We start from the raw sequence: 72,089 nt of genomic DNA on the forward strand, positions 1-72,089 counted from the left end.
AGATTGTTTGATTAAGAGCGCCTTTATTTATTATTAGTGCTACGCTTGCCGTGTTACTGTAGTATTTTACTTAGAAAGCAAAGCAACCACTATAGATTATTATGAATATGTTTCAACGAGTAACACTGGTGTATTTTGTATCTTTTTTGATATGAGTGACATTCCCGCAATAAAAAAACATGTCCACTGGACTGATTTTGACTCTAGCTCGTCTTCGCGCCAAAGACAACACTGTCGTGTGATAAGTCGCTAATGTAAAACCACTCTTATACTCTACCCTACTAAGTAAAATAAAAAGATTTTTTTACAACTGTCTATTCAGTTATTCACTCTGTTCTGAGTGAGTCTGGACCTACCATAGTTGCTCAGTGAACAAAAACAAATTCAAATAATTACTTAGGTACTTAAAACTTTTAAATATTACAGGCATTATAAGTTCTGGAAAATATGGTAATACAAAAATATACCAAGAATGAGTATGTAAATAATAATTAATAAAAGACCCATTTGTCGAATGACTTATAATAATAAAAAAAATTATAACTAATATGCTTAGAAAATGTTTCTAAGAACACTATCTCTACATTGGTACATGTTTAAAATTATTGACAGACCCTTGTAACAAAATTAAGAACAAAGTTATAGTTTAGTATTTTAATAATAAAATAACATAATAATAAACATAATCTAAAAATGCCATAAACGTAGGAACTAAAAAGGATCTTATTAAAAAACAAACCTAATTAGAAGTAATGAAGAACAAAGAGATGTCTATTTCAGATATTGATTTCTATTTTATAAATTACAACTGTATTTTGGTAAAATAATAATTTTGTTTTTTTGCTTCTGCTCCATTGCACTTTGTCCCATAAAATAAACCTCGATAGAAACAATATCTTTAAAATTCTTATTAATTGTTTTTAATTTTGACTGTGAGAGTTAATTTTATTTTTGTTTTTGGCGTCCTTTTTGTGACGCAAAAAAAACATTACCTTTAACCATTAGTTACGACCATTTACATTTATATGAAATATTTTTTTCTAGAAAGTAGGCCTACGTACAAAAATGGGGTTTACAAGTCCAAACTTAGCTACAGATTTTTAATATTGCTTATTTTTTGTGATCGTTTAGTTTTAAAATTACTTTGAATATACTTTTTTAGAAATATGATTACAAACATTGTTTCAGTTACACAAATGAATACGAGTATAGCCGAATTGGTTTTCAACCAATACAAAACCAGTTCACACACTCATTTTGTTTATCAATTTAGAGTAGAGAAGAAGTCAACCTTTTTCTGAAATTACCATTTAACCAATTTTACCATAACATTTGACCATTTGGCCAATGCACGTTGCACCAACTTTTCACCCAACACAAATGTTCCAAAACACTACATCCGATTTACAAGCGTGTGATGAACATCGCTCCAACAACGTTGGATCCTAGCTGGTTTACGGGCATTCCTGTTTGAACCCGCCATTGAAGTCTGGATGTCAGTAAAGCTCGCTGAAAGTCATAGGGTGTGGGTGGGGGGTGTTCACCCTCATGTCGTCTATTGGCATGGGTTCGGAGAGCAGCATAGTGCTGGGACCAACATTAGGTGGCGGGACCCCATTGGACACGATCGCCCCGTTGGTAGAATGGCCAGGGTTTCCATTTGACTCTTGGCGCATGATGTTCCGACGCCATTTTGCTCGGGCATTCTGGAACCACACCTGTGCGAAAAAGAAAGTGTTTCAATATGTATACCTGCGCTCTGAACGACGCCGATAAAATGCGAGAATAGATTAGGCCTATCATTGGAGAAATGAACTACACTCGGCATCAAATAAATCGCACCTCCCGCGACAAGCACTTATCAAACGTATGCATCTCCATCTCCACTTCCCACCAACATTGGTACCATTTGAAAGCCTAGTTCTAAACTTTATTTCATTAAAGGAAAGGTTTTTACCCCAAAAATGTGTCTTTACAAGGATCCAGAGTCACTTCTTAAAAAAATAGGTAGTTACGCTATAGCCATTTTTTATGACTTTTTAAAACTGTTAAGTTGGGATTAATCGCTATCCATCTGTTAAAGACGACACGTGAGATCTTTATTTGGTTTTATAACCATAAAAATTGGTCTAATTGATCCCAGAGGTGAGCCCAAAGTGAGGTCTATTTTCAAGTCACATTTATGGTAACGTAAATGCGCCTATTACCGCCAGTTTAAGCTGACTTCGGATAAACGTTACAAAATTAGATATAAGACGTGGTGATATAAAAGACACTTTAATTTATTTATAACAATGATGAAATAATCTTTGAATTCAAGTAGTAACAATGAGTATTCAATCACACAATAATTAATAAATAGCAATTTAATCTGAAAAAGCAGTTGTTTCTATTACCGACCTATAGACGAGGTGTGTTTCTATTAACGTTTTTTCTGTTTCTATTACCGACCGCTAAGAATATTGCTCTTCAATTGGGTATATTCCAAGAGGCACGGGTTCGATTCCCGCTCAGAGGCTCGGGAACCACTTGATTTTTTCAAGTTAAATTTGTTTTGCTTTTAGTTTTAGTTACATTTGTTTTTTTTTTTTCAAGTTATTTTTTATATATTTATTTTTTTATTATTAAAAGAGAAAAGGCACCCTTCTCGAAAATAAATAAATAATCAAGAAGAAATAGTAGAATAATAAATTCCTCTATTATACTTGATTACACGGTACCCGGTGTTCTAGTGAGTAGTGGGTGTCATTATAATTTAAACTATACTTGAGTTTTAATAAAAATTAATTTTCATTTAATATTTTATTTTTAATTTGACTATAATTTTTAATTAGTTTTTGATTTTAATTATGTGTAATTGTGTATTTTAATTTAAACTATGGACAATTGGACACTGTCTGTATAATTATTTTAAATTATTTATTTATTATTCAAAAGATCTTAAAAAGTTACATAGTAGTTGTGATAACGCATGATTGGTTTGGTGTCATGTCATAAATGTTAGTTATATCCAAAATACAGGCATAAAAGTCATTGCAGGTGGCGTTATAGTTATGAGGCGGTAATAGAATTAACTATGAATATTACTTTATTCTATTACCGACCGTAAAAAAAAACAGTAACCAGCTAAAATATCTACTTTAATGAAGACGTGATCAGTGAGGTATCATTTTTATTAGGTATTATTTTATATCAAATAGGTACTAATTAGAATATAACAGGTTTTTACAAAATCTATTGTCATACATTATTAGAGATATTCTTTAATGTTCATTGCAGTTTTATGCCAAACCTATGACAATTAACGTATGGCGTTAATTGATTTACTTATGTGAAATATTCTTATGAATCGATTAAGACAACAAAATGGAGGTTAAATGCGTAATTAAACATATAAACACTAAAATAAAATACTTTATCAAAATTCTAACAACGCCATGGGTCGTTATTAGAAACCAAATTATGAAAAGTGTTTCTATTACCGCCCTTATTTAAAATTGTATTTAAGCCACAAAAATACAGCGAGAGGGCTATATTGAGGGTTTATTAAGGAAACTAAAGTACTAATTAATATTGTTATGCAAAAACATGTTGGTATACTTATTTTAAATGTGTTAAAATTGCTAATTAATAACAAGTTGCACCTTAAGTAGCTGGGAGCGCGTCAGTATGAAAAGTGCGTCCGTTGCGGGCACGTCCCATTTAATGTCAAATAACTCCGTTTACTGGTTATTTACGAACACAAAGTTTAATCGTTTTGATAGTCAATAAACATATCTAGATAGTTTTTAGGTAACGTGTTTTCGGGAACCTGTTATTATGTCTTTTATGAAAGAAAGAAAAATAGGGCGGTAATAGAATACAAATTTTGGGGGGTCGTTAATAGGCGCACTTACGTTATATGTTAATCATTTATTTAGAAATGAAATGTATTTTTCTTTGAGGATATTTATTGGGCTTTCAAACAACACCAATATTGTTGGGGTACCATGATTGTGTCAGAAGAAAATCTTTAAAGTTCGCGTCGCGGAAGGTGCGGTTTATTTAATGTTGAGTGTATTATAATGTGTTATCATTTTTCAATGGGACAGCCATTTATTAGTATTAAAAGGGTTCATCTCGAATATTTATTTATTTATCAATTCTCTGTCTATATTACATGATCATTGGTTTTATGATAAAACCAACCTGTAGCACTCTTTTCGACAGCCCAGTTTTCTGCGCCAACTGCTTCAAGTCCTTAGCATCGGGGTTTTGGTTGATAGCAAAGTACGACTTCATGGTCCTCAGCTGATGGTGCTTGAAGCTGGTCCTCATCCGCTTGGTGCGCTGGGAGTGGCTGGACACGCTGCCAGGAGACGCAACGGAAGACTCGTAGGCAAGAGACTCCATCGAGGACGACAGGTCACCGCGGTGGAGAATCTCTGCAACAAGAGGAATGGTTAACTTTGGAGAATCTATCTTATAGATAGGGATCGCCGAGCCCAGCTGCTATCTAAATATTATTATTTGAGGTATCGACTGCTGTCAGTTTTTAAACAGAATATCATTCATCTCACAAGAATTACAAAGCCCAGTTGTTTATTAATATTGTTGTGTGGAGTAACGATTAGTTCTTAGGAGAATAAATTCGCAGAATCCTCGACACGAGCAATCATATAGGTCAGTCTAGTTAGATAGGTCACCTAACGACTAACAAACTCACCGCGAATGTTATGGACGTTACGGCAAGAGGTTTTAGGTCACTCGCTAGCTGGAAACAACTCATTCTTAATTAAATCGTGGTATATTTTATTTATTAACCATGGTTTTCTAGGGCATTTTATATTGCTGGCTAGTATTGAATCAAAAACATTCACTGAGCATCCAAGCTTTTTAGTGTTTCGGAAACAATTTCGCTCAATGCCGACCACATCCTAGTTTTTCAGCGCCCAATTATCGCCGGAGCCTGGCGATGGCGGTGATAGTGGCCGGTTGTGGTCGCGCCGCGAGATGGTTTTGCTAATAGGGGAAGTACGACCTTCCGGGGAGCAAGCCAAGTGAGACTGGGGCCTTATTCAGAAACTATACCCAATACTCTTCTTACACAATCTTAGACCCGAGTTGTCGAGAATTAATTTGCATGACACAAGCCTGCAACAAACTTATGCTAAAGCAAGACTTAATCGATGCAAAATACAGGCAGAAAAAATAGCAAACCGAGAGTCTACACCTACATATCTACAATGTTTTTGAGCTACACCTAATGAATACAGATCTTTTTTAAAACGGGCCCATCATACCTTAAAACCAAATGCTAAAGCTCTGTGCTAAAGTCCTGTACCGGACGGACAAAGACAAAGGCATTGTCAGTGTTCAGAGATACAGATTGTTAATACCGATTTGACAAGAGAATACCTAATATACCCAGCTCGTTCGTTAAAAAGTCTGCTGTGTAGAGCTCTCTTTTTAGAACCTCACCTTTACAAAACGCCGCTTTTATTAGTTAATTAGTGCCAGGAAATTTAGGGTCAACATTAACGTTGATATTATTTCTAATTCTACGCATATTTTGCGGTATATTCTAATCTCATTTATGAGACCTCAAAGATTCCAATATACTGCAATTACTGCAAACCTACTCCATATCGAGGTAATGTTTATGAATATGGGTGAGAAACTGCCACGCTAAGATTCACATCGATGACAATTTCCCTCCAAAAGAATTCTAAAGAAATATTAACTGTTCTAGACGAAGAATCCTTGCATAGTGCTTGTGAAGAAGTCATACCTAATTAACACTACATTGAGAGCTAATGTTTCGCGTTTACTAAACATAAAGGTTCGTTTCAACGCAATCCACACTGGATTAATAATCCAAAAATGCAGGATACCGCAAAACTGGACCACTGGACTGTCGTGTGTACCATAAAGTTAATATTCCACAAGGTAGAAGTAGAAGTAGGTATTACTTTTATAGTGTGAACACACATAAAGTGTGTTTGAAATTGGAATCACCAATTCAAACGGCGATCCGTTTCTTTTGCGGGACACTGCAAATGGGATGATCTTGTGAACGCTAATATTAAAACACGTATACTACTAAATGGGATCCTGCCAAAAGCATTAAGCAGCACAACCAACCCTCAAACAGTAAATTTTCGTATTACTAAACCTGAATGCCGTCTATTTTGGCGTTAACTAAGCGAATTTCGACTGCAGCTGATTTAATTAGATCCAGATCGACGCGGATAATTATTAAGTCCAACCTGAAATTGCTCTTCAAGGTGAAATCCGAATTATTCAATGCACCAAGCTATCGTTCAATTCAAAAGTTCACCGCTCTCAAAGTCGGTTCAATTTAGGGAGTAGGTTGTTAGTGTTTCAACAAGTTTATGAATAAAAATGTTTTGTTTTTGGTTTTTTAAATATTTTCTGTTTAGCACGCATTGGGATTGGGAGTAAGAAGAATTTTAAACACGTATTTGGACAAGTTTAATATTTGATTATTAAAATTACAGGCTAAGTGTCATTGTTAACACTGAGTATTCCATTAATCATTATGTAGAAATGTACCCAAAATAAATTAAATTCTGAAAGTGGGTGTATCATATTGTATTTAATTAAAATACTATTACGCGCCAACAAATAATATAAACTACAATAATTAACAAATAATAGTCAAACCTACTAAATTACAGAAGACGTTAATTGCTGACCTCGCCTTGTCAGTGCACAGACAGACAGATAATCCGTATAGATATATTTTTAGACAACGGAAGTCCAGCGCTGGTAACGGACAATTACTAACTTGCCCACTTACATGGATGTCAAAACAAATAACATAGTATGATGAATGTCTCGATAATTGGACATATTTTTGATCTAAACGATACAGAGTAAGTAACGACCCCACCGTGGTTTGACGGCCGAGCGATTTCAAACTTAATGCCCCCAACAATAAATGTCAAGGGCGTTTATTTCGATGGTATTCGGGTAGAGAGCCAGTGGGTTTTAATTTATTAATTTCTCGCCCCAAAGTACTTGGGTGGTGCATCGCCGTGTTTCAAAAACCCACCGATGCGAGTCCAGCTAATTATTAAATTCATAATTAAATATATTAGACGGTTTGAGTGATTTAAACGCGAGGGTCCGGTGGTGGCACTCAATTATTTTTTATTAGTTTTTTTTGGGGAGTGGATTTGTCCGTTTGTGGATATTCGCTTTGAGGTTTCCCTCCGAAATTGGTATTGTTAAGATAAGTTATCAGAGCGGACGTTGATGGGGATATGTTTTGTATGAAATTGGTGTCAGTTGAAACGAATCGTGAGTCGTGTCATAAAAAGGTGGCTATATTGTGTGTGTGATACTTAATTGTTTTGCGATAGTTAAAATAGATTACGACTTTATGGTGACTAAGGAATATCAATCTTTCTATTAAAAGCATATCGATGGTTTGATTACCATTAGGGTTAATTGTAATAAGAAAATCTTTGATCAGGATTCGATACACATACACAACCCACACTATTAAGAAAAAAAGAACGCAAACTACAACTTTATACTCGTAGTTAAGTGTAAAAATTTATTTTCCCACAAAACTTTATGTCAACCGAATAAACCAAGAGGAAAACTAAAAATTCCTCACCGGTCCTTTAGTTGTTAAAGTTTATTGAATTTATTTCAAACATAATTCGAAGATGTATAAACTCTAGCTGTAAACTGACAACCGCGTATCTTTAATGTTTTATTTTTATAGGCAAAATTAACATGTTACCGACTTTACATTTATGCTTTTTTTTCTCTTATAAAGCGGGTAATAAAGCATGTGGGTTGTAAAGACTTCGATATTAACGATTGGTTGTAAAAAAAGAAGCCTGCGGGAATACATATTTTATTGCACTGATAGGCGCCATTATGTCCTGGAACAAACTAGGAGCGGTAGCGTTAGAAAAAACTAACGTTCAAAGGATATTTTTTAAAAGCACATCATTTTGGGTTGATATTATTATTGTCGCCAGAGGAAAAACACAACGTATTTTTTTAAATCTAATATTTTTGTTAATCAATGATGAGAACTTTAATTAATTTGAAATCACTTGCTCTTTAAATAAATAAACTGTTTACTTACATGTAAAATTACAGTTTATAGTAATGGAAATTCTAATATTTAATTTTAACTTAATTTTTATTTTATTTGAGTAAGCTAAAATAAACGAGGCCCACAAGGTGGACCGACGACATCATGAAGGTAGCAGGAAGGCGCTGGACGCAGGTAGCTAACAAACGGGAAACATTTAAAGTATTGGGGAAGACTATGTTCAGCAGTGGACGTTTTTGGCTGAGATGATGATGATGAAGCTAAAATAAATCTCTAGTCGCTACCGCTTATGCCTTGAACGAAAGTCATAAACAAATTTTGGTAGACCTTGAAAACTGATAGCCTGTACCGCGTAAAGCGTCGGTGAGAGCGGCGCGCCACTACTGTAATATAACATAGTATCTAGTTATAGCACGACTTTTTGAAAGAAATATAGTAGTGGTAATGGCGGGCAAGAGTGACGATGGGTTTTAGTTCTCGTAAAAGATGAATTGGGTTGGGAAACCTTTAAAACATTAAATGGTGTTATGCAATTCATTTATGTCATCATTTACAAGTCAACATATGGATCAAATCTGTGAAATTAGTGCATAAAATCTAACAGTTACTTAATTTCATCGCTGCAGACTTCGAAGTCAAAACTTCGAAGGTTGAGACTTGTGGTCACCGCCTTTAGTTGCGGTCTCCACTTGACTTTTAACTCGCACCTTCTTAATGCTTAAGGTTGGGTTGCACCATCTTATTTTGACTTTCTTCAAACAAAAAATCTGTCAAAGTCCATACAAAATACACCGGTTACCATTAAAGTTACGGTCAAAGTTAGGTGGTGCAACTCAGCCTAAGATTTTGCATTAACAACTTCCGTGTTTTTAAAATACACCAATAAAATTAATAAATATCTTTGGATAATTTCACACAGCGTCATTTAGCCCCAAAGTAAGCAATTAATATGCTTTTTTTATAGGTGCTAGCTTAACCAATAGGTAAGACAACAAGTATTTAGCCTCAATCATGTAATCACTGGTGCCGTAGGAATCCGGCTCGAAGGACCAAAATTAGAAACTCATTTAATTATTGAGTAGGTAGTATTCCTTCTTAATTACGCGTGATTCATTAATAGACTAATTAGCTTGCCCCATTACATTCAAAAATAATAAGGGAGAAGGAATAGTCCCCGAGAAATTAGCAATATTATTTCTTAGACGTACCTAAATCCACGATAGCAGAACTGCGGGCAATATGCTAGTTACAAAATAAATGGGGAATATTTAGTTAAGACACTACTGGGCTAGCGGTACACGCAGCAGCTCGGAATGCCGCCTTATCTTTGAGCATGGATCAACTGATATCCGTCGATACAGCCATTGATGGCTGAGCTATAAATAAGTAGTTCCCTAGACCACTTTTGACTAAGATGCCGCAGCGGCAGCGACTTCTTATTCTTTCGTCACCTTTATTTGGGTTACAGACAACGTGCTAAGATAAGTTACTTTAGCTTAGCTCGCATAGCTAACGCAATTTCCTGTAGTGTTTGCAATCTGCACAACTATGAAAAACTTCGTCATCTATGCGTGCTAATACAATAAACTAACTTCGCTTAGTTCTTGGACTGCACCCTAAATTACTCCAATGGCAGTACATTGTCCAATGTCCACCCCAATGGGAGCCATGGGGAGGTCTGGTGGACAATCCTCTCGATTTCGTATAGTATTTATCTCGTATAAATAATAAGACTACGAAAAAGCCTTATTATTTGGTATCTGTTACACCATTCGTCTGTGTTCTAAAGCCTCCGGCAAGGAATTTTCATAGCAACCTAATAAACGAAGTACGGAAGCGTAAGATAGACATTCCCTAAGTTCTTGTTAAAATAATTCGGTGATGCTAACCGAATCGGATTTCTGGTATTCGAATATTACTATTAAAGGCCGAGATATTATCAGCGAGAACTTTGGTGTTTTCTTAATTAAATCATCTGTCTTTATTTAAGTTTGAATAGTATTTTTGTTGATCTTTTGAGTATGATTTTCCTTCTTTCTTAACACCCATCTATGGTTACATGTAGAGTGTCTATGAGTGGATGGTTGGGTATTAAATAAGAGATGCATATTAAATGCAGGAACTGCAAACGAGCATTTCATAGATCAATACTTAAATTAATACAAGAGCTGCTTTTAAGATTTTTTTACCGGCCATTAAACGAGGAATATTAAATTAAACATTGCTCTTTGACATACATACGAGTATATTATAATCATCAAGTACCTACCACTTATTTCTCCGACCTCAATGGCTACTACCCCGGCTGATGTAAAGTAGGGTACTTAATGTGATTATAACTTACAATATCTATAATCAGGTGTTTTAAGCGAACCTTTATCAAAAACACTCAACCTAATTTAATCGTTTAAAAATATCTAAACGCACAATCAAATGCCCAAATAGCCAATTACTAATCTAAAGGACGTATCCTCGATTGACACCACCAGACCGTGTCTTAACTACAACAATATTCAATAAACAAAACTATAAAAAATACTTACCCACGCGCCCTAACTAAATACCCATTACTCCACATTAATACCGATAAGAAAAACTCCCTTTGCGCTAATTAAAAACTTGAGACAGAAAAAAGCCGCCAAAGATCATAGATAAAGAAAAACAAAAAGCTAATAACAATAAACAATAATAATCGACCACAAACAACAAAAAATGGCTGCCAGTGTGGGGGAGCGCGTCACCTGTCATTGCTCTGGGTTTTTTTAATCGTCGACGCGGAAGAATTATTTGACCACACATCATTCGGGCCAATCCAATCGCAATTAATGGAACAAATGGTGTGAATTTAATAAAAAATACAAAAGCTTAAAATGTCGTAGGCAGTCAAAGCTGTGGGTCGAAGCTTAGGTACTCTTGTTTAAATCTTGCCCGTGGAAAAAACAGTTCAAATGAGCAAAATAATTACCGTGATACCTACTGAATATGAAAATTCGAACCCATTACGATCATATTACAAGTAGATTCTAAACGAATATTTTTAATGTCGTTATCTTGTTTTAAGATGTTTCTCTACACTCTGTATAAATGGAAAATTACAGATTCGTGATATACCGTTCCGCTTCGGGTGTGAAGCATCTAGTTTTTGGTGAAAAATTACGAAATTGTGGCCCAATTAATATAAAGTTCAGTCAGCTTTTAATTAACCAATATCTCATTAACGCTGAATACTGATCCGTGAGTGTGAAATAACGCACGCAATCATCCACGCACAAACGCACACAAATTTATTTTATGAAGGCGTTGAGCATAGGGCTGTCATCCATCCGCACTGAAAAATATTTTGGTGGTCATCCTTTAGTTACCGATCACACAAAAAAAATCCTCACACTGGGTAGACCGACGATCTGGTGAAGGTCGTGGGAAGTATCTGGATGCGGGCAGCGCAGGACCGGTCGTTGTAAAAATTCGTGGGCGAGGCCTTTGGCCATTCGCTGAAACTAACGAGTGTTACATACGAGTACTTAGTAAAGTTCAGTTAGCAAGTATTAAGCTCGCTTTAAACGGCTGAGCTTGTTTCACAAAAGAGAACAGTTCATCCATTCATTTTTTTCAGGCGGATTACAGTTTTCAGCCAGTTTGATGAGCGTTTGGCCTTTGCCAAATATTGTTCAAACGAAAACTGAAAGTGACTGAAAACTGAACTTTTATGAGAGTATTGCGCTTTGATATCTGGAAAAATAAAGGTGAATAATGTCCCTGAAAATGACTGGTTATTCAGTGTTATTTAGCCAATGATTGAGAATCTACATAAATGCAAACATATTGAATAATTGACAGGCGTGGTACTTAGAGGTAGCATATATCAACATAATAAACGTCTAATTCGTATCACGCACGATCTAATTGTTTAACTTATTTTGATACCCAAAAAAGTTTGTTTATTAATTTGCCAACCCTACCCTGAAGTATTGTTTTGCGGCTCACGAGAAAATGTTATTTAAACTTAAACGAAATGAACGCAGAATATCCGTTTCCAAATGGATTATAAAAAATGTTCCGTTAAATAATACAATAATCATTATATTATTTACGTCTGTAGGTCCTTAGAAAGTTACAACGTTCCATACAAGTGTTTTATTAAGCCTCTTCAGAAACATATTTAATATTTAGAGCACGTACGAGCGAATGATAATTATAATTAGGTAAGTGAGTGGTGTTCTTTACGAAAAGACGGCATTTATTAAAAGCCTCTTTACAACAAACGAGCAAAAAAGCTTCTCAATAGTACACCTAACAACATTAACTGATAATACATTTTTATATGATGGTTAGAAATTATAGTAGGCACAGTGTCAGACACAGTTACGGGATCTCATCTCGGTATATCTCGATATATTGTCACTTCAGCTACAAACTTAACTGTTTTAACAATAAGTAATTGATGTGATAGGTGAGCCATTTATAAATATGTGCTAAGTATTAAACATTCTCTGACTGAATATATCAATACCAGGTAAAGAAGTATCATAGCCAACACAGCACGGTTCATTTTCACAAATCCGAATTGGTTTAGCAGAATGCACTATTTGTAATTTAATATATCGAACTTAGTCGCCATTTCACAAGCTCCGCTTAGTTTTGGCTGCTTAATTGGTGTTCATAGAACTTGGAACAATATCATTATTTATGTGATTAATGTGTTTTTAACTGTGATTGTGCTGACAGTAAAATTTGTGCTGTGGTAATGACTAGGAATAGGTTGTTTTGTTTTTGTTTTGTTTAGTATGCGCCTTTTCAGGCTAAATTTCAGGTGTACCTAGCCATTATTTTAGTTGCTGGTATTTTAGTGGATTCAAATGAACTTTGAAAAACATATAAATTATGTTTATTATGTAACTTGTTCCATGTTTATGTGGTTGATACAAATACAAGGTGTCTCAAAAGAAAGTTTATATTTAGTGGATCGATTAAAAAAAAAGTAAGCCGTGTATCGAAAAAATGTTTAGTAACTATTAAAGTACACATTTTGGAATTAAAAGAATTTATTTCTTAAAAGTAATATTGTCCAAATGTAGACCCTCGCGTTAGTAGCACTCATTTAATCGAACCGTAAAATCACTGCTGACGGCTCAGGCAGGTAAACTCAGTGATGGCTGCCATTTCATGACGGATATTTTCTTTCAAATACGCCAGGGAAGTTGGTTTGGTGGCTTAAACTTTAGATTTTAGTTAATTCCATAGGAAAAAGTCCATAGTGGTTAAATTAGGACTGTGTGGAGGCCAATTGATGTCATCTCTCCTAGAGATCAATTTTCCAAAGAAAATTTCACATGACCAGCCTCTGATTGGCTTCTTGGGGCTTTAACTCTTGCATCAATTGAATTTTCTAGGAGTGTAGCTTTAGGTCTTTGTGAAAAATGCGGTGTAATGATGATCTATGCACATTTAAAGCACTAGTGCGCTTCCGAATTGAAAGGTTCGGGTCGTCACGAGCGAACTGATTAACACTCTCCACGTTTTCTACCGTTTTTGATGACTATAGTCGCCCGGATTTTTACTATTCCAGCGTTGTACGGGTCTCTTAAAACTTTTTGGCCCATTTCTTAATGAGAAGAATGCTTGGAGGATCATTTAAGTGGCGAAATCTACGCGATACAGTCACAGAATAACCATTTATGTAAAATTCTCGCAAGGATAACGCGCGGTCTGCTCCCGAGAAATACTCCATAGCACCTAAATTCCCAAGAGCCAGGCTACTGATTGACATAACCCCCGCACACCTCGGATTTGTTGCGTTCACGCAGTAAGCTAATCAAATGTAAACTTTCTTTTGAGACACCTTGTATTTATGTGATAGTTTTCAGTTTGATAGTGACAGAGTTTGCTTGAATATTACTGTCTATGATAAGACTGCCATTTAAACTCTTCGTCCCGCTGCTGGAGCAATATCAGATGGTGCCGAGACTAGGGTTGCTTTAGCTATGATTAAAAAAGAAGCAAGCACTAACCATCCCTATATTTTTACTCTTTGATTTGATAAAATTGCCTAGGTAATCGTCATAAATTTTAGTTGAAAGAATACTCCAATATTTAAAACAATACCAAAACAAACACGGGTCATGCTCTTACCGATCTGCAACTAGCACGTTCATTATGCAAAGTTGTTCAAATACTATTTTTAAAAAGCCACGAGCGAAGCGAATTTCCGACAGTGGAGATCATTGATACGACACGTAAAAATGTTTCAAGGACTCTTAGTTCTCATTATCGCCGTCACGCGCGCGCACAAGTGGCGCTGTTGGCCCAACACAGCCCTTGCGCGGTTTGATTAAGGCTGGAGCCGTGTGAAAGATAGAGTGATATCGCCCAATATTACGTCACAATTCAATGATAATAGACAAGAAAATACAATAACAGGCAATTATATTATAATAGAGGTCCTTTTAGTATATTTCCCCTTTTCAGAAACTAAATGGAATTGTAGAATTAAAATTTGCAACTCGTAACGACTTCCTAGAATTAAATACTAGATTAATATAAATGGAAATTCATTTCACCATAAATGTGATTCATATTCGATAACTTACTTCGATAAAAATGTAAAAGTTGATGCAAACTTAATTGAAACCATTCCATATAACATTCGAAATACAACCCGTAAACCAAACAAAATCGGAATGAAAAACAAAATGCCTTGATTGATGTAACTAACGTTCATCGTAAAATGAATACGCCGCCATAACTCATAAAACGCTTTGTTGCTATAAACGAAATTGCTTCCGAGCGTAAAACAAAAAGCACGTGAACTAACAAACGCTTAAAATCCTGTGCAACGATGAAAACCAACAGTAGCGAAAATTCACAGAAAAGAAAACAAAAACCGATCGTCGAAACACCGAAAAGCGGGAAACGTCGTGATGTGCCGTGCATCGATTACGCAGAAACAAATGCAGCGCGTCCACTGGAATACAGCCGAGTGACGTCCACACTCCATTCAGCCAGTACCATGATTAATCGTGTCGAGAAGTCACACAACCTGAATTCACCTCAATGAGTGCCTCGCATTTCGACGCTATAAAGAATAATCCAGACTGCGGACCCCAAAAGGCGACCGAACTTATAAACCGGACTGCCTCCCGCTCACTCCTGCGGGATCCCTCGTCGCAGGAAAGAGACAAGGGGAGGTTTGACAGTGCGTCGTCTATTCATTAGTCGTGATTACGCCACGGGATGAATTGACATCTGGGACGTCGGGGGAAGGCGCCCGTGCTTTCCCTCTGAGGTTTCTGCTAAATTTTAACGGATCGAGTTCTATAAAATATGTATATTGTCGCCGTGCACGTTTGAAGCTAGCACTTAAATGGAACAGAAAAGGCGAGTTGCGAAAAACCGGGATAAGAGCTGCAAAGGTGTTTATGAATGATACATTGCTTAATTACACGAGTAAAGCTTTCATGAATTCGCTTTGAGAATTCGCTGGGCTATTAAAATATAAGTACAGGTACGAGTACTCACCAAGAGCGGTGCTAGCCATCCTCATAGTCTGGACCTGCATGTCTTCTATGGACCCTTGAGCCAATTTTCTCTTCCTAGGACGACCTTTGGGGCTCGGCCCTCCTGAGTAGAATTGAGATGGGGAGTCTCCTTCACTGTGTAATTCTTGGCACCTGATAAAGAGATTTTCCGTAAAAATCTAATTCACGTTTCAAACATTTTGTTAGAAGCCGGACCGTCTACGCAAATAATAATAACTTTAAATAATATTACTATATTTTATACTGTATTCAATTTATTTTTAGTCTGATCACTGGAGTATTATTGAGTTTCAGGATTATAACAATCAAAATAGGCAAACATTCATATTTAGTATAATTGTAATTTTGGCATTACTTATTCAACATGAAGAATCGGCCACATAAGTTGAATATTGGTGACTCGAATAACAACTCATTTTTAATCGCATGTTACAAGAGTTGGAAAAATTGGAGAGAGAGGCTCCTGCAGTGAAGACTAAATAACCAGATGATGATGATAAATCATTATCAATCATCTCACCTATAAACACTCATATCGTCTTCGCAGTAGTCGTCCAAGCACGCGTTATCGTAATGTGGTCTGCAGTACACGAGGCCATCCCTCATTCCAAAGACGTCACCCTTAGACAGCAGGGTCCCACAGGCCACGCAGGTGAAGCAGGTCAGGTGGTAGACCATCTCGCGAGCCCTCATCACAAGCTCGTTGGCCGTGATTCCGTTGCCGCAGCGAGCGCAGCGCTTTACGCAGAACAGTCTGAAACAAGGATCTGGATTAAAAGTAGAGAAGGGCATAAGTCTGCCAATCTTACTTTCCTTGAGCAGAGTTTAAATAAATAAGGGTTAATTTTACCCATCCCTAATAAAATTACAGGTAGGCTCAATATAGGCTCGTTTTGGGCAAGACAACGAGAAGTCTATTTGTGATCAATTCAATGAGTAATTAGAATTTTTATTATAACTTCTATTCCGACAATGGCTTCTACTAACACAAAAGGTTCTCGACAATAATCCCCTCAGTCTGAGTCCCAACAAAGTTCGGTGTAGTTAAGCGGTGCAAATAAAACTTTTACCGTGGATTACAATTTTGAAGCTTTACTTAGCGCCTCTCTAGTGGAAAAGGCTTAGTGGAGCGAACATACAGCGGATATAGACACTATGCGCGGGGTATGTGCGATAAAAATTGAAAATTTCAAAGACTAACGGTGTTTATTAGCGCACCACTTTGCATCTTTGAACGTTTGCATCTTTAGTGATAGTGTCGCGTTGTTTCACAAATCCTCAACGTTTCAGCTAATAAATAAGCTTCTGACCTGGTGAATGCAGTCAAATCGGAGTTTTATGCAATGAATGACTAAAACATTTGCAGTAATACACGTTATTCTAGCTAGAAGAATCATGACCTAAAAAGTTAATCACTTTTTATATTACTTTTATATTAGAAAAACACTAGGATTATTTTACTGAATTTTTGGAACAAAAGCATAAGCTATACAAACCTCAAAAAGAACGTGTTTCAAATTAACCGTGTAATTCCCGACCCTCTGAGTACTTGTATTAGGTAAGATTCGTTTGTTTACCAGATTCCAAAAATAACAAAAAATAAGCGTGGGTGTAATCGTTTCCCGATAACACACAATTGCAGGTTTTATTTCGTTACGCTACGCGTGGCGGCACTTACGTGGATTTACGAAGAAAACACAGTTAGGCACTCATCTGGAGTTTAATATTTCCGGGAAACGTGTACACGATAAAGCTCGGTTTAATATTTCTCAGAACTGGTGCAGCTGTTCTCGGTATTGCAACTTTGCAACCTACAAACGTTGTTTACAAACATAGTCACACATCTTGGCAGATCGTTAGCATTTTATCTATACTTATAATAAATCTTATCTATACTTATAATAAATCTGTAGAGAGGTCAGTTCTGTACATGAAATATATTTTCAAAATAACCATCAGGGGGTGATTAGTGATCGATACTGATGCCAAAAATGCAATCAGTAAAATTTTTGTCTGTCTGTCTGTCTTTCTGTCTGTCTGTCCGTCTGTATGTTCCTTATAGAAACAAAAACTACTCGACGGATTTTAACGAAACTTGGTACAATTATTCTTCATACTCCTGGGAAGGATATAGTATACTTAGGAATTCCCGCGGGAACAGGAATTAGCGGGAAAATCCTTTTGTATGAAAAATCTAAACCGCTTAAGTTAGACGCTTGAAATTTGGCATGTAGGTACCTTAAGTAAACTTAAAGCTTAGTTACAACAAAGAATCCCCGAAATTCCCACGGGAACGGGAATTAGCGGGAAAATCCTTTTGTATGAAAAATCTAAACCGCTTAAGTTAGATGCATGAAATTTGGTATGTGAGTACCTTAATAAACTTAAAGCTTAGTTACAACAAGGAATTCCCGAAATTCCCACGGGAACGGGAATTAGCGGTAAAATCCTTTTGTATGAAAAATCTAAACCGCTTAAGTTAGACGCTTGAAATTTAGCATGCAGGTACCTTAGTAAACTTAAAGCTTAGTTACAACCGGATATTGCAAAATTCCCACGGGAACGGGAGTTAGCGGGAAAAAACATTTGTATGAAAAAATCTAAACCGCGTAAGATAGATGAAGGGGGTAAAACGGGATCCACGCGTACAAAGTCGCGGGCGGCCGCTAGTCATGAATAATGATTGCATTTGAGGCAGGTACTTTAGGTAATATTAAAACCCGAAATGAGAATTTGTGGATGCATTAGTCATCCACTGTCAGACAAAAACTAATAACAACTAGGTACTTGTTTATATTTTATTTTCATTATTTATAGAGTTCTAGTTCTTCTAGAGTTGTCATTATGCGAAGTTGACCAATGCGAATTTGTCATTGTGAGAAATAGACATAAGAGAAGTTGTCTTTTAGCGAAGTTGACCAATGCGAAATTGTCATTGTGAGAAATAGACAATAAGAGAAGTTGTCTTTTAGCGAAGTTGACATTTTAAGAAGTTGTCATTTCGAGAAGTGGACATTTTGCGTCCTGTGGGTCTAGACAAAGTGCAAATTATAATCGCAAACCAGTCGAAAAGTGGTCGAAAAGCCCCTTTTTTGTATGGAGTTTTGACGGATTCGATTTTCGATTCGATCAAAAAGTGCGTTTTGTCTAGGGGGGCTGGTGTCATTTTGAGAAGTTGTCATCATGAGCTGAAACGATTTATTAGACTGATTCTTAAGAAACTATCAACTTTAATTTAAGCTTGAAAATTAGTGGGTTGAGTGACTTCACACCTAGCGAACACGGACAAAGTTTTGGCAATAGATGGTTGAAACATAAAAGGAGGGTTGACAAGACTTTGAACGCCGAGAAACTAGATACTATAGAAAATGTTTTGTTCTAAAGCTCAGGTGAGTCAGACGTGTTAAAGTGCTCCAGGCCATTATAGCTATAGCTAGCTTACGAGTAGTTACTAGGGGCTCAAGGCTTGAGGAAAGCAGATTTCAATCGGGTTATTAATAAAAAATGTGTAAATCGTTTCAAAACTGATAAAACTTTTTACTGTTTGGGACATGATTTTTTATTGTAAAAATAATATTATCGATAAAAATATATTATGAGTTACAAGGAAAATATGGTGGCGATAATATTAATGAACGTGCCGGCAACTATCGTTGCAGGGCTGTCATATGAAAATGTTGAAATTGGAAGCGACCGGTAAAGGTAATAGGACTGGCCGACTCGAAATTCGAGGAACGCTAGTTCGAGCCCCGCCGCCGCTCGTCTATTGTGGTGAACCCACTCATAACACAAAGTTAGTACGAGGGGTTAAAGGGGCTTTATAGTAATTGTGCAATACAAATTACTAATATTCTTTATAAAAAAATCATTAAACTTGCCTTATAGAAAGCCGGGTTATCTGTATTCCCCTAAACTGATTGTTACTAATGCCCGAAGGATAGCTAAATGATTTTACACCCGTCAATCACTCCCAATCATTTGTGAGTAATCGCCATACTCATCAGACCCTTAGTACAAAATTATACCATATGTTTGCCATGGGGCCCCTTATCACACGTCAGCGTGACCCTTGACACTCCGATAACTATGTTACTACCGACATGTTTTTGTTTGTGATAAAAAATAATAGCGCAAATTGATTATTCGGACTAGCTGTTGCTGCGTATTCACCTGTGATGTACCTATTATTATTCTAATGCACGTTTGTGATTGGAAATAACTTTCGTATACTTACTTACACATTTTAAAATTGTAGTCATTCGGATATTTACCTTCACTTTGTTAAGTAAGTTATCATTGTTTTTGCATTTGGTTACCTCATTATTGATTTCAGGTTTTTCACTTTTATTGATATTATTATTAGTAGGTAGAGGTAAACTTTATGACTTCTACTTATTTTATACGAGAATCCTTTAGGATACCTATTGAGAACATTCGATGAGTTCATAATAAAATGATAAGTATCTAAAATTATACCTACCTGTGTAAAATACTGCTACCTAGAACTATAAGCTGATAACATTTTAACAATTTGAAGCAATAATATGCAAAGTAAGGTTTGAGTGTACAATAAACACATGACACACCATAAAAGAACAAATATCGTTACACCGTCTTGACAGGTGTGGGAAAGAACAAATGTGGACTAGGAAAAGCAGGGTACCCAGCGTACTCCCCTTAATAACCCCATGTCAATAAAACTACACATGCCATGCGTACCTGTTTGATGTATCAGAAAATCAATCTTTACTGCTGTTGACTTTGGATTGTTTGCCGAAAATTTTGAAATACAGACCAATTATTTTCCTGCTAGAGTAAGGACGTTGCGTAGTAGTCACTCCGAAACGAAGTCTTGTTTTCTAATGTCGTTTATAAAGCTAAAAATGTACCGGCGCGGTGCAACGTGCTCCATACAAAATGGTAACCGTCCATTATTGCATGGTATGACCGCAGCCTAAGAAAGCTTTAAAAATTGCAACAAAATTCGCCTTGGCCAATACAATAGGCAAGATACAGAAATTCGCAATTTTCGCTAAATACAAAGATACTTTCTAAAATCTAACTTCTACTACATAAACGTTAACAACTTCTATCAGATACATAGGTAAGGAGGTATTACTCCCTCATCTGAAAAAAATTGTATAGCTATCTCACCTATAGTAGTCTTCCTTGCAATAGATATTTCCGTCTCGTGAGAAGCATGTCAATTCCGTATCGAGGGGCAGTCGGCATTCGCAGCAGCGGAGACAAGCCCCGTGCCACTGGCGGTCCACAGCAAGAAGGTAATATCTGGGAAAAATGCATCTGGTGAATATACAAAAACATCAATTCCGATTTGTCTTTAAGATGCAAGTAATCTCAAAAACCCGTCTGCTCGTCTACCACCTATCACATAAAAAAAGAAAGCAATAGCTTCAGCAAATCTTCTGAGTGTAAAGACGTTATTGAGTTATTACCATACCACGGTTCATTCGCTTAAATTTTCACGAATAGAGAAAGAGTTTTTCCGTATTTTCAAGGCCTGTCCTTGAGTCGCATTCCCAAGAAGAAAATCCATCAATAAATTCTCGGAAACATCCTAGAGCCAGTTCCAAGAAGCCTTACCTATACTAACACAAGTAGGCTAGACTAAAACACTTTTTATATGTATATTTACTGTAATATTATTATGCTTTTTGTACTTACGTACTCCAAATATTTTCGCTAAGGTGTGTCAATAACTACACTTGTGAAATGAAACTACAACTATGGAAAATTTTTCATCCATTTGTGAAAGACAAATAATTGGAAGCAACTTCAGTTCTAAGTTTTGGATGTCTTAATATACCTAGTATAATACACCAGACGAACTCACCTGTCCTGAATTCGTCCCCCGCACCCCGCACACTCGTCCGGGGCGGCCGGCGAGTCCTCCGAACTTTCCCGTTCCTTCAGCATAGCTTCCTGATCAGTGGTGCCCCCCCAAGTAGACTCTGAATCTCAAATAACAAGGTTCAGTTCTCGTGTAGCATTCTCCTCGCCGTTTTGAAGAGCCATCGTGGCTGCCATTTGCTTTTTGTGACCGAAAACTGGATGGACCTGTTGGCAAGGTTAGGTTTTATTGAATTGTTGTAAACAATGGAGGAAAGGATAGAGGGCATCCGAAACTTGTGTATATGAAGGGTGGCTAAAAAATTATTTAGTAAATTCTATTTAAATAAAACTTTTTAATAAAAAAGGAAAATTACACATTTATCTAGACCTTTCAGATATTTACAACCAAAATCAAAATAACCCGCATATTTGGGGCGTTGATGCTTGATGTATTTAGAGAGAGCAAAGTCGTAGACTGAAGATAGTGTATACCTAATACAAAATACACGAACAACCGAGACAAACGCGGTAAACGAATCAAATAGCATAATAATAACATAAATATTTATTATGTATAAATATTTAGTACATAAGCCCGGCCTGCTTAGCATAGAGTTTATTATTCAGCAGCAGCCTCTTTCGATATACAATGGCAGTTCTATAGCGACTGCTATAGAGGTTTCTATAAGTTCCTATAGGATTCCGAAGTCCCTTTCATTCCAAGACAATGGGCGAGCGAATGGTCCTACTTTTGTTTTAAAGGTGGCTTGTTTTTTGTTGACATAGGTAGATAAAGAGTTATGTATGCAGTTCTTTATTTTGTTTTGGATAATCTTTTGTTTGAATGTCCGAATGATCTATTGTGGGTTTTATATTTAAATATACGTATATTAAAAAGGCTCTCTTAATGAAACCAAGTATGGGCATCACCCAAGGATCAATATTAGGACCTATGCTATTTTTTTAAATAAAATTACTTCATATGCTATGACTGGATATAGGCTAGAAACACATTCTTGAATATTAAGACTTCAACTACAAAGTAGAATAAAAGTACAATAAACTGGTAAATTAGCAGGAAATAAGTGACTGAACAATGTGCATTTTGCCTTGTCTAGCAATAATTAAGACCGACATATTCAGTGGCCAATATTCGGACTACATTATCCGCAGCGTTTGTGGCTCGGAATTGCGATGGGCTTACACTCGAATTGAAGGATGATTTACAGTTTACCCGCCATTCCCGTAATTTGGTACACCAATCCAATTTTCCAGTCAATCGGTAACGAAGATTTCTCCTCCTTTATACGGACCTAACTTAAGTATAAGAGTCGAACCATCTTTGTCTGTTGTCTGGAAGAGATCCCATAGCGATAAGGCCGACTAAATTTTACTGCATCTTTTTTTTTTCTTTTTTATCTTGTGTGATGTACAATAAAGTGTGTTCTATCACGCAAAACGTCCATCAACAAACGCAATTCGAAATTAGGTGATGTGGGTATCGGTAAATCTAAGACATTATTTTGTTACGTATTTGATTCCAAGATGAACACAAATTCACAATAGTCCAGTAGAATTAGCTTTTAAATCGGAAATAATTCCTACAAAAGATTTTATTGTTTTAATGGCTTCATTGGTTGCCCATTAAGACTCTCCTAAGTTTTCGACTTCGACGGAGTTGTGCTTAAGTGGTGGGGGCCCCCGAAAGAGGCATTTTTTCGGTTTTCCGGTTATACCGCGTAAAGGACTTACCCTATCAAAAAGTGGTCTTCATGACGGTTGAAGGGCACTTAATCCTGCATTGAATAAGACCAAATTCATATGTTTTGGACAAACCGTTCTCGCGCTAAAGTTCGGCAAAGTAGAAAATATACGTATAATTAATGACCCTCTCCACGTCCAATGGTTTGTTACCCACAGGCTTCCAAGTCTTGAAAAGGGCCACCTCAACCAGTGTAACCCTATCAAGGCTTACGAGCTTGATGCGCCTATCCTTGTTCGTCCCAGCCGTTCCTTAACTGCGGTTGCTGCACCTCTTCCTGGCACTCACCTGAACGACTCTGTGTTACCTACTGTGGCTGCCCCTCTTCCTTGTATCCTCCTGCACGACTACGTTGCCTAGCCGTATGCCTGGTCTAAGGTTCGACGCCAGAAATCAACAACAACAAATTCATATTAAAACGCTGAAGAGTTTTTTGTTTGTTTGTTTGAACGCGCTAATCTTAAGAATTACTAGTTTGATTGAAATCATTATTTTTGTGTTGAATAGCTCATACATTGAGGAAGGCTATAGGATATATACAATCACTCTACAACTAATAGAGGCGAAGCAGTAAAGAAAAATGTTGCAAGCACGAGAAATAGTATTTAAACTATTTTCACTCGTACGAAGTTGATTTTGTGGCGTCGAACCTTGGACCAGGCATATGGCTAAGCAATGAAATCGTACAGGAGGGTACAAGGAAGAGGGGCAGCCACATTAGGTAACACAGAGTCGTTCAGGAGAGTGCCAGGAAGAGGTGCAGCAACCGCAGTTAAGGAACGGCTGGGACGAACAAGGATAAGCGAATCAAACTCGTGACCCTTGTTAGGGTTACACTGGTTAAGGCGACCCTTTACAAGGCTTGGAAGCATGTGGGTAACAAGCCATTGGACGTGGAGAGGGTCATTAATTATACGTATATTTTCTACTTTGCCGAACTTTAGCGCGAGAACGGTTTGTCCAAAACATATGAATTTGGTCTTATTCAATGCAGGATTAAGTGCCCTTTAACCGTCATGAAGACCACTTTTCGATAGGGTAAGTCCTTTACGCGGTATAACCGGAAAACCGCAAAAACGCCCCTTTCGGGGGCCCCCACCACTTAAGCACAACTCCGTCGAAGTCGAAAACTTAGGAGAGTCTTAATGGGCAACCAATGAAGCCATTAAAGCAAAAAAATCTTTTGTAGGAATTATTTCCGATTTAATCAATTTTTGTGTTTAATTCTACTGGCCTACAAAAGAAGTCATAGAGTATAAGATATCGAATCCTTAGCTGTTTAAACCCTAGTAACAAGTTGGCGTTAAGAATAAAAAGAACTACAATAATATAACTTTACCCGTAGACTAAGTTTATTTTCCATTCCTCTTCAGGAAAGTTTAAAATACTATCAACGCAACAAAAGTTTGAACAGGGAAAATTTTCCTTTGATCTTATTGAAGTGATTATTTAACTTGAAGCGGTTGACTTTATCCAACTATTTATTTGGAATTTGATATTATAATTTATTTGCGTTTAAGTTATTTTAGATATTCAAAACTGAAGATACCTTCCGCTGATAAATAAGGCTTATTACAAGTGCCATGATTAGACTCTAAATAAGGTTCATTTATCGGGAAAAGGGATAATATAGGAACTAATGGAAGTTTTTAGGTTATTTCAAACTGTTCCAAAAGGTCATTCAATCATCGCTGAAAAATATATTTAACCTAATGTATTCCGATTCCAAATATTTTAAAACTTTTTCCAGGAAAACTTTCAATCAATTGACTACATTATCTAGCATTAAACAAATTAGTGGTGCAGACCTCAACAAGTTCGCTCAAACGCAAGTTTCTTTCCTAATTAATAGCAATTATCATTATTTACATTGTAAACCATCCCGAGGCATTCGTAGACACATTTGTTATAGCTGTATTTGTTTTTGCGCCGGAGTCATTGAACAGCCCACAAAAATAGCAACTTAAGAGATTCTCTAATTTTGCAACGAATAATTTTAAAACGTTTTTGTTGTTGTTAGAGGAAATTTATGCTATCCTAGAATATTTAGACAAAAGTAAAATAATGCTATTGGTGTAACTAAAACTCTTATTTGCCTAAGCTATTATTTAACACTAATAATACCTACTCGTACTATGAAACACAATTTTAACTATGAAAGGTTTAATATTTATGAGAACATTTTGACTACATAAAGAATTTAGCATTTGCACTATTTCAAAGGCACTACTTAGCTTTTTTTCTAGTGTTGTAGCTCATAGATTTTATTACCACACAGAATCACGCATAACGATGTACCTACATACAGAGCAAATTAAAACGCGTATGCTGTCAAAGTGAAACTTTCAAAGTGCAAAGTCGATTTAAATATCGCATCGAAACCGACAGACTCTCGGGACGTGTATATTGCGACGGAAACGTGGAATATGTTGCGATTGCATTTTGTTTTATTTCCCGCGACCGCCGGTATTGCCCTCAATTTACGTTGTAGTGGAAAATTCGGGAAAATGCCGGGATCTAAGATGGAATTTTAGAAGCGGCTTGCAAAATACTAAACTTTATTCAAAGATTTTGTTTTATTTATACTGTTTTACTGATTAACTTTTTAAGAAAAGATCGTATCTTTAGATTACCTACAACGATAATTCCAAAATTGACAATAGATACGTTAAGTTTTAAGTTAAGTACGGAAGAGGTGCTGATATTTTGAAATTTTTACTATACAATATTATTTAACTTTTACGTCTTCTTTATACTGTCCATTTACGATATCTACATAGTCACGGCAAACACCCATTATTTATAACAACAATGCAATATACAAACTATAAAACGTACATAAATGTACAATTGTACGAAATAAAACAAGATCTATGGGCATTACATAGGCGTAATGGTAGCAGTAAATTATTAAAATGGGCTCTTTCAAAATTACTCAGTATACAGTGTAAGAACCGTAGAATGAATAAAGTGTTTATTTGATGGTAGGGAGTTCTCTGTGGACTTTGTTTCCGAATTTAGTTTCAAACTTGTTTCAATGTGGTTGGGCCTCAGAAGGCAACAATGTCACTCTGTCAGAAACTAGGTACTTATTGTCAATTAAATTACTGAATTAGACCCAGACTGCAAATCTGAAACAGATACCTACCACAGCTTCTCTCTTCCATTTTGCTATTTGATAATGTGAATACATAAAATATACAGTCTTCTAATTAAGTCTTCACTTTTGCAGAGATTTTTCAGAGTATGATTTGCATTACCAATAATATTCAATTTGCTATATCATCTAAAAAGCGTTTGATAAGTAGGTAGGTATAATCTTATCGAATTAAGCCGGGTCCAGACGGGTGTAATGTGTAATGTAAAATAACGTCGTGTAATGCAGTAACACGAATCACGTGTGAACGAATAAAGTGCTGCCCATACTGTTTCCATTACATTACACTATACATTCCATTACGCATTACACCTGTCAGGACCCGGCTTTAAATTCCTTCTCAAGCGAATTATAAGTACCTGCACACCGTCTAGCTAGAGGCACTGGCACTGTTTCTCCGAATGACACTATTTTAGGGACATCCTATATTTTTAACATTTTCGACCTTGCGGCCAGCGGGCACGCGTGGAAACTTTTTTCGGCCAATTAAGGGGTCCGTCTAGCTGCATACCGATAATGGTGCAGTCGGGTAATTTACACACTGTCTACGGGCCACGGGCCGTGACGGACAGCCAAACTTCATTAAAACAGGCTGGCTCACACGCGCGCTTTGGAATTATGAAATTAAAGTACGTGGACGCGATTCTTTATTATTTTTTTACGGATTTTTCGACAGCCTAAACAGTTCTTGGGCAGACATTGTCGGATTAGAATCTGACAACAATTGTATCAATAACTCTAGCAAAAGATTTTGTACTTTACTTCGATTTAGAAATCAGAAAGAAACTAACTGAAGAGTTGCGAACATTTTACAGTATAATATCGAAAATATAAAAAGTTTCGTACGCGTCTTTTACCACAATTCATAAATATTTACAAACTTCGTTGTAAAGTTCATATGGTTAGACTTCACAACAACGGATTGGTTGGATTAAGTTCATGCTTGGGAATGAAACTTATATTTTTTCTTGCTATATTATCTACCTGTGTATAGGTGGTAGTCACAATTCACTTCCGAAAAGTTTCAGATAGTAAATAGTTACCTTGAAGCTCCACGAAAATACACTAAACAAGACTGAAATATTTCAACAAAGTTTAAATAAATAAACAAAGTTTGGAACTTTCTAATTGAAAGCCGTTCCCAAAGTTATTGCTATAACTAAACAAAGCGTATCTTATCGTTGGAACAGAGTTATTGGCGCAATCAACCCGCTGCAAATTAATTGGTTTACGACTGTTGTAGCCTAAAGTTTACTTTTACTGCTTAGCAATAGCAAATAAGCTGTAACCATAGTTTCCTTTAAGTCATGAATTGGGCACAATTTTTTTTTAATTATAAGCTTGATATTGCTTGTTTGTAAGTGTGAGCAAATCTTGCAACTGAATTTAAGACCACTTCTCCTCAACCGATTTGAGCTAAAGATATACTAATGTAAATACGATGACAATACAATGTCATGGTACCATTGAACTAGTATGATGATGGAGACAGGAGGTGGCCATAGGAACTCCTAAACGAAACAGCGGAATTGCACCCAATTTGGGTTCGTTGTATTTGTCTTTTCGGGCACTTTAGTTCTAGATGATGCCCAGGGCCCTGATAATGGATTCGGGAGTTGGCCATAGGAACTCCTGAACGAAACCGAGGAGATTCGTCGAGTTTGGGTTCGTTGGATTTGTCTTTTTGAGCACTTTAGTGCTAGATGATGTCCAGGTCCTGATGATGGAGTCAGGAGGTGGTTATAGGAACTCCTAAACGAAACGACGACGGAAACTTATCGAGTTTGGGTTTGTTGGGTTCGTCTTCCCAAATACTTTGGTGCTAAATGATGACCAGTGCCCTGACATTGAGATACAACTAAAAAGTGTAAAATTGGAAACCGGGAAGTGGGTTAATTTTATGTTGCAAGATTTGCCTACACCAGATATGTGAAAGTAAATAAAAACTTGTAAAATAGAATGTAGGTACGGGTAGCTCACGCTCATCTTTACTGGGACTTGTATGTTGCTCGAAGTTCCAGAATGCTAGGTATTGGCTGATGTTTGTTTCTTTCAAACATCTACCAGGAATGCTTTAAATACATTTCTCTGAACCCAAACGTAATAGAATATCACCCCAACTTTTCTGGATTTTTGGGAAAAAATCACTTCGTGTGACAGTTAGTGCTTTCTTTTAAATACACTTGTTATTTCACATGAAAGTGTAAGGCCGCTACCAATCGATCAACGTGGAAAGTGTATTATTTTGGAAAAAATATATAAAAAAGTATATTAGTAATCTGAGATATTATTAGCTTAGCATTGTTTTATATTGGTTCTAAAGCCTCAAGCCCTTAGAGTTTGAATTCTTAGATGGGGCACGTTTCTACCTTCTTTGTAAACACCTAAAACGGCACCTAACGTGGACACCTGAATTATTGCGGACCTGAATTAAAAATATTGCAGTATTATTTTCAAGAATATGACTTATTCCGCGGTGTGTGCACTATTTTGTTTTTAGTTCCATTAAAATTTTACGATTTCATCGGAAAAGATTGATAAACTTAATGATCGTGCGTTTCCTCGTTTTATTTTAACACCTATAAAAAACTGGGCTTAACCTCACCAAAACAATGTTATCGGGATTTTATGGGGAAAATAAAGATACGGCAAACGTCATATTATTAGTTAGTAATTAAATACGTAAACTTGACGGCATAGGAACTATGAATGCTTTGTTTATATTTTTTTTAAGTTGATATCATTTTGGTGTTAGTATGGAGAAAGCAATGTTATGGACATTACGAGTATAAAAATACATCAAGAAGATCCTAATTATTACCTACTTAATTATGAATTATTTATTATTGAATACGTTTACGGATTAGCAAGCTGAAATGGCAGTGGGCAGGGCACATAGTACGCAGAACTGACGACCGATGGGGCAGCAAGGTTCTGGAATGGAGGCCGCATACCGGAAAACGCAGAGTGGGACGTCCACCCACAAGGTGGACCGACGACCTAATAAAGGTAGCAGGAAGGCGCTGGATGCAGGCCGCTACCCACCGTGTGATGTGGAATGGAAGTCATTGGGGGAGGCCTATTTTCAGCAGTGGACATCCTGTGGCTGAAATGATGATGACGATGATGACGTTTACGTTTTAAGTTAACTTTTATGTGTAGTATTCAGGACAAGATTTATAAAATGATTTAGGCCACCTTTCAATTCTACTAAGAAGAAAATTGCATACCTATGACAATGAGTTAAATGCGTGTGAAGTTCAAATGTTTATCAAGTATAAAAACAAAACAGACTTACACAAAACAAAACACAAGCACAATCCCACTCCACTTAATTTTTGTACACTCACGAGCTGTCGTAATCCCGCATCGAAAAATATGCTGCAAAAACGCACGAATCTCTCTCGCAACCCGTTAAACGCGAATGGGGGTATTTGCGACCAGGGGCGGAATCCCCACCGCCCCACCCCCAACCGAGATTCGTTGCTAAGATCCGCGCGCCCCTAATTTTGACCCTCTGTGTACCGCGTGCTGAGGAGGAATAATACGGGCCGTAAACGATACGAGCACGATGTTGTTACGGAATATTGATTGTGTTTTGTTTTGTTATCTCACATGTTCACAGCTAAATATTTAAGGGACGAGGAAGTGTTCTCACTTTGTTAAAACTGGTTTTTATACTAAAATTAACTAGTTATTTATGGTCAGGAAATTACTAAAATTCCCATTACCCTCTCCTGGTAGGGAAAGTAACGTCAATATGCATACGTTATTAAGTCGGTTTACTAAACAAAACAAGCCTTAAATGGACTGTCCAACTCCATAAAAGTTGTTGAAGCATTTTTTGACATAGGTACAATTAAAATAATAATTTCACAATTGTTCACCATTATTTTTTACAATGAAAATGTATTCCCAATACTCTTGAACGCCTCAATTAAAACTAAGGAAAGCAAAATTGTTTCCGAATAAAATGTTACCTCATATTGCACAACGAGAACTGCTATATTGTTCCGATTCTTGGAAGCAGAACATTGCTCGACGTCCTAGAACCTTGGGTGAGCACTCACGAAGCTTTCTCATAATATCACATTTATGTGAGTAACATTAAGGAATTACTTCACCAGTTATGCGGCGCTTCCCGCGGGAACTCTGTTAGTAATTCGCAGAATAGTAATACTCCTATACCTTGGGAATTATTTTCCTTGCATTTAAATAAATCATTTAGCACTCAGATCTGTACTTCTAAGGAGTGTACTGCATGTATTTAAGTCAGAAACGTGTAATTAACTGGTTCTGGTAGGAGAACAAGAAATTTTAATTTAAACTACTTATAACCGTTTGACGTAAAAAAAATCCTCCATTTAAGAAAATAGAGTATGCTCTAACTTTGGGAATTCGGAAACAAAATACATGAAAAAATGTTAACAATTCTTGCAGCTTTAATTTTTTAGATAGGCCCTCAACACTTAACTGAAACAAAGCCTGTCGCGGATCGATCGGCCAGGCTTTCAGGAACGGGATGTTCGCAATTGAACACCGAATTTTGGCGTACGCGGGGTGAAATTTAATCACAAATTTTAAGCCGAGGGCTTAATTCTCTGTACTTGTACTTGTTTGCTCCAGGAATATTATACAGTATCGATTAAGCGCCCGTGTTAGGCTAAATTCTCTGTACTTATACTTGGTTGTGTAGTTTGAAGTTGTGATTGATCAGGGATTGGTTTATGATATTCTGACTTTGCTTTTTAGATACCTACCTATTTTTTATCATGATTTTGGATTCGTTTTCAACAGATTTTTTTTGTTAGTTTTACAATCCGAATGAATTGTAATTTCATGAATAAGTGGCTTTTAAACTCAAACTTGGTTGTAATCTTCTGTAATAACATTTCAACATGGCTTTTAGTCAGTTTACGAAGCAACGCAGTATAACTATGGTTCTATCAACGTCTCTACATTGGATTCAACTCCTTATTATTTTACATTAAATATCGACAAATAGGTTGTTCTCGTCGATCCACCCGACTTTATAATGGGCACATCGCGATATGGTCGGCCAAATCATGAAGTGTCGGCCTACCACAATATGCCCGGGCACATCACAATGTGGCCAATCCAACGATCGGCCCAGGACAGATACAATACATTTTCGTCGAGATCTTTTCTGTATTTCATAGAAATTTTATGAAGAAATATTGACTTATAATGCGGATAAGCAATGGTATGAAAGATTAAATAGAGCGAGTAAGATCAGTATCGAATGTTAGTTTCTTCAATCGAGATACTGTTGCATTTATTTATTTCACTTTCCAAACGAGATTTTATGGTTATAAAATATAAAGGTATTTTTTAAAATCTCTGTTTAAAATTATGATAGGTAAGCGTTTTCAATTAGAAATACTGAAAACATACCTACAGCAGCAGCTCAACTTATTATATTTATATGAACCTTGTTTTAAGTAGGTACTTAGCCTGTACTCCTATTGAAATCATTCAAATACAAGTTCCGGTATTTAATATTTTTAGACAATTATAGTACCTACAACAGGAAAATTAGATTTTACTAACCATCTGATAACTGATAAGGTAATCATTAGCGTCGCAAGGATCAATGAACCAAACTGACCACTGATAACACCGTGCCAATCACGTGATAAAAAACAAACACTCCGAATTCGTGACTGGTACTTCTATTTTAAAATCTATTTTTTATATCGAACTGCCTCGTTACTGGAACTTTTAACATGGCAAGTGAACTGAAACTTGTAACGCTACAAACAAAAATGTTTTCAAGCGTTTGGCAAATCGGGTGTGAGCGCAGATTGACGTTCCACCAATAAAATAAACTGTATCCCGATAACCATTGTATAGCCTTTCATTTGTTTCGTACATTTTTGTTGCGAAATCGACCCTATTGTGACTACATAAATAAAATATACAAAGTTTACCTTAAGTTGCTGCAGATCATTAATAAGAAAGTAAGGCAGGCCAATATTCGTGGTAATTGTAAGTGCCAGAAAAAAAGATTCAACTTTTTATTTACAGTGGCATGTTTTTCGTGAGTTTTCTCGTACACAAGGAAAGGCTGTTTTTTTCATAACGTAGGTACCTATAGTATGTAGTTACAGACAATCTTCCATGTGCATTATCTAACCATACTATAAGTACTATACTAATGAACAAATCACGAACCAAACAAAAGGCGAGAGCGCAGTTCATTCAGTCGCTTCTCATTCAGAATAATGTGATTAGCTGCAATTGAGTGCGGTTTACACCGACCGACTAATCATGGGACAATTTTCTTTCAAAATGTGATAGGAAAATTACTTTACATGGTTTTCGGTGGACTAGTATTTTCACCCTAGGTTTACAATCGCAAGTAAAACAATTAAAAATAAAATTACTTAACTGTTAGTGACAATATAAACTATTGTTGTTTTATAAATAACAACAGTAATTCGATTCCCGGCCGGGCAGAAATTGAAATGATGAATTTTAATTTCTGTGACGGGTCTGGGTGTTACTATGTATAATATGTATGTATTTAAAAAAAAAGTATAATATAAGTAGTATATCCGTTAAGCTAACACCCATAACACAAGCATATTAATTGCTTACTTTGGGGCTAGATGGCGCTGTGTGAGATTGTCCAAAGATATTTATTTATATTTAGTAATTAATAAACCAAAAGTGAAAGATTTCTAGCGAGATCAATTAGTAAGTTGTTCCTGTTGAAGATGCAATAAAAAACTAATATTTTGTGAACAATGTCTAGGAACAATAATTTATTAAGCTTATTAAAGACAGACAATTCTTATACGACACCCACGGTACATTCTAAAAAGTCTTAAAAAACTTATTGTCTTTCTCCAAATCTGCTCAACGGTATAATTTAGATGTATTTTAATAATAAATAAGAAATGATTATTGTTAACCATCTTAATTATACGTCTAGCTAGCAGCACCCATTTTAAAAAAGATGTTACTGCTCAATCATCACCAACAATTACAACAATTTATTGTCTTACTACATCTAGCACTATTTTGTGGTTAATTGCAGTATTTTCGCACTTTGTTAGTGAGAAACTGTTTAATAGAATATAAAGTTTAACGCGTTTAGTTGCAGTGCGATAATTGCAAACAATTTTCGACTCAGTTTTAATTCATGTAGTGAATAACGTTTTAGCGAATTTTTAACAGAGATAAAAGTTGTTTCAACAAAGTTGTGGTAGCTCAAATGTTTTCATTGGGAAATGGTTAGAGGATAAAATTTATTTCTGTCATTGAGAGGCAGTAAATTTATACTGATGTAGGCTAGTAGTATTACGTCCTTATAAATGACAAAATGATTTTCATCAATTTGCCAGTTAGCCACTGGCTAAACATTTACATGCACCACACGTAAATTTCTTCAATCTGTTAATTGGGAGGTTCAATCCAAACGCCACATAATGAAGTAATTACGAGACAAACAGTGTAGCACAACGCTCATTCAGTCGCCAACGCCATCCATTCATAGTGACGTAATTAGCTACTCTATAGCGATTTAAACGCGACGATTTAATTTTAAACAGTTATGTTATTAGCTACATTATTAGCGCACTTTACACGCTGCGGTTTAAGCTTTAACATGTCTGATTATTATTTTATCAAGGAAGTTGTAAAGCTCTCATGACCCCTGAAAGAGAAAATCATACGTTAAACTAATAAATGTATACTTTAATTCCAGACAATCACTTACTTTTACGACTGTTGCAGAACAGCCATGGTTTTTAATCTTAATTGCTGTTCTTCTCAACTCTCGAGTTCTAGTTTATCCTTTAAGTTAAAGAATGAAAACAAATTGAAGTCAGCATTTAATAAAAATAATAATACAAGTCGTTTGAAATAATAAAGATACTAAAATTATGATGCTAAAAATATTGATGTTAATAGCAGTCAATTATAAAAAAAATGTGAAAATTGGCAAATAGTTACACTGAATCAAAGCTACTAATAAATATAAAAATGTAGGTACACGTCTACTCATTATTAGTTCATCATAATATACGTCCATCACAGGCTAGTGTTATTCTGTCATTGTTGGTACATTTTATTTCTGTCAATGTCCAACCTGTGTGAATTTATTAACTCTTTCAAACACTTTTTTAAACAATTATATAGGTAAGTCGTGAGGTGTAAACCGTCCTTCCAGGCGAACTAGCAATTAGGTCGTTAAAGGGTTCTTGTTCTACATATTTTAATTACGTGCAAATATGCGATGCAATTACACAGTCCCATAGATTGTGGCGCGCGCCGCAATTCAACATCGGGTTTCGCACGTTTGATTAAGGCGATAGAAATAATATGCAGACATTTTAAGAAACCAGTGGTCCCCAATCTGGGGCGATAATTACCCCCTCGAAGACGGGCAAGGCTCAGAGTTACAACGATCAATTAAAATGTCTCTGAAAAACTGCGTAGCGCAGTCTTCCGAAAATATTAGGATAAGTCTTAAGGATCCAAAGAAAAAATACAGGGAAAATGTTGTTAGAAAGCACACTACGGAGTCTGTAAATTTATTTATTTGGACTTCCTACACGAATTATCTTATTTTATTTATTACTAGCTTTCCGCCCGCGTATTCGCCCGCGTGGAATTTTGTCTGTCACAGAAAAATATCGTGCGCGTCCTTGTTTCTAAAACCGGTATAAAAACTATCCTATGTCCTTTCCCGGGACTCAAACTATCTATGCCAAATTTCATCAAAGCAAGACAGAAAACTAGACAGACAGACAGAGTTACTTTCGCGTTTATAATATTAAATAGAATAGATAGTATGGATTAGCATAATAGCTAAGTGGTTCATTAATTCAAAACTTAAAATGTTAGTCAGAAATCGCCATAAAGGCTTATTTATGAAAATACGCCGTTATAACCCTTTATGGTAATAATAGCTCAAGCTCAAAAATCTCTAGAGCTCTGTGGACAATGCCAAATGTCCAATAGGCAATTGCCTCAATTGAGTCTGTTGATATTTGATCGTTTAATTCATACTCATTAGTCTCACCTTACACAAACTTTGGAACCCTATGGAACAATAGTAATTAGCATGCTATGCCAAATTGCCAACTGCATACCACGTAGAATTAGGTAAATACTCGTAACATAGAAAATACATCATACCAAAAGACAATTTAACACTGCTATGATCGTAATTTAATTTTTCTCATTCCTCGTATTCTATATTTCGATTCCCATTTATCTATGTACACACTATAATAATTAATAACACTTGGTTCCTGGAATATGTGATAAAATAAAATAACTACGAAATCTCCTTGATATTAAAAACAAAGCAAGAATCGTCCGAATAGCCAAATATTTTACAAGCCAGTCATATTTCACTTGTATTCCTTAATTAATTTTGTTTTGACAGTCATAATAATATAAGTGCCCATTAAATCTGTGATTTTGATTTGACAATATTTTTCTAAAAGACTCACGGGTTAATCTGAGATGATTTGATACTATTTTCTGACTACATCGCAATAGGATCAATAAATGAAACCAATTACAAATAACTAAGCATTAGGCAAATATCTTTTGCTCCTAAAGTACAGCCGATCATCAAGACAATTCTCATGCCCGTATTCACAAACGATGCTTGCTTCAGTGAAGCAGCAAATAAAACGCACAGCGTTGAAAGAGCTCTGTGATTGGTTCGTGTGTCACCCTATGCGTCTACGCGCAATGTGAGACCTCATAGTAATGTTTGTGAATACGGGCGTGAATCTCTCTACAGATTTATTTATTAAAGTTAATCTAAAGCCGGTGTGGAACCCAATAAATAACTAAAAAAATGAATATCAAACAATCGAAACACGAATATCTGAATCGCAACAAGACAGTGAGTTATTTATTTTCAATTATAAATAATTAATGAAACAAATTAAATAAGGCGAAGCATTTCAATATACATAAATGTATGATTCAAAATAATAAATGAAACTCTACATTCTAGTGAAATATTTTATATTTTCAAAATTAAGATATAAAAACGTATTCTAATTCTAATAGTTCATAAATAAAGAAAGATATTTTAATGATGAAAGCTTACAACATCGATAACCCTACAAACGTATATTATAGTTTACCAATATCCTTAATTATATTTTACCTCATTATCGCCGACAGGGTGCGAAAATTAATTAAACATCCTCATTGCATTATAAACCCTATTCTATTGGGCAATGGTCTTAATTCATTCAGTATTTATTGGACTGAAAACCGAAGCTATCGCATTTTCCGAATTGCCTCAATTTTCATTTATCTACATACGTGGGATTTCGGTGATCGTCTACTATGCCTTTTATACATACCTGCTTAAGTAAGTCTTAGCATCATAACAAAAGTCTTTCTGTTTGCCTGAATCTGTCTTGGCATAATTGCTTCTCATCAATATTATTATTAGGCTGGGTTGCACCATCTTACTTCAACTTTGACAAACGTCAAAAGTCTGTCAAACTCCATACAAAACACACCGTTTATCGTCATAGTTACCGTTAAAGTTACTTGATGCAACTCAGCCTTACCGTTGTAAAATACCTTAAATACTGCTAATTGTCTATTTCTATTTAATCAGAACCATTACGCCATTGTTAACGCTTCATATCAATTAGATTTATAAAAATCCGTTAATGTTGTGTTTTCAGAAGATTACTTATTTCCCTGACTTAAGTTTTTCTGTAATTTCATTATTTATAACCTTGTAAACTTAAATGTAACTTGTTGATCTGTAAGACTATCATAAATGTCAGCAAAAGATAAGGTATTTTGTTATTTATTTTTATTAAGTTTCATTTTATCTAAAAGTTACATCAAAAATATTGTCTCCACTCTCCGTTACGTCCGTCAAACGCCCTAACGTCTGATATGTCAAACCATGCACATTTTTTTATTTGGAGTGAATGACCTTCAAAATTAACCCCTGAAATGATAACTCAACTAATTGCACATCACGTCTCATTGAGGCTACACTAACTCCGAACTCTAGAAAATTCCACGCTGAGTTTCCAAGAAAATACCCAACGTGCTCCAAAGGCAGAGTGACTGCAGAGATTTATTTTCCCCATCGGATATTCGGAAATTGGATAAAAATTAAAAATTCGAAAAAAAAATTATCCTAAAAACATTTTTTTATTTTCAAATGTTTATTTATTCTTGTGCAATTTCTAAAAAATATTTCATAACATTTTTGAAACGAGATAAATAACAAAAATTTCCTAGGTATACTTGTCCCGGTAAAAAAAGAACAACCACTACATGATGTCAAAGTTCAAAAATGGAAATGGACAGACACTTTAGTAATTTATAAAAGACACGTCCAGTGTCAATGATGCGAAAAAGCCGCGCAATTTTACCGCCCTAGCCTATCATTCATGACGGCACATTAAAAAATACGTGTAAATATTACCTCCTAGTTGTAACGCGGACTGGCAACGTCGCGCGGCGCGGTTAAATACGCTGCCAAACAGTTACAATACGCATTGAACTGTTTGAAAATTGGAAGCGGCACTGTGAAGACCGGCAGACATCTGAGGGGCGACGCGATGCTGCAGCGTTGCCACGCCTCGCATCTCCAGCCGGCCAATCCACGGGCCCCGTTCGTTGCATGCGGTTTCCGAGCGACAGCTCGACTGCATATACCTATCTCTCTCTGCTTACCGGCAAACGCACACGCTAAAGCGAGTACACCAAAACGTAGACAAGCGACTGCGCACAAAAATAGGATAAACTTTCGTGAGGAATATTGGTGTAACGGTTCGAGTTTCGCCGAACGATTTAGGACTTTCCGTGAAGGGTGAATAAGCTTTAATAGCGTGGCTGTGGGGAAAAGTTAACTTGGTGTCGTTGAAAACGTTTTTGGTGCAAGTTAACGTAAATACATCATGCACTATTCGCGGTAAGGCATCGATTAGTGGACTAACTCGAGCCGTACGGGGAGAAATGGAAATTTTTCGACGAAGCTCAACTTTGAGGAAGTTTTAAAATGGAGCCCCAAGGCTGAATACTGGAATTGGCTGCCTCAACTTTTTCAATATTTTTTAAAAATGTTATAGCAAGCTGTTTTTCGTTTGTTAAATTAAAATGATTTGATTGATAAACTGTATTATAACATTTAGTAAAAAACAGATTTATTACATATTTTATATGAAAATAATATTATCATAACGTAACACAATCCATCCTTCATTATAAAAGTACAGGGTGTTAGGTAAATGGGTTTATAATCCGACACTAGCCCATATTAATTTATTCATATAAATGGTTAACACCCGGTAAAATTAAATTAATAAATATAAAAATCATAAAAATTTCTAGTTTCTTATTGACTTTCCAGAAACATTATTAGTTTGAAACTTCCTGTCACTGAGCAGAAAAAATCACAACTTACCAGACGAATCTACTATCTTCATATACTTACCTACTTGAACTTCCGAACTGTCAATTCAACTTTCAACTTCCACCTAACCCATTGTTAAGGGCAAGACAGATGTAAGATACCACTAATTAATGTATTGTAAATATGAAAACAACAGTCGGGTCGTTTCTAAATGAGTAAAATATGGATATTACCTGGGCAGATGGCGCCGCCTGCGGTGAGCTGGTGTCGGACTTATCAACTACAATATTAATAGTATTATATTATTTAATTGCTCCACGGGACACTAAATTGTGGGCTTTTATATGATTTAGTATTTAGCAGCGTTTAATTTTCCGGAATACCACTGGTATGTTGATTTTTTTGATAAAAATATTTACTTAGGAAATTAGTGTGGATAAGAAAATAATGAAAGATATTCAAGGAAAATGGCTTTCATTTAGAAAACCCGAATGTTCTGAAAGATAGGATTTATGAGTAAAGATTTGAGAATATTTGAATACAGAATTTGTAGACGAAGCGCGCAGCGTCGAAAAAACCGATGCTGATAAATACTGACTCACAGAACGACGCGACGACACAATAAAAGTAGCAGAAGGTGGACGCAGGCTTTAGAGTCTAAAGCTTACACCGTACGACCAGAGGTGGAATTGTGTAAAGCAATCATAATCATTTGACAGTTCGTACGATAAAGTAAGTTAAACAAAGCGTCTGACAGAATAATCGTACGTTATGAACTGTCAAATGATTACGATTGCTATACACAATTCCACCTCTGAGGTAATATGAGAGGTATATGGGTACTCAGGTACCATCGCATCCAACAGTAATGAGTTGACATCAGTTAGGTACATAGTTGATCGTCTCTGCAAGTCAATAAGATCATTATAGTCTCCACTGCATGCAAGAGCACGATCTTTCTAATTTACCAGGGATAAGAGGATTTGGCTTACACTGGTAAACAGTCATGAGACATCTAAAGGCTCTTTAAAAGCATAATTTGTCTGCAATATTTGTCCCATAATAGAATTTTAAGACCTCCACGGTTAGACTTGAGGTGGTCCTCTTCTATACAGGGTGTTAGGTAAATGGGTATATGAGCCGTCACTAGCCCATGTTAACATGGGCATATAAATGGTATGGTGAAATCAGAAATTTGATATCATCATTTAATTTTTTTTAATTTTCATACAAAATAAATTTTATAAAATCCGATTTGTGTATCGGTATATATATTTAAATTTTCTGACCATGTTAACATGGTCAGAAAATTTATATCTCCATTTTAATTATTTTAATTTTCATACAAATCGGATTTTATAAAATGTATTTTGTATGAAAATAAAAAAAATTAAAATGATGATATCGAATTTCTGACTTCACCATACCATTTATATGCCTATGTTAACATGGGCTTGTGTCGGCTCATATACCCATTTACCTAACACCCTGTATATACTTACTCTGCCAGAATCGCCTAAACTTCTCTCATATAATCGTCCTTCGTATGTTCGTTAATCAATCCTCTTATCGCCCCAAGCTTAAGCAAACGATGTTAATTAATACGCCCATATTATATTCGCGGTCACTCCATACCCCGCCGATTGACCCGCTGGCAGGGTTATCATTCCTTCTGCGATATCATACTACAAAAGAAATAATTAAGGCTATGCGTGCACGAGTGACTTTTTGTCACCGTGACTGATGTCTTTCTCAAAAAGACAACGTACGAGTAGTACTTATGCTTATCTATGGACAGACATACTGTCACGGTGACAAAAGTCACCCATGCGCATTAATTTATTCAAACTCATTAATCCCACGACTCTCCTCTAAACTAATTTGTGTTTGTGCATCTGAATAATATACATAACTAGCTCATTATTTCTACATAAGTTATCTAATTATTTTACTGAAACTATTCGTTATTATCTCAAACAGAGTACTTATTTTACTGTATTTAAATATTAATTCAGTTATTTTGAGCAATAAAATTTTATTACCGTGGAACGTTTGGGGTGAAGGCTTTGTTGGTTTTGAGTGAAAGATGGGAGACGCTCATATTAGTTACAACCGATACCATGAGTAGAATCAAATAAAATTACAATTACTTATTATTTTGTTAATTAAACATTAAAGATTTCCTTTTTAAATTTGAAAATAAAATACGTTAGTATCATTCCGTATTTAATTTAGAAATTGTATTTTCAATTAGTAGACTTTTTACACAATTATTTGACATAGCGTTTAACTGAAAACATGACGTTTTTCTTTGTTTTTCATTCTTTTAATTGGTTTTTCTAATTGCAAGGAAAAGTTTTATTACTTTTAATTTTCGAACAACAATGTTAACAAGGTCTAAAAACAGTACCTAAACATCAAGCCAATAACATGGAACTCAGTCAGCAGAACACCACAGTACGGCGCGGTAATGACGTAACGAGTACAGGTGACGCTGTGTTTGCGGTGAATGACGTGACGCGTGACATCATCGAGCTACCATCACGCTTGCTACGCGTCACTGCTAATGGGAGGATGGCATAGAGTTGTGAAACAGAGAGATGAGTAGGCAGGTAAGTCAGCAGCTGAATGAATATGGTATTGAACGGAACCTCAGACGCAGGCGATGGCAATGCAGAATCGCCATTCTCAGATAGTGGGAAAGATGATGACCCGTACATCTGTTATTATACGTCCATCGATATTTTATAATCAAAATGCATCTGTGGTAATGAAATCAATGTAGAGCTGAAACTAAACTAAAATGTATAGGACTACAATGCCCAGATTAATTTTGAGAATTTTTTGTGTTGTTATCTCTGTAACTTACTGGATTCTAATAAATAGTTCAGAACTTCAAATTCCTTTTATTTTTACACCATTATTAGATTAACCAATTCCTCACCTCTCAACCTATCAGCATCGTCAAAAGTCTTCAATATAAGTGATAGAGTCAAATCATAACTGATTTATTTCAACACCATGAATTCTTGTTTTTTTTTTAATATGGACTTTTATTTTTCTATTCATTACTGTGATACTTAGTCCTCTCTGAACTTCCATAATCTTTGGCCACACACAGCGATGCGGGGTCACAGCCCAATGAGTCGTGGGTGACGTTCTCACTTCTCTACACCCGTGCGCACTCGCCCTAACGACTCGCACTCGTGAACTGAGGTTCGCTGTATACAGGCTGTTTCTAAAGATATTGTTGAGTTGTTTATTGATTATTAAGGGGGTTATTACGTTTATCCCGACATTTTTATTCGAAAGATTAGGGGTAGGATCCCTTTGAATAAAAGTGAAGACAAAATGGAACTGAAAACAGAAAACAAGATAAAATTGCCACTTAAAAATGTTATCTCAATTAGAAAATAAAAACATTTTTTCAATACCAAGGTAAGTTAAACTTTCCCCAAACTATTAATAGCAAGTAACAAATTGTTCTATTTACTTGCCAACTAAACTTAAATAAAGGGAGCTTTGGCCGATTCTACCTAAACTAATAATGATAGCTGCAGTTAACAGTACTATAGCCTAGATGAAACAAGAAAACAACGAGTTTTCAGTGCAAGTTTTCAAACAGCTCGAAAAATAATTTCATACTTTGATTAACACCGGAAACCATTCATAGGGAATATGTCGATCCCGATCGATTATGAAAAGTTTATCATCTTTTTGGATCGAAAAAAGAAATAGCACTTCAGGGATACAGACTTGCTCAACCTACGATCTTGCATGGATTCATGATTACATTAATTGGTGAATAATACAAGATAACAGTTGATAAGACAGTATTGCACAAGACAGTACTTAAGGCAAACTTCAAAACCGAATACAATGTATACTCAATAAAAAAAGTAAAAAACCATAAACAAAATAAATATAGAACAGAATTGCTGGCAAAACTACCAGCAACAATGACTGTGCTTCCAATCACCACCCCCAAATTTCACGCTTAGACGAATGTGACAATAATGATTTCGCAGGGCGTCTACCGAAGGCCGACAGACAAGCCACGTGGCTCTCGAGACTGAGGTTTGGGACCTCTGAACTAACAACTAACTATGCAAACTTGCGAAAATATGAGCTGTATTCCGATACTGTGATAAATAGTGAGAAGGCTAAGTTTACAATAAGTTAGACTTTCTCACTACCACGCAAATAAATGTAACAGTAAATAAAGTTCGAAACTATTCATTTTATAAGACTAGCTCTACAATAACAAAGTGTAGCATTTTTCATAAAAAGACATTTAATGCAAGAATCAAGCCCAATATGAATTTATTTTGTGTCGTAAAAAGTAGACAAACCAATAAACTGTTATTTGTACCTATAATGTTAGATTGGCAAAAAATACGCCAATATTGGCTTATTGGATGAAATGAACCAAAAGTGTGTAAAATATTAATTACAGACCGAAAATGAAGATGATAATTATATTAATTTCCATTAAACACTGTGATAATGACAAATTGTTGATGTGTTTTTATTATAAACTAACTTTCTGCCCGCGGTTTCGCCCGGTATTTTCCCGGAAATTATTCGAATTTTTCTCGCCGTAAAAACCATCCTAGGACTTCAATGAACTTTAAAATAAAGAATTGGTAATACTGGTCCAGGCGTTGTTGAGTTATGCGCTTACCAACACATTTTGCTATTTATTTTTACATTATAGATTATCGTTACACCAATTATTTTCACATACGTTTGTGTTTTATTTGTTCACTCGTTTTTTCACGCATCAATAGAATCATTTTCAATATTTTCCGAATTAATAACGTGGCTACAGCGACGGAAAATAATTACTAAATTAACCTGAAGATAAATGTGTTATTATTTGAACGGAACCAATAAATATACCTACATAAAATATATTAATAAATATGTGCGATAGGTACGTAACAAAGGCCTATACAGTTACTTATCTACATTTCATTATCACCTAATTCTCTATTGCCTCTTTTTAATTCATCCTCTCTGCGAATTCTTCTTCTTCCTCGGTCCATCACTGATGAGGATCGCGACCACATAAAGGTAGTGTTCCTCCACAGACTGCGATCATAAACTGTGTGGACCATACCGTACGATGCATACTTCCGCCCGCCGTCTCTTCGTTTCTCTTTCTAGCCAGATGAATTATGATTATTAGATATAATTTCAGGAATATAACTGTATTTATTGAACATTGTTGAATTTATTAATCTTCTTAAACTGCTACTTTACAATACTACTACTACTAACTTTACAATAAGTAGGTATCATTAGTAATTAAAAATCTATTAGACGACAGTAAAGTAAAACATTTACGTTTGTCTCAAATATCAAGTAGGTAGATTCAAAACCGCATGTAGTCGCGAGAAAATCCTAGTGAAATCTAATATTTACACTTCTACAGAATTATCTGAGCAAAACTGAATGAAATCGAGTGTGGCACAAATCGGGAACGAGCAATTAAGAGCCAACACTTGTTTCGTGTGAATTTACCCGATACAAATAAAACTACGTCGCCGAACATCGTCGACGATGGATTCATAATAATTAGAAGAGATACACACTGACGCTGTGTTCGGAGAGCACGCATGATTTATCTGACTACACAATTGGTCACGCAGCAGACTAATTTTAAGTGTCTAGAACTTCTGACAGAGTATTTAATTACATTGCCTCTCGTCTGGCTAGCTAACTAAAATTATTGTGTAAAAATATTACAAATCCAACATTTTTGATTCCACACTTTTTTCATAAGCTTACTGCTTAGGTAGTAGCTACGCAAAAAACTATACGTAATTGAGGTTTTATAAAAAAAGTGTTTTCATGTCATAACTTAAGAAACATTATTTCATTAAAAGGTGTTGATGAGAAAATTGCAATGATATTATGATAGTTGATTACAATATTAATAGAGACAAATGCGCTCATAAACAACAACATAGTTTTACTGGGCAATCAACATTGAAATTGCATAAAAAGTGGAAAGACGCGTCGTTTCGTCCAATCTCCTGAAAAGTTGCTAAAAATGACTTACGTGGTGATAGAACTTAAACGACGATGTGTAGTACTCCCCGAAAATAGACGCCATGCTTTCATCTCGTTATAACCGTGACAATTATATCAGCGCTGATTGACGACGTCAACTTTGTCCCTTAATGCGACGACATAAGGTTCTGAATTCGATGAAAAGTTTTATTTTGGGTAGGCAACATAATACGGTGCGCGTTACGCACGGTCATTAAAAATGATGATACAGAAACAGAAGTAACTGGACTTATTCAAGAAAAGTGATATTGGGATATTGTTAAAATGTAACATACGGGTACGCGTTTGTTATGTAACATTATAATATTATGAAGGCAACGATCACGGCATAGAAATTTTCTATCAATACGTTAATCCTTCCTCTTCTTGTCCTCAGTGAAGATACGTCTTGACTCCAGCTACCCATTTTGGTGAAGTTGCCGTCTCGTCAAAAAAAAAACGGAAATTGGCAACTGGTACTGTTAGCCCATAAAGCAATGTGGTTTTCAAGAAGGAGACTTCATAAGAATAGCTGTATATTTGCAAGTCACACCTCATTCACAGTTTCTTTGTTTCCTAGAGCCGACAAAGGGAATCCCCTTCTTGCTTTATCCTGGGAACAGCGTCCGAACTGAAGAACTATAACTTCATACCTATATGGGAACCATTATTTTTATAAAAAAAATAGTACCTCAAAAAGCTTATTGCTTATGCATATACTATAAGCTTATAGCTTTTAATATAAGCTTTAAATATGAGAACAAGACAGCTTTGGGTATAAAATGGAAACTAACTAATTTCCAGGCAGTTCTTTTCCAGGTAACCAGCAGTAACCAAATAGTTACAGTTACAGAACTTTTTAATATTCAGTATAATTTCATCAGGAAAAGTTTTCAAATGATTATAGTGCCCGTTTTCACCACCAATTCCTAATTTTTAAGTGCCCCTATGTAAACAAAATTCCTTTTATGTTTATGGTGTAACTTAAAAATTAGGAATTGATGGTGAAAACGGGCATAATTATATCTTACATTCTTTTTTCTATTAAAAGACGACTTTATTAATAAAAACAAACAGCATGAATTGATACATGTCTTTCCAATTACGCGCTCATACCTACTCATTTGCATCTTGGTCTCCATCTTACCTTCATCCTCCATATCACTTCTCATACAAATGTGCCCGGTCTCCTTTATTTGTAATACATATATTCATTATACGTCAAATTTTCAAAAAATATGTAGCGCTTACAAAAACTTCATTAACTCAACAAATCTCTGCGAAGATGTTGCTTGCACTAGCTAACACTCAAAAATACTATACTTTATTACCTACGATATAAGGTTCAAATTAGTGCCGAAAATTGACGAGTACTGGGCCACTTTGATGATAATTGGGTCAAAAGTGTCGAGTACTGGTACAAATGGGTCTTTTTTCAGTTAAATAATTATTTGAATTAGTTCATAATACCTACGATAATGAATGAAAATTTACAAAAAGAGGAATAAATTATCTACCTGGCCATGTAATCTGATTTTTTCAAAGTCAAATAGTTTTCTCGTACCAGCGTTGCAAAGTTAGACAAAGTGCAAAAAGTGTCGAGTATTGGGTCTTTTACCTTACTTTCAATTAATTATTTATAAGCCTTTAGAGCTAAAATGAATAAGGGGAACTTATATTTAGCTTCATTTACTGCGAAGAACTTCATTTATTATGCTACACAGTTGATTTTCTTTTACTTATTGTTTTGCTTGCTAATGGAAAAACACCGATTGGAATTGTTTTTCTTTCTCTCCATACACAAAAATAGCATTATGCTATTTAGAGCTGTACTAGTAAGTAATAAACATAGAAAAAAGAAAGTTACGTAAATAGCCGTGTAAATTATTCCACCGTGAATTTTACAAATTGCCCAAAAAATAAAACTCCGTAATATTTCGTCATTCGTTTGTTTATTGGTTATAATTGAACAGCAAATGACTGTTTAAATAAAGCATCTGCGTGGATTACGTAAGGTTTAAAATTCAATGGGGAAATTGTAAGATAAAAATGTGGCGCAAGTAATAGCCTAGTCCAGTCAAATTAGACATGAACCCTGCAATAATTCGCATACAGCTGAAAATTGGTACGAATGTTCGGAGCACCATTATGAATTGACTGTGAAAAGTCCCCATCGATCCGACATGTGCTAAAAAAAAATTCAAGGTCAAACTTAAAAAATACGGGTTTTTGAGATTTTCAGCCAAACGGTAAGTTTTATCTGACTTGACCGGCCTAAAAGAGTGACCATAGAGTTACAAGTAGAGTAGTGACGTGTGCATATGTTACTGTAAAAGCTCGAATTGCAGTAAATCCTAAGATATTCCAGTAAAACCTAAGATCTACCAATGCCTAATGGTAAATGTCCCAAAAGGTTTGCGATTCGAACTCTGACCAACATTTCGTTGGTAAATCTTAGGATTTACATTAGTGGCACGGTAAATGTTGAAAAACAAAACAAGCGTTTTTGACAGGTAACAATCGGTCTTATCTACGCATTACCCGAGCGCAGCCTTTTTGTATTGTTTAAATGTACGAACAATTTAAGAACTAAAAAGAAAGACCACGGCATCACTTTTCAAATACAATTAAACAAACCATGATGTCACTGTCTTGTTTTTTCTTAAGCAACGTAAGATGATCCTACTAATATTATAAATGCGATAGTTTGGATGTCATGATGTCTGGATGTTTGGATGTCTGGATGTTTGTTACTCTTTCACGCAAAAACTACTGAACGGATTTTGTTGAAACTTTACAGTATTACTGTTTATAACCCAGAATAACATATAGGCTATAATTTATTGCGATCTGTGACAAATTAAATTTCACGCGGGTGAAACCGCGGGCAAAAGCTAGTGTCATATAAAATACTAGCTTTTGCTCGTTCGAATCAATTTGAAAACTGACGAACCTTTTCATTCCGTGACTGTACTTATTACTATCATATGATACCTTTATAATACTATGTACCTGTTTTGTCAAATAGTTGATGACAGTAAGTAATTAAGAATTACTCATTGTTTTATTCCTAAAACCAACATCTACCAGCTGACAGAGGTAAAACCTAGCATATACTGCATTCGAATGGTAAAAGCTCGAAAAAATCGTCGTATTTTCAGAAATACTTACATTTACCAACTCATGTCGGTAAATCCTAAGACTTACACTTAAATCTTAAGATTAACCGTAGTTCGAGCTTTTACAGTAACACATATAAGAGCTCTTAAACATAATAAACAAGAAAACTCCGTATCTTAGAAACTCACGGTGCACACACACAGGTCACAGTCCTTCGTCTAAGTTGCAAACATTTTTCGACAATTAAAGATGACAAACGACATTGAGGTTGATCATTTTATATTCGACGTCGACAACACATCATGATACAATGCTAAGTCGTGGCACGAGGCGATATCACATTGGATTTATGTGTAAGACCGTTATGAAGAAAACACTTTTTTGACTCTTCGGATCATCGAATCTCAGAAACGCTGACTCTTAGGAGAAAGTGTATAGACAATTTTGATAGAAAATTATATGGTCTTAAACCTTGTCATACATATTTTTGTGATAAAACTTACCGTTTGGCTGAAAATCTCAAAAACCTGTATTTTTTAAGTTTGACCTTGAATTTTTTTTTTAGCACATGTCGGATCGATGGGGACTTTTCACAGTTAATTCATAATGGTGCTACGAACATTCGTACCAATTTTCAGCTGTATGCGAATTATTGCAGGGTTCATGTCTAATTTGACTGGACTATAACTGTGCCGGGCACTTTCTCTGTCTCGTGGTGCGGTGTAAACAACTTGATTGTTTGCTCTTTCTGGCCCAAGGTCGTGGTGTGCAACGTAAAACAGCGCAATGGGAGCCTTTTTAGGGTTCCGTAGTCCTGAAAAGGAACCCTTATAGTTTCGTTATGTCCGTCTGTCTGTCTGTCTGTCCGTCCGAGGTTTTGCTTGGAAACTATTGCCACTATAGAGCTGTAATTTTGTAGAGGTATGTATATTAATCACGGCGACAACAGTAGAATAAAATTTAGAAAAAAAAAAATTTTTAGGGTAACTCCCCTACATGTAAAGTGGGGATGAATTTTTTTTTCATCTTCTACCCCATCGAGTGGGGTATCGTTGGATAGGTCTTTTAAAATGGCTTAGGGGTTTTAAGACTTAATTTCCAATTAGGGATCTGTTTGAAAATTATTAAAGTTTAAAGTGCCAATTTTTGTTCGAGTAGGGCGCTCCCCCTCTAAAAACTAAACTGTTGGCTTGAAAAATCTGGAAAAATTCATAATAATACTGCTTTTCATGAACTTTCAAGGAAAGCTATAACGGTTAAGATACATGAGTTAGTTTAAGATAAATAGTCATTTGACTCATGCATTATAAAATTTCTTAACCAGTAAAAATTATTTAGGAGAAAATATGAAAAGTGACTTTAGATGAAGTAATTGCTTGCTTCTGAAAATATTTAATAAGTTACACTATTAGAATAATTATTATTTACCGGATTGCTATCATTACCTACCTTTTTATTTTCGTAAATCAAATAATTATTCTAATGTTAGTGACCATGAAAGTTTAAAACAATAAACCTTACATTATGGTGGTAAAACTACTAAATAAGTTACTAATATAATTGCTGCGAAAATAACATACAATAGATAATTAAATTATCACATTATTCCTAGAACGCATGTACGGCTCTAATAACATAATTTAAGACTTATGAAGCAAATCCCGCCAACAGCCCAGACAATCGAGCAGTTAATGAAGAATGTTCACTAATTTTGTTTTTTAGCTTTCTGTATTCTCTGTTAAAAATAAAAAATACACGTGAAAGAATTATTTCGATACGTCAATTAGTTTCCAAGATATTGAATTTTAAAAGTGCGGGCGGCGGCCGGCCCGCCATTTTATGCGCGTGACGTCATATTACAACGACTGGCTCATATTTGTATGGGTGGAATCTTGCAAACTGAATTAAGACCCACTTCCAGGCAACCGATTAAGCTGAAATTTCGCAAACACATGTGATTTGGATGACCATGCAATATTATGATGACATGGAGCTGATCTGATGATGGAGCTGGAAGGTGGCCATAGGAACTCTATAATAAAACGACTTAAATGCATCGAGTTTGGGCTCGTTCGTTTTGTATTGATGAGTATTTTAATTCTATATAGTAATCGGGGTCTAATGATGGAGCTGGAAGGTAATTCGCAATAAAACGACACAATCGCATCAAGTTTGGGTTTGGTTCAATTTTAATTTCTGTGATGGGTCTGGGTGTTAGTATGTATAATAAGTTTGTATTTACAAAAAAAAATTATTTAAGTATGTTTATATCCGTTTTCTAGTGAGCGGACGCTGTGAATGTACGTCACACGGGGTCACGTGACCGTCGGCGGGACTCAATATTTAAGCGAACTTTGAATGCGTATAAAATCATAACTACTGGGTATTTTTGAATGAAATAAAAACTAATGTATTTGTAAATGTAAAAGCTTAACTGTAACATAGGTTTCAAGTGATTTTGCATACCTAGCGTCTTGGGAACCAATTAGAGATGTAAGAAACTCGAGTCTTTTAGTCTTCATTTCGAGACTTGAGTCTATTTTCAAGACTCGTAAGTCACTTGTTCACTTATTCTGGGTTATAAACAATAATACTGTAAAGTTTCATCAAAATCCGTTGAGAAGTTTTTGCGTGAAAGAGTAACAAACATCCAGACATTCAAACTTTCGCATTTATAATATTAGTAGGATTCTGGGTTATAAACAATAATACTGTAAAGTTTCATCAAAATCCGTTCAGTAGTTTTTGCGTGAAATTGTAACAAACATCCAGACATCGATACATCTAGACATCCAAACTTTCGCATTTATAAGATTAGTAGGATGACTTAACTCGAGTTTCTCACAACACTAGATCCAATGCCCCGTTCTGATAGTCTAGACAAAGCGTGGCTGTATGCGAGCGCTGTAAACCTTTATTCAAACAGCTCGATGTTAATTAACTCGTTTGAATCAAGTCAATCAACCGATGCACGGTGTAGCGGTAAAATCAAAGGGAGCATCGGAATTGCTGTGGATTGCCGAATGGTTTATGCAGTTCTGTTCCAATTGACTGTGACTACAATGGGACTAATCAATCACCAATTAATGTTTATGCATAGACAACATGAAACTTGTTGGTTCAAGTTTCGAATAATACACAAGTTTCATCCATTCAGGAAACTTTTTATCTTTACATCAGACCGTTTTTTTTCTGACAAAAAAGCATTATATTAACTAAACAAGAAACTTTGAATGAATTAGTTATGACTTTGATGCTACATGACCGCCTTCGCGAGTGTTCATCTTTGTAACCAAAAGACCAAACTTTTTGTCCCACCAGTCCCAGCTTTAAGAAATTGGAATGCATCAATAAGACACAAAACTGGACTTGGGACGTCCTGTCCAAAGGGACACGATTGCCACTGACATCACCTGTCGAATCGCAATACCGGCACAATAAGTTCGTTTTTTGCGTCGGAGGGCGGTACTGCAATTGTTATTAATTTCACAAGCGGTATTGAAGTAAAAACCAATTGCCATATAAGACGCGATCGAAAGATAGATAGGTTTTTTGTATTAATCCCACTTCAGTTGATTATTCTGAGGCTTTTAAGGCGAGCCCTTGTACGGTGTGCTAGTGTGACGGAGACGGGGAATTTATCTGTAGTGCGCTCGGAATCGAGGGGAAATTGAAGAGAAATATTCCCTGGAAGGTTTGAGACTAATGCTATGGGCATGCCAAGTGACTGCACTTTTATAGGTCCGATGCAGTGCGGCGCGACGTAGTGCAATCTGCATTTAATTTTATAATGGTGCACTCAAACTGTGCTAAAAAGAAAATATTATTCGATAATAAATAGAATGATTTTGTTTCTAACTTCCACAAGTCTGTAAAAGGCAAGCTCTAGCTAGAACACTCTTGAGCTTATCCCATAGTAAAAAAAAATAGATTCTTATTACTGTTTTTAAGTTTCAACTACTTCGCGACATTATCTGATAGATATCGTTTGTCTTATCAAAGCATCGTTATAACTTGATCTAACTAAGGCCGATAAGTTTCAAGTGTAACTTTTTACTAGAAAAACATTATACTGTCGTCGGTTTCAAAATAGCACAGTATGCGGTTCGTCGGTAGACAGCCCTGTAACCCGAGCCTTGCTGTGTCCTTTGATGCGGCCCTTTGAAACGCGAGAGGGCGCCACCGTCTCAGGGCTTGAAATAGGACAGCCCTAATGAGGGTGGATGATTTAGGCCATGGAGCTTAAGCGTCAATAATATCTGTGGTCTCTAGGGTTGGCTCTCTTTAACGCAATCTCAACCAAAGACGATTTAATAATAGTACGAAATAATGTTCCTCTGTAGTTGAAGTTCCTTTCCACCAGGTGTGACGAAAGGCAAGAGCTTCCTCGTTGAGAATAAAAACATGTTCTACGTAAATCTGTTCTACGTAATGTAAACTTAGAGGATTCCCAATATTAATTCACTCTAAGAAAGTCAAAAACATGTAACGGAATCTCCGACTTACTACTTTAGTGGAGCGATTACAGGAAATAGTGGCCCATTAAGTACATTGTATGTTTTTTTATATTATTATGAATGTTCAGGAAACGGCGCAGTTCTTAAAATGGTTTTGGATCTATGGAAGTTCTTTTTTTTACTTAAACTTTTAAGTTGAAAATTTGATAGTGTTCTGCTAAAAGCATAATTTTAATGTTTCTAGCAAGACTTTTGTATCTTGCATCAAAGATAGGAAGGTGATTATTTTTTTCAAATATCTGCAATTAATAACAAATCTGTCAAAAAAAAGAAATCTGAGAAAAGTCAACCAAAAAAAAAGATAAAAAAATTTATAGCGTACTAGGTCATAGAATTTTAAAATATCACAAAATTAACTCTATCTCCCAAACTAAGCAAAATCGCATAACATACATGGGGGTGATTTAGATACACCTTGATGTAAGGAATCTAAATTTTACTTTTAGACCTCACTGTTTTGGCCACCCTGTATAATCGACATAAAAATAAGGCAGTGATAAAGGATTTTCTTTCATGAAAGATGAAAGTCAGTCAGGAAGTTAATGAAATTCAATAATCATCATAACAAACTTCATACTTACAACGAAGCTTAATATAGTAGTAGGTATTTTATGTAGATGATCATGATGATCTAATTCAACTCTGAGTCGTCCATATTAGTGCGCTTATGCCCGTTTTCATTCACCATCTATTCCCAATTTTTAAGTGACCTCTATGGAAACTAAATTGCTGTTATTTGTTACCATAGGGGTCACTTAAAAATTTAGAGATTGATGATGAAAACGGGCATTATGCTGCTATTTTTAGTTGTCTTCAGTTAATCATATTGTGTACCAGAATTATACTTTATCATAATAATATCAAAGTGTACCTACTTTGGGTTTAGGTTTCTGGTTTTGTCCCGTTCCTTAAAAATTGCCTACTTTGGCTTGAATGGTTGACGGGAATAAAATATATCCAACTATTTTCCCTAAATGTAAAATACTGTATACCTACGAGGTATTATCCTGCAGTTAGAGGAAACAATAACTTAAAACCATAAATACGACTGTAAGATACGTCCACCGTGCAATATAACACAATAATAATATAATTAAATAGATTGGGCTGGTATAAACATACACCGATTTTTAATTCACGTCAATATTGCTCGAGGAAGCAATTAAAATTATTGTACAAATAAAACTGAAATTCATAAAATTTTTATTAAGTTAATTTAAAAAAATTTCAAGGTTTAATTATGAAAATTATTATCGAATATTATTATTGGCAAATATTATTGGTAATTTGTATTTAATAATTTTAACAAAGTCAATTTGCTTAATTGTCTTTGCCCTCCACGTAAATTAATCCCTGATCAAATTGAAATGTACACGAAAGCAGGCCTGTTCAAGTGTTCATCTCTGCGAGTTTACATCTAAAACAAAACACGCACGATGGCCCCTACAGGATTACTATTTGACAAGGCCTTACATACTATTACGAGTGAGCATTGACTCACGTTCGCGTATTCTTGTGTATGATGGAAGAAAATAAAGAAAATGGTGTACTAAATACTGTGCAGTATTTAACTGCCTAAATAATAATAACAACACAGAATGTACTTTTTTAAGTTGCCTCAAGACACTGAGAGGTAAATAAGTAGGAGTTAATATTATTCATGATAATTCATGCTAAATCATGTATTTCCTCCGCCACTTTCTGCAGTTTGGCACCTCACGTCACATCATTTTACCGAAGTCAGCCCTATAGCTTCGGCGCAGTGCCGATCACTGACGTTTGTCAACAAAATGGTGCTTGACTCTTGAGACAAGCTAAATTACACCAACGCGTTTATGTAATATATTAAAGTTCCTTTCGTTCTGGGCGGCGCCGACGCCTCGGCTTCCGCCGCCCTGTGTATTTATAGTTAATCGACCCTTTCTGTACAAATCTTTATCGTATAGGAGAGTATAATGTTAATGACATTGAGCATACATTTTTTTAAATACCTTCGCGAAGTAAAACTTCTGTACGTAGTACTTATTATTATTCTGTGACGAAAGTTACAATTCCATAGAGTTCCTGGAAATTCCGGCTCTAAAAAGATTACTGGACTCCTTAAAATTATCAGTGAAAACACTTGAGAATATTTAACTCTTCTTATACAATATTAACAAGCAATTAAAAAAGTTTAAAAGGGTTTTGTTTTTAATTAAATTTGACGGTGACTTTCCTTGGAAAGGGAGATATGGAAAGAATTTTCTGTTTGTGAATTTTGAGACCTACTAAATAATAAAAATAGACATCTAAAAAAATAAAGTACGAGTTTTTATATAAAATTTTGTTGCGACAAAATGTACTGTAATACTATTTAATGCTATTTAGGATTGCCATGCCTCATTAACTGAGTCATAGAGACCGTTGTACTCGTGTTTAATCCTCACGAAAGCAGAAAATCGTTTTCTCAAGTAACTCAGCAAAAGTACGTAAAATAAAACCGACTGAGAACAGTCACGCAAAAGAAACAAAACTCAAATAGACTAGGCGATGTTACAAACGAGATACAGACGGATCCGAAGTTAACGCAAAGTCTTGAGACAGCTAAAAAATGTCGAGCGAACTCACTTCGGGTTCCGTACTTTGAAAAGGTAAAGTTATAATATCTTTTTCTTCTGTTATTATTATTCTGTTTAATGGCTTCAATGGTGCGTATTTGAAGCACACTGGTTTCGCCAATGTCGAGTGTTTAACGAGACACGGTGGACAGTGAAATATGAAGATTGCCAGGTGATAATTTAATTAATCCATTAATTGAGGTTTTTTTTCTTTTTCTTCTGTTCGCACTTTAATATTATATTGCAGTCTCACTTAGCGTAACATGAATTTATGTATTCTGTCTAATGTATTTAAGTTCATATATTCAAAAGTGCATTTTGGTTAACTTTTATCATAGATTAATGCACTAGTATCTAATCGGGTTGATTCAAATGCGATATTTCCTAACTGGGAACCATTTCACAATATTATTCCCCAATAATGTATTATGAAATACACTTTATCGAACCAAAGTCAGCCTCAGATCGGCCGGCCTGTTTGTTTCCATTAATCATATTGTAATATCTTAACTTACTCGTATTACGAGTATTGTGAACAAAGCACTGACTGAAAATTAACAAACCTAGCTTTCAACTCAAGCTAAATAGGACCTGACTGTTACAAACAAGGAAACAAGGACTTAAGTGATACTATCAACATATTTACACTTTCAAATTTGCATTTCAATCCTGCCGCCGACCCCTAAATGCGTTCCTTCGCATTGCAGCTCCAGATCTACATAAATAAGTACCCGTCCGATGATTGCCACAGAGCAGCGCCGCTTGAATACAAATCAAAACAGACAGACAGCTAGACCAGGGTTTATGACAAGTTTTTTCCACCCTTATTTCATATTAATTGATTCGTTTTCTCTACAATGATATCGCTTACTGAGTTTACACAGAACGATCCCTCAAGCCGAAGCACACCATGCGTTGCGGGATTTCACCGCGTTACCCGCCACTGATATTTCTATGTAAAGGACGTCTCACATTTATCAACCCGGAAAGGGATCGTAACTGTATCAACTCGAGGCGGTCAGTATTATTTGTATGAAACTCCATACTGCAACCCACACTTATTCGCACCGTAACCGCTGGCCTCGCAATAGACAGCGCGCGAAAGGCGATACTACGGTGTTGAACTCGGAAAGCGAGTTGATAAGTCTGATAAGAGCTTTTGACGACACAGCGACACCGCAACGCTGTGCGTTCGATTGCTTCACTTAAGCAAGCATCGTTTGTAAATACGGGCGTTAAAGTCTGAGACGGGACTTACGATCTTCAAATATAGCCTCTTAAAGTGTTATGTTTTCAATCATTATTACTGTGAACTAATACATAATTGGCGATCCAAGGCCACTCGTATTATATGAAGTGTTTACCTGTAAAACGGACGTTCATTAAATTCCTGTAAGTTATTTCTACTAAATAGGTACTAGCTTTTTCATGGAAAGTGTTCAAGAGAAACCTTGAAAGAGAAAACTATTGCTTAAAATTTCATGGCTGAAGAATATCAGATAAAGAAACTACGAGATGTAAGACATAATAGGTATACCTAATTAAATCACTGGTCATAAAAAAGGGTAATTTTATTTAGTCAACTCAAATCCAATCTCTTTAAATATATCAGAAGTCGTCCCATGTAAAGGCCTCGTATGATACACCTTACAAACTATACTACCGGTTGAATGCTGCAAGTATTTTGATGGTGGTACAGGGCGATGGCATTTTTATGTCGTACGTTCTCAGCATGGGTATTGTCATCCTTACATTAGTATGTCGTCAAATTAGCTTTTGTACGGGTATTATGAACGACATGTAGTAATTTGTGTTTACCCATAAAGGGTTGTGAATGTTATAATATTGAATGCACGAATTGTTATGACTTTCAATAAACATGAACAGAAAAAAATGAATGTTCGTCTTTGGTCTACCAAATTTTATGCAAAATTGGCATCATTTTGTAGTGTTTTAAGTTAGAGAAATAAGTTAAATCTGTTATTAACTTACTACAAAGTAAAGCATGTAATTTTTTGAGTGTTTGTTAGTAGTGTTTTACTAAATGCAGATGTTATAAACAGACTAGTAGGAACTTTGTGCTAGTTTATGTGGCTAGGTACCTAAATAAATTCCGCATATAACACAAAGTATGTTTGTATAGTACTTACTACTTAAAAGCACACTTGTTGACATGGCTTTACTGAAAGCAAAATACGAGTAGGTACCTATCTAAAACGCTGCAGCGCAAAGCATAAAAGTAAATAGCACGATGTAAATAGAGTCTAAACGATGAAAGAAAACTGGAGGCTTACTCAAATGCATTCTAGCAATAGTAGAAATCACCTGTCAATATTTTTAGTAATCCAGGTTCTCCAGATAAGATCTATAAATTCCTATAACACTGCCAAAATTACGTCACGTTTCTGTCAATGATCTGTGGCCTAATTCAAGTATTTTGACAGTCAAGATCTCGCTGACGTTCAGAAGTCGTCCTATTGAAAAACATAGTCCAGTCATTTAAGCTTAAATTAGGTAAGAATCTCGGAATTCGAGATACCCAGCTGTAAGTCTGTAAATACTTGTATATTGACACCCTAAAAGTTGTCTCAAAACCTACATATGGTAGGGTGTAAGCAACTATTAAATTTTAAGGTCAAAGGTCACAAAAATCGGTTTTTTGCGCTTTTTTTTGGATATATCTCATTTCCTATGGGTTTTTTGCTATTTGTATTTATTATCAATATTGTAGAATACTAAATTCTCTACAAATTTTGTTTAAAAAAATTTTTTATACGGTGAACCGTTTTCGAGATAGAGGGCGGCCGCTAGTACTATAATAAATTTGTAGAGAGGTCAATTCTATACATTAAATATATTTTCAAAATAACTATCAGGGGGTGATTAGTGATCGATACTGATGCCAAAAATGCAATCAGTAAAATTTTTGTCTGTCTGTCTGTCCGTCTGTATGTTCCTTATAGAAACAAAAACTACTCGACGGATTTTAACGAAACTTGGTACAATTATTCTTCATACACCTGGGCAGGTTATGGTATACTTAGGAATTCCCACGGGAACAGGAATTAGCGGGAAAATCCTTTTGTATGAAAAATCTAAACGCTTAACGGAAGTTAGACGCTTGAAATTTGGCATGTAGGTACCTTAGTAAACTTAAAGCTTAGTTACAACAAGGAATTCCCGAAATTCCCACGGGAATTAGCGGGAAAATCCTTTTGTATGAAAAATCTAAACCGCTTAAGTTGACCTTAAGTAGAGGTGGGCGCCGATATACAATTGGCCGGCGGCGGCGCGCCGACTTTTTGACTTCGGCGGCGGCGGCGTCGACGGCGTGACCTTGTTTGACCTTTATTCATTAGGTATTTTTTTTAAATCAGCTTTTTTAGTATCTGTCGTTAAGACTAATCAGGTGATTTGCAGTTGGTTGGGGTTTGTCACGGTAGAGCCACTGGAGCAGTGGTTTACCCTAGTAAATTAGCTATCTTGATCATAGATACTTCGATATTTGAATAGCTGGTTTGGCTGAGATCAGGTTCTCGTGTATTTCCTAACGGCGAGGGTACCAATGTGCCAATAAAAATACTCTTAACATGTATTTTTGAGCTCTTTGGAGACACATAGTTAATGTTGAATTAGCTGACTGTCGGTCGACCAAAGTTAGATCCCATTATATTTTGTTCAGATCTGTTTTATTTATATTTATAGTCTTTCCATGTGATCCTACGGTTCAGGTTTTTAATGCAGGTTGATTGTAGCAATGTGTAAAGTTCTAGATTGGCCGGAGGATAAGTTTCACGTCTTAAATGATAATATGGTGAGACTTCGGGGCTTGCTTACATGCGCCACTTCCACTTGGTCAGCCAAGCATTAGTGGTATTTAGCTGACTTTGCAACAGTCTAGTCGTTTTAAGATCACAGTTACAATTGAGGTAGGCAGCTTTCTGGTGTCTGGGCTACTTTACTAGTAAATGTTGTAGAGTACCGGGCCAAGTACAGAGTCCTCGGGTACTCCAGCTCTGCAGCTAAAGAGAGAAGATTTTGTCACGGAGTTTAATTTAAAACTGTCTGTCACTGAGATAAGACTCCATCAGCAGGTAGTAGAAGTGTGCTGGAAGGTACTTTTTAATTTTATAGAGTAGTCCTTTATGCTAAACCTAGCTGACTCTGCAGCGAAAGCAGCCGTAAAGGATTCTTTCTTTTCCAAACATTGTACTGATTATGGTTGGTATCTGCCAACATTGTTGGTCGGGTATACTATATTTAGAGAATACATTTCTGATCCCGAAAATCCCGGGACTGTACTTGGCTAATCCCGGTATTTTCGGGATTGATATAAACAGGTCTATTTTGCATTCTACGATCCGTTGCGCCTTGACTATGATCTTGCCTAGATTCTACCTTAGCATAAAATTATACAACGTGTTAATAATAAGCGCAAAACCTCAGACACCCCAACTTATTTTTATTATAAAAAAAATATGTAAATTATTAAAATTAATTTTCGCGGATTATTTACGAAGATATTCACTCTTTTTGTTTTCGCCCCGCCCACTTGTTATTTCTTTTTTACGCATTTCTGGCAACGTATTGACCTTTCACACGCTGATTGCAAGGCATGCACGCCTATGAGTAGGTTAGTAGTTCATTCACCTCTGATAAATAGAGTTAAGTAACACGGCGTATAGCCTGACCAGGAACATAAAAACCCTCGCCATGTTGCGGAAAACTAATGGTACTAATTTCTTTTAAAGGCAACAGTAACTGAAAACTTCATTGACATGTCACCTTGCATGTCAGTCTATTGTTGTCAAAGTGTAAACAAACTTTATTTTAAATGTGTGCAATTGATTTTGTGAATTAAATTGCTAAAATATTTTTATAGTCGTGAAAGAAAAGTGGTTCACAATGTGTTAATGTATTTGTCGAAGAGAAATACTAACGGTTCGGACAATATTTTCATTGAATAATGTTTCCGACAAAGGTTGTCAAATTGACTGACATGTTTATCGTATAGTACAGTCCACTATGAAAATTAGTTGTAGTCTGTTTCAACTACCTATTTTAAAGTTTTTTGTCACTTTCTAAGTTTTGAATTTTATGGAATTGGGAAAGAAAGAAGTACCGAGTTTGAAGCGTTCATGAGCAGACATTGCAGTTGAATATTCAAGTTCTGAATTTGATTATTGATGAATAATAGAATAAATCCTACTAGCTCGATTGATGGTTTCATTTAATTTATTTAAACCAGGTTACCTTTAATAATATTTTTTCGTTAATTTATGAAAATATCAAATTAGCCCGTAATCCTGAATCCTGATACATAAATTTAGCCTATTAATTTAACACACACGTACGACTGTACTCAGTGTTGCACTATCAAATGCAATGAGGATCATTTCGATTTTTAGCTGTGAATGCAGATTTATAGGGCTAAGAAATCCTTAATACACAGTGCAAAAATTTTTGTTCTACGACAAAAATTGACGAAATTATGGCCAAATTACTAAAAAAGTTCACTGACCGCCCGGCGCGGGGACGATGACGTCATTATATCCGATTTGAACGCTGCCGGCGTACTGCGTGGATAGAAAATATTTTTTTCTAGCCAAATTATCAGTTTTAGAGAAAAACTTGTAATGACATTTATTCATCAGAATAAAGTAAGCTATCGATAGGTAATTTTTAAAAATGGAAATTGTGAAAAATAACGCAAAAAATCCATACGCTCATGTCGCTCATACGATTCAATGGCACGCAGAGACGCATTTGGGGTCTCCGCGGTGGTATATTTGGCGATTTATTCAAATAAAGTGTACATAAGTGTTGTTAGAGTCATATCTTCTTCCAAGTAAAATATAAAAATGTATAAGTATTAATTTATTTACTTCTAACAATAAGGTATAGCTGAGGCAGATACACTCTGCCTAGGCTACAAGACATTGCTATGAAAATCATTTCGATGTACACGCAATACCTACCTGTTATTTAGTTTTTCTGAGTTAAACCTACGCACCTACCTATCTATTCGCCGTTCCCATGGGCGGGCCAGCTGCTGCAGGAAAGGACAGCCGCTCCGTGCTGGAAATCTATTTAATCTTAGCCTAGAAGCTGGGTATGACTACCCCGCCCCTCTCCTCTCCCCAGGTCATAAGCTGGGCATGACTTCCCCCTCGGCCAGAAGTTGGGTATGATTTACCCCCCCCCCCCCCCCCCCCCCGGCCCGAAACTGGGTATGACTTGACCCCTCCCCCCAGGCCAGAAGCTAGGTAAGGCTTGCCCCTACCCCCAGGCCATAAGCATAAGCTGGATATGACTCCCCTTCGGCCAGAAGCTGGGTATGACACCCCCCCCCCCCATGCCAGAAACTGGGTATGACTTGACCCCCCCCCCCCTCCCCCAGGCCATAAGCTGGGTAAGGCTAGCCCCTCCCCCAGCCCATAGAAACTGGTTATGACTTGACCCCTCCCCCCCCCCCCTCTCCCCAAGCCAGAAGCTGGGTAAGGCTAGCCCCTTCCCCCAGTCCATAAGCATAAGCTAGGTATGACTCCCCCTCGGCCGGAAGCTGGGTATTACTTACCCCCCCCCCCCCCCCCCCAGGCCAGAAACTGGGTATGACTTGCCTCTCCCCCCTCCCACCAAGGCCAGAAGCTGGGTAAGGCTTGCCCCTCCCCCCAGGCTATAAGCTGGGTATGACTTATCCCCCCCCCTGGCCAGAAACTGGGTATTAGCATCATATTATGTATTATTATGTTCAATACAAACAATCATTAAGTTACACTCACCCCAACCGCGTCTCCGCATTGCATCGAATCCTATGAAAATGTGGTTTTTGGACACAGCAATACTTATTTTTCAAAATTTTTATTTTTAAAAATTACTGGTCGATAGGTTACTTTATTTTGAAGAATAAATGTTATTAAAAGTTTTTTTCTAAAACTGATAGTTTAGCCGGAAAAAAAATTTTCCATCCCAATAGTACGCCGGCTGCGCTCGATTCGGATATAGTGACGTCACGCGGCCTTGCGTACGTTGACTTTTAGCGGCAAAAACGGCCTATGTTTATTACTTAATATCTTCGTAAGTAATGGTCCGATTTGGATAATTCAAAAAGATATATCTTTCTTATGTCTTAAAGATTAACGTAGATAATAGTTTTATTGAATTTTCTACAACAGTACTGATCCTCATTGACGCGCCTCTATGCCAGGGTTTTTATGTTCCTGGTCAGGCTATAATTAAAATATTTTTTTGGTTAAAATTTGACCCTATTTGTTTATTAGTGGAATCGATTCTACTCTCGATTTCCAACAAACTAATTTCAGGCTTTACGCTTTTTCATTAACACCTTGTATAACGATAAAAAACAAACCTAAGGTACGATACGGATACGGACTATACAGGTACGGCCCTAATAATATCTATTTCGTAGACCTTAGACAGGATCACGACTTGAGCTAACGCCACAAACCTCCCAACCCCAATTGACACTAAAGGAAAAGTTGCAGCTGGAAATTGATAAGAGTATGAAATGCCCAGATCCTGAAGTACAACTACAAAGTGAATCGGGCTTGACAAATCTGTACCCCCAGTGAAAAGGGAGTTAAGTCGAAAATGGTGATTGTTGGGAAATCGCATTTGAAGTTAAAAAAAATCCTGCTTCGTCGCTATTAGAGATAACTTGGTGAAATATTTTTTAGGTGAAAGGTAATGTTAGATATAATTAGGCAGTGTGCCAGTTTGGGAAATATAGCATGTGGTTTTTTCGTAATTAAATAAAAACCTAGTTATATCACCATGCACGACAACTTTACATTCGTGTAAAGTGATGTAATGGGATATAAATCATTTTACACCACACTGAATTAACCACACGCTAACAAGTGTAAAGTGATACATTTTCCACCATTTCTGTTGATAATTTTTTTTTTTCTTCAATTTTAGAAAAAGTTGTAAAACAAACATAAGTAATTACACTATGAGGAATCATTATTTCAGGTTATTTAGGGTAAATCGTCCAAAAATTGTTACTTATATTAATATCCACCAATTTTGTGGAGAGAAAAAAAATGTGTAAACTGATCTAACTAACACAATAGCGATCTAAGTATCCTAATAATTATGTGTAAAGTGATATAAGTGGCGACTGTAAAGGAATAAGGCTAGAATTTGAGACTGAATTCTAATTATTTACTCCTTAAATGTTTATTCTGATCTGAAACTACTATTTTATTCATTATTACACCATATACCATGAATGATATCGGCCTAAATCACATACATTATCTCCTATTATAAAGTAAGTATAGCTAAAGCAATTGTGTAGTAAAGACCAGAAACAACAATGGTTTCACATGAACTAATTAGACAGAAGACAGAGAAAAGTTTGTTTTCTACAATTACCCTTTTAGGAATCAAACCCTGGACCAGAGATGGTGATTTCAAGGTATATTGATTGCCTTTTGGCTACAGAAGGATAATATAAAAGTAAATTCATAAAATGCATTTGTTTTCAACAAAGAGGCTTTTAAACAGCCCTTTAACACGTCCTAGTATTACTTGAACCCTACAATAATTTTGGGACATAAATGGACCAGTGCTGTGAAGAAGCAGCGCAAGAAATTTAGCCACCCTTGTCAGACTCTTCTTAAATCATAAATAACTTGAAAAAATCGAACTGCCTGGGGCGGGAATCTTCTTAAATCAATAGAGACATGAATTAACAAGACATGTTATACTTGCGAGCTAAGCAGATAAAGTCCAGCAACACATGCCATTTACATAATTATTTACTTTATACATAGTATCCATTCATAAGGACTTTCGTAGATAGTTTCTCAGGGCAATCGAATATTGCACTTAGCCTCTTGATTAGACCATTGTGTGCTATTTGTAGTTTATCTTCCTATTCCAATCGCTCCAGATCCCCCCAAGTAGCAGCAGCCTATCTAGGTCGCTACAGGCCTTCTGCAGCGACCCTGGTGATTGGAGAATTTGAGCCTGTTGATCTGCTACGCTTGTGCACTACTTGTGCACGTGCTGCGGTTTTTCTTCTGCCTCCATGCATATTCTACACAGTAGGCTGTCTGTAACAGCTATATTGTGTAGGTGTTTGTTTAACATACCTGTTATTACACTTAGGACCTTGTGGATGTTGTCCCTGTTTAGTCTTATGAGGCTGCGGGAGAACTTTTTCGATATATCCACAACTGCATCTTTTGTTTGCCTGCATCTTTCACAATCTTTCCATTCTGTGTGGTGTTATTTTTCTATTTTGGAGCGCAGCCAGGTCTTGATCTGTGCTTATGGTATCGGCATTATAGGTAGATAATTGTTCCGGACCAAATACCGTCGTGTACGATCCCTTTTTGGCCAGTTCATCTGCTGCGTCGTTGCCCAAGGAGTTACTGTGCCCTTTGATCTACTTCAGGAGTGCAGGGTAACGCCATTTGCGTCTGCAATGACTTAGGAGCGCATCATGGCATTCCAATATAAGTATTATAATGTAGTATATTAAGTTGCTTTGTATTGCTTGCAATATCTGAGATTATTTTTATATTCAGACCTTGGATGTCCTATGGTTGCAACCGCCTGTGCTGCTCTGATTGCATTCTGCTTGGAAAATTGTATTGTGTTTATCTAGTGTTGTAGATATTCTTAGTATATTTAGGTAATTCGAGAAGACACCAGCTCCTGTACCTTTTTGGGTTTTGGAGCCATTAGTGTATATCCTAAGTTCATTGATTCCAGAGCAATCTTGCGTTTCCGCTGTAAGCTGGATATTATATCTTCAGTCGAAGATTTGAACACAGGGAATTTTGTCGATAGGTGCCTCGGTGAGAGGTATTTCTTTTATTAGGGTTTTGTGCAGGATCGTGGAATGTCCTGTCTCTTTGTTTTGCTTCTTATATGTCCTTGACCTTTAAGTCTTAGAGCGGCTGCTTGCGCTTCCTCCTGAATGAAGAGGTCTAAAGATCTAAGATTCAGAAGGTACTCAAATGATGTCGATGGAGTGGTTCTCATACAACTAGTGGCCGCTATGCTTACTAGGCGTTGCAGGCTTTGGAGTTTTGATCTTGCTGTGGATAGTTGTGTTCTATGCCACCATACAAGTGATCAATAATAATATGTGTAAGAGAGCCATATAACCGACGTGTACAGCCAAAGTGTTATCTTTGGGTTGAGACCTCATCTACTACCAATGAGTCTCTTGCACTGATGGAATGCTATACAGGCCATTTTTATTTTGTTCTCGACATGACTCGCCCAGTTCAATTTGTTGTCAAAGGTGATGAGTTTTGTTTATAAAGAGTTCTGGTAGTTGGAGCTCTTGTAAATTCTATAATGCACTTATTAAGTACTTTTATTGACAACGTTAGGCACTTTGAATTCAATTATATGTTTTACTAGTAGATGTTCACCATTATTTATTAAAACTATTAACTAAAGTTCTTTGATTTATAAACTACGACATTATTTTTTCCTTTAATCTGACGTTTGGGCTAAGTTATATCATTTTACACCAAATAATTAACCAAATTATTAGTTGCGATTTTCAAATGTTTCTGATCTAAGTAACTTATAACATTTTACACATGTACGAAACTTTTGTGGTTAATGGTATTAGTCTAATTGAATCATTATACACAAAAAAATAACCTTTTGTTTTTTACTTTTTGTGATATAAATTAAGTTACATTCTTTTTCACCAACCAACAATACATAGTTTTTTTTGTGTATATTAATATGAGTCATCTTATATTGTTAATCACCAATTCAATCTGAACAACTTCAATCGTGTAAAAAGTAGTAACACGAGTCATACCTCTTGACACAATAAAAAATTGAAAGAAGCCTCCGGTACACTTTGTTAAAAGTAGACATGTATCAATATACACGAAAGAAAACTCAAAATTGGTTCACAAAGCCTTACTTGTATCATTTGGCACAACATTATTTTCTTTTCTATACGTCGTAGAAACATACCGATTAGATACAAAAATAGCTAATTTTTCAGAGATTCACATTATGTTATAAAGTCAATTTTGATCTAAGTCGAGTTAGATCCCTTTTCACTGGGGGTACAGAAATAGTATCAGACGTGAAATGAGCCTGTTTGAAAATCAAGGAGTTCGTGGATATCACTTAGAATTTGCATATAAGTATCTATTATCTATACCTCCAACGAGTGTAGAACCCGAGCGAGCGTTTTCAGCTGCTGCTTTTGTTGGAAATAAATTACGAAGCAGGCTAGGAAGTCAAACATTGGATGCTTTGATATTTCTACGATTCTATTTCCGAAATTCTAAATGGTGCTTTTGATTTGTATTTTTTTTTAAATTTTATTTTAGTATTATTGCAACTAACAATATTCAAAACATCTATTGAGAAATTATACTTAAGTTTTTTTTTATTAGAACCCAATTCCCATATAAGGCTGATCCCGGGATAATCCCGGGATTACCCATTAAAATCCCGTAATCCCGGGATTGAAAAACATACTCGGGATTGTATTCTCTAACTATATTACATGGGTCATACTTAGGCAAGGGAATAAACGAGCAAGAATGATCCTTTCCCATAATTTTAACAATACAAATGTCAGATTTATTGAGCGAGAGGAGAATTCGTTAGGCGACTTGCCAGCCTTAAGAATCATTTTCAAAGTTAAGAGACTTGTGAGGTTCTCACTCAGTGTGTCATTGTCAAGACCATGGATATCATGATGATCAGATCAAATGCAGGTGCTTACCCATCTCTCTTAGCGTTCGTTAGTTCATTTTAGACGAAAGACGTCCACTGCTGGACAAAGGCATCTCCCAAGGATTTCCACAAAGACTGGTCCTGCGCGCTGCTCGCATCCAGGCATCTCCCGCGACCTTCACCAAATCGTCTGTCCACCTAGTGGGAGGCCTGCCCACGCTACGGTTCGTGGTCGCCACTCAAGATCTTTCCTGCCCCAGCAGCCATCAGCTTTACGAGCTATGTACCTCGCCCACTGTCACTTGATTTTAGCGATTCTGCGGGCTGTCAGTCACTTTGGTCCTCTTGCGTCTTTCGTCCTCTCTTAGCGTAGTAGGAATCAATCTTCTAATTTAAACTTAAGGAGGGTAAGCGGAAACATGGCGAACAACTCCTCAGATCGTCAGGTACAAAAATGTCCAGAAGCAGCATATGAAAAGATACAAAATGGGCCTCTCAAATCACAATGAGAAGGTTTGGCAGCACAGCGCCTAGAATGGTGGGAGATTGTGAAGAGGAGAGTCCACGAGTTCAAGGAGCAGCGCACAACTGAACTCGACGCGAAACGTGATGATGTAAATCCCGTCCATCTGCCGCCATTGACTATAATTACGTTGGCGGCGTGCTCAAATACTCTTAATGTGCGAGGAGTTTGCCGCGAAGATCGGCTATGTAAGCCATCTTCGAGCACACCAGCGCCGCCATGACAGCTAAGTCGAAGCGGTCACCATGACCGAAATCGGTCGGATGAATCATAATCATCAGTAGGAATCAAAGGCAGGCAAAGCTGCAATTGTCGGATCAGGAACAATACTTGATCTTATTGTTTGGATTGAATTAGGGTTTTTTTGGATTATCCGTGTCGTTGGGTTTAATTAAATAAACCGGCTTGTCATGTAGCAAAAGTCTGAGATTTTTCTTGTCAGTTCGCACTCGTGTATTATCGGACCTAATAGGCGGAGAACACTTTGAGGGAGGTACTTTGTTGCCTTCCAGAGGTTGTGGTTCCCATTTGCATTCCGAGACATATTTGCCAATATCTGTGTGAGTGATTCGCTTAAAGTAGAATCCAATAGTGTGGGCTGTTGTCTGCCAGACGAAAGCGGTGTTTTTTTCTTGACAGCAAGAGGGACCGGCCCGGCGCCTCTCGCGAACAATCATTTACTAGATCAAGCAGCAAATTGAATAATAACTGTTAATGGGTTTTTTAAGACTACCGTCTTTTATGAAATATTAGTTTAGTGATATTATTTCTTTGTTTTTAGCGAAGCTCGTGTCGCTTATAAAAAATATATTAAAATGTTAGTTTCTCAGTAAGTGAATCAATTGTATTCTTATGAGAAATAAAGTGTCTTTAACCATAACCATAATATAGTTAATATTTTAAGTTATTCAATCAATTTATAGTATATCAACGGCATTAAGTTCGCCTTGTGTAACAATTATATGGCATTAATTAAAGAATAAATATTATAGTTAGTTCTTCTGCGTTCGAAACACAAATCTAGAAAGTTGGTACAGTATCAGTATCGGCGCGCCGACAGCAGTAGCAGAAAAAATTCGCGGCGGCGGCGGCGCGCCGGCGTGGCGCCCACCTCTAACCTGAAGTGATGCAGTGACCGCGCGCTCTCCGCCCTCTATCTCGAAAACGGTTCACCGTATAAAAAAAATTTTTAAACAAAATTTGTAGAGAATTTAGTATTCTACAATATTGATAAAAATACAAATGAGATATTTCTAAAAAAAGCTCAAAAAACCGATTTTTGTGACCGTTGACCTAGAAATTTAATAGTTGCTTACACCCTACCATATGTAGGTTTTGAGACAACTTTTAGGGTGTCAATATACACGTATTTACAGACTTACAGCTGGGTATCTCAAATTCCGAGGTGAACTTACTATAATGACTGGACTAACAGTTCTAAATCCGTATTCACAAAGGTCATTTTGATAGAACAATTACTCGATAGGATCGCAACTCAGTGTTTTGTTGTCGTTGAAGTTTTGTTACGTGAATCTACAGTTTTGTATGGTTAATTAACATTTAGACTTTAAATTAAGTATACGTGAGAAGGTTCGTTCTCCTTTGTTTGGAAAGATGAACCAAAATTATCCTAATTACATCTACCCACTCATTCTATTGTATCTATTAATATTTCATAAGTAAATACTTACCTATACTCATATTAATAAACATTTCACAATAAACTACATTCATGTAATTGGAAACTATTTACTTAGATGAATATTAGCTAGTATTATTTCTCCAGTTTCTAAATATAGGTTCGAGAAGAAAACAATAAAATGTAAGTAAAGTAGACTGTCCTAGTTTCATTATGGTGGCCTCGAAGGAAAAGACTTTGTGTTATTAGTTCCTTGCTTACAGTATTTATTTCTACGCTCCTTTGAAATAAAATAAAAGTACCGCGACCAAGGTATGAACTGTTCAGGTTGGAAACGTTAAGTGATTTCACTCTATTATTCCTAAACTATATAAGATATTATTATCGAAAAACTGGTTACTGATCCAGAAAGTGATACTAATCTAAAAGCAATCATAGTTTACAGAATAAACTGAATCTATCTGAGAACGGCGTCCAGCGCTTTCCTGCTACCTTTATGATGTCGTCGGTCCACCTTGTGGGTGGACGTCCCACGCTGCGTTTTCCGGTACGCAGACCGCTACCAACCGGGTAACATGGAAAGCATTGGGGGAGGCCTATGTTCAGCAGAGGACGACCTATGGCTGAGATGATGATGATGATGATGATGATCTGAGAACTCAATGTTTTCAGCTTCCATACAATTAGTAAAACTCCTTGGCCGCACAACGCTGGCTACTAAGAAAAAACTTATTTTTTTTCTACGACCAAAATTGATGCTTTTTTGTCTCTCTCTCTTGTCCCTTGAATTTTCCACGTACTTCTTCCTCGAGTATTACCACAGGTATTACTTATAATTAATTACGAAGCCCCGAAGCACACAACATTAAGGCTTATCAAGCCACTATGCCTGTCTATTCGCTCACAATATACCGGCATCAGCTCTAGAAAACCAAAACAATACCTCACTCATACTAAAAATACCCTAAAAAATGGAGCATCCCGCCAAAATTTACACCTGTCCACGGAACTAATAGCTGTAGTAACTATAGGTGTGAACATATCCATTTAACCCTAAAATGCAGGTGCTTTAACAAAGCCTTTTTGTCCCAAATTGTTATTGGGCGAGGTGCTAACGCTTCGCCCACGGCCTTTAGTTAGCACTAGTATAATTAGTAGGTGTTTGTTCGAGTGGATACAAGAAGTGCCGAATGTTTTCTGCTTCTAGCAACAGTTGTGGTTGTGAAGATGGGCGGTTATTTCCGTATTTAGGGTGGATGACGTCAGCAGAAGTAAAGTATTAAAAGTAGAATTGGATAGAAACATTAGAAGTAGACGTCCCCAACCCGTCTGGCCAGCATGGGGAGTGTAGCATTCAGGGACTGGGTAGTCAATGCGAAAAAACACTCAACGGTTGGAATGTGCAGGTGTCAAAATGTCCATACGGACCGGTTGTTAGTGTGGCAGAAAGTATGAACGTCAAAAAGTCCTAGTGCCAAAATGTACATTGTTACCATGGTTACAATGGTTTAGTGACAAATGGTACACATCACAAAATACAAGTACAACAAAAGGTGTGATAGATAAAATGATCAACTGATATATTGTGCTCATGAATAAATTAATAAAATTAAATGTCAAAATGTTCAATGTTCTTGTAGTCTAGTCAATAAAGTTTTTTTGGACATTTTTACCTTGATGCATTTAAACACGTGTTCACGTTAGCTATTATACAATAAGACGCTTGTTTAAATAAACCCGAAGACATTTTAACTTCAGATCATTTTAACCATTGCTCATTTCGACGTTCATACTTTTTGCCACACTAACAGCCGGTCCGTATGGACATTTTGACACCTGCACATTCCAACCGTTAAGCGTTTTTTCGCATTGACTACCCAGTGCCTGAATGGAGTGTAGGCCAAATCCTCCATTTGCCTCTGGTAAATTAGAGAGGGTCTTGCTCCTGCAGTGGAGACTAAAATGACCTGATCACGACGACGATGACAACGACGACGACGACGACGATGACGAAGTAGAAATAGGCTGGTCACGTAGCCAGAAAGTGGGATTGGTGGTGCAAAGCGTTGGTAGAGTCCACTCTGTGACGAGAAACGACCACAAGGATACCTACACCGCACATCCGTTGCCAGCTTGACTGGGTCGAAAATAGCAGAAACAAAGAAAAGCAATGATTAGAAAATCTGAGGGCACGGCAGTGCCCCCACCAAGTCGAGCAAAAAAGCGGCACGGCCGTACCATCCTTTTCTCGAAGCAATTCAGGCCATTTTCGACTGCCTGTAACTTCGTTGTGGATAGAACTAGAAGGCTGAATTTTCATTAGCTATGCAGGCATTGTAAAGACACGGTATATTTAAAATTTCATTCAATTTGAACCAGTAGTTTAAGAATTATAACGGGTCAAAGTTACTTAATTTTGTCACTCACTGACTCACCGATCATCAAAACTCTAAGGCACTTCTAGCAGACCTAGAAGCTTCAAATTTGGAATATAAGTAGTGTTTGGTGTATGAATCAAGGAAAAACTAAAATATTTGGGGGCACGGTAGTGCAACCGCCAAGTCGAGTAAAATTTTTCAATTTCGGTCCAGTTTTCTAGATACATAACTGCTGTCTACAAAATACAAAAAGAAATGAGATCCCATCAAAAACAATATTTGTCAAAAAAACCAAGTCTCGCAACTCAGTTGTTCTACGGTAAAAAGTTGTGAGATCCATGTAATACCAAGTCCAGGCCAGGAAATCTTTAACGTTTTACATAAATTATTGACTTGGCCATCGCACTAAATAATTTAATTTACACGTGTTTTCATGCGATGGCCAAGTTAATATATTTATGTAAAACGTTAAAGATTTCCTGGCCTGGACTTGGTATTACATGGATCTCACAACTTTTTACCGTAGAACAACTGAGTTGCGAGACTTGGTTTTTTTGACAAGTATTGTTTTTGATGGGATCTTACTTACTCGTAATATTATAAATGCGAAAGTGTGGATGTCTAGATGTATGTTAGTTACCCTTTCACGCAAAAACTACTGAACGGATTTTGATGAAACTTTACTGTATTATTGTTTATAACCCAGAATAACATAATAGGCTATAATTTATGACGATCTGTGACAAACTAAATTTCACGCGGATGAAGCCGCGGGCAAAAGCT

The 72,089-nt window shown here is 36.2% G+C and overlaps 1 protein-coding gene across 1 annotated transcript; it reads right to left on the reverse strand.

The window, feature by feature from the left end:
- Positions 1-626: 626 nt before the first annotated feature.
- LOC135086712 (LIM/homeobox protein Lhx9-like) lies at positions 627-37,935 on the reverse strand. The gene is made up of 7 exons (XM_063981489.1): positions 37,846-37,935; positions 21,470-21,693; positions 20,770-20,904; positions 16,136-16,369; positions 15,596-15,747; positions 4,189-4,424; positions 627-1,718 (listed from the first exon to the last, which is right to left on the reverse strand). Exons 2-7 carry the CDS (start codon positions 21,550-21,552, stop codon positions 1,497-1,499), a joined length of 1,062 nt encoding a protein of 353 aa, XP_063837559.1. The 5' UTR covers positions 21,553-21,693; positions 37,846-37,935; the 3' UTR covers positions 627-1,496.
- Between the last annotated feature and the right edge of the window lie 34,154 nt (positions 37,936-72,089).

This window comes from Ostrinia nubilalis, chromosome Z (assembly GCF_963855985.1).
Source record: "Ostrinia nubilalis chromosome Z, ilOstNubi1.1, whole genome shotgun sequence".
NCBI classification, from domain to species: Eukaryota; Metazoa; Arthropoda; class Insecta; order Lepidoptera; family Crambidae; genus Ostrinia; species Ostrinia nubilalis.

Bases quoted from the DNA above. Each gene is read 5' to 3' on its own strand.
- LOC135086712 (XM_063981489.1), bottom strand. From the start codon at position 21,552: ATGCTGAAGGAACGGGAAAGTTCGGAGGACTCGCCGGCCGCCCCGGAC. The intron at 16,370-20,769 runs GTGAGATAGCTA...TCCTTGTTTCAG, and splicing joins TGCAAGGAAGACTACTATAG to ACTGTTCTGCGTAAAGCGCT. The intron at 4,425-15,595 runs GTGAGTACTCGT...CTCTTGTTGCAG, and splicing joins GATGGCTAGCACCGCTCTTG to AGATTCTCCACCGCGGTGAC.